Here is a 72,089-nt window from a genome sequence, read left to right as displayed (position 1 = left end):
TCATGTACCACCGCCATATCCTGCACATCGCCATCAGGTCATCACCTTAAACAATTATGTAGTGCGAATATTATCAAATCTCAATTCTAGTTACAGGATAGTTCTGGGAGGCGTGAAACAGATTTTAGGTGAAAGAAAGCAGAAGATTGGAAATGTAGTAAATGATGAATTGGATAAGCAGTCTTAGTAGTACCAACATATAAATTGCACCATGTTCTGTATTAAGATTATTTGAATATATTCATTACTTAATATTTATATGAGAAAAGAAATACACGGTAGGGAATCCCTGTAAAATCTTGACCCGGATTGTGTGCAAACAAAGTTTTTGTCATTGGGACCCTTACCACAGCCTAAAGTTATCATATCGCTCCTCAGGTGCCAGTAATCCATATGAGCTTCATAGAAATATTTTATGTCATTCAGAATACAAGGCCTTTAGTGTTTTGTGAGTGTCATGAAATGAACATAACATTTTTGTTTTTATTTTAGTTTCTTCTTTGTTTTGGTCAGATTTTGTTTCTTTGTAAAGAAATTGCAAAACATCACTGGATCCTCTTAATATTTTCCATATAACTCATTTTACCATTGTTGTAAACTAGACGAGTGGGTAACAACAAGTACGGAGTAAGACCATATTCCTGATTCTATAGTAGCAGATATACAGTATTTACTGTAAGAAGAGTTTATCACCTCATTTACTTTGCTAGACCTCACAGCCTCTTAACCTTCTAAGAACCTCCATTATGAAAAAAACAAAGACCACATCAAGCAAAATCAATTTTAAAATATATTTATTCTGAATTTTTAGCACAAGGAAAACAACACTTTATTTTTACTCTGCATTGTAAAATAAATTAGTGCCCAAGATTAGCCGGAGGCTCTTACAAGCTTGTCCTATAAGAAGACCAAGATGGTGGAAGCCTCATGACTCACGAAGAATCATCCTTCAAGCACTCAGGAGAGGAAAAACCCCCTGTGGAGGAAACCTCTGGGGACCCATGGCTTGAAGGACTGCCCATCCCTCTGGGCACTAGGAGGCTATGCAGAGTTATATTTCCAAACAAATTTAAAATATGAACATTTGACACTAAAATGCAGTATACATTTCACCACATTAATAAATAACATTGGCTGACGTCATTAATGTAGCTCCAGTCCACATCTCCTGAGATTACCCAATTTACATTCCTCCCAAAGCTGCGCAATTTTCTGAAGAGGACGGTCATCCCCTTTTGAGAAGCACCGAGTTTACCCGAATGGCTACTATATTTCGATAGATGTGCTGTGCTGCTAGAACCTCCAATTATAGAAATAAACAAGCTCAAGGTCATATTTTAGGGTAGTCAAGCTCCAAGTCTGCAGGCACATCCAAGTGAAACGCCCTTATCTTTGATGAGATACTTACCTCAAGAGGATATCTTTCCCTCAGTGGCCTGGGTGCAAGAGATGTATTTGGAGTATGTTAATGACAGCAAAGATAATGCTATGTCAGTGTCCTGGGCAGCTAAGGGTGGTAGCAACAGCAAAGAGCTACCATTATGACATCACAGCATGACCTCACTCGTGTTCTACATTCCTTAAAGGAGAAGTGCACAAAATAATCTCTACTGATGTGTGATATGTTTATATTCTGCATCACCTCTGCTTCCCATGATACACCTGCCATTTATTACACATCTGTCCCTTTGCCATCTCATTATTCGCCAAAGTTCTCTTTTACTGCATCCACTCATTGAATCAATCAGTTCGTAGCAGCTCTTTCTCATTTCATTAACCTGCTGCTTCTGTCCAATTTTTATTTTTCAAGACTGCTACTTGGGTAGAAAACAAGCAAGGGATTGAATTAATATAAAAAACACAATTGAAATGAAAATATTCTTAGGATGTTTTTATATTGAAATGACATTAATAGCTAGGCCAAGGCTAGTTATTTCTGCACCTTTATAGGTGTGAGCAAAGCCGAGCGAGGATTTCCTGCAGGATGACCAGCATTACACCAGCGTGCAATATACTGATGGAAACGTGCTGCTAATTGAATTTCCCCAATAGTCTCTGTTCCCAGTATAGAATATAATTGGCAATGATGAAGATACAGTGGAGGACCCATTATGCCCATTATACAGTAGACTTTCAGGATTGATAAATATTCAGTTTAGCCTAATGTAAATTGATCAGTATGCAATATATCCCTGTTATGTTTGGCCACTATACAGATTAGGCCCACTGTGCTAAATATACGTACACTCTGGGGGTCGTTTAGAGTTGGCTGTGCTGGCAAAGTGATTTTGTGAGGGGGCACACTGCACGCTGATAGATGCTGCGCTATACTCTGCTGATTAAGTGCTGTGTCCAGAGACTCACAGGTGGCTGTGCTGGCAAAGTGACTGTGTAAGGGGGCACACTGTACGCTGATGTATGCTGCGTTATACTCTGTTGATTAAGTGCTGTGTCCAGAGACTCACAGGTGGCTGTGCTGGTAAAGTGACTGTGTAAGGGTGCACACTGCTCGCTGATGTATGCTGCGCTATACTCTGCTGATTAGGTGCTGTGTCCAGAGACTCACAAGTGGCTGTGCTGGTAAAGTGACTGTATATAGGGTGCACACTGCTCGCTGATGTATGCTGCGCTATACTTTGCTGATTAAAGGGGCTGTGTCCAGACGCACAAGTGGCTTTGTGTGCAAAAAAAAAAAGAAATGGTCCGGCACACATATCTAGTTTATATGTGTTTTTTTTCTGTGGCACTACAGGTCCCAGCTGGTCCTGGATGATTTCTTCAAGCTGCAACGTGATTTTTCAGCCATGGGTATGCAGGCACTTGTAGTGCTAAAAGCGCCTGCATGTGCGAGCCGTTTTATTTATTTTGCTGGCTGCATTTGTGTGGAAAAGGTGTGTGTGTCTGTGTAGGCTTTTGTCAGTGTGGGTCTGCGTGTGTGTGTCTGGGGAGGTTATGGTGTGCTGAGAGACGATGCAGGGGGAGATGGTGAGGCTAAGAGATGCAGGGGGCAGGAAGGTAGACAGGGGAAACGAGTCTGGTTGAACCGCTGTTGTAAGACGATGACCTTGTTAATATTCCCACACAAACAGGCATCTTCCGGACGATGTGACCTACATGAATAATAAATGCTGACTGAGGACGCCATCTTCCCATGGAGGATATATTTCTTCAGAGGTTCCACATTGTGAGAAACCACCGTATAGGTAAGGTATATATGGAATGGAAAGTAATGTTCCCAGAGTGACAAGAAATGGGTGGTGTGCCATGTTGGCACACCCCATTTTTAATGGACACGCCCCTTTGGTATGTGACCACATCCATTTTTTTTGCTGCGCGCCAGGGGTGCGCAGATATATTTCTCTATGTGTGTCTGTGGGGGTGCGGGGCACGCCGTTCTTCAACTTGCTCTGGGCTCCAAAGGCCCTAGTGATGCCTCTGGCTCTTTTCTTTCCTAGGGAAGAGGCACACATCCCCCTGCAGAATAGGCTTGGACTAAGTGACAGGAGGACCCCTTGCTTTGGGTTTTCTTCTTATCATGTCAACAGCACAGGATCATAACATTGAGCAATTGCCTGGGACTTGGCAGACTCAATTAGGCATCTCGGAAGTGAATGTGAGCCAAATATGTCATTTTTAATCAATTCATAATGGCTACCTGTTTTGCAGGTGCACCCCACTGCTTCCGAGTCTGCAGGATGATTGCATTAAATAATGCAGTTGGACAGGGTATCCAACCTCTTTAAGAAATGCCTTGAAAAGCATCCTAAATAGTGGCTATTTAAAGGGACTGTAACCTTCCATATGTCGTTTGCTTCATTTTCTCCAGCACAGAAGAGTATACATGTTAGAAAAATTTTATATTATTTCAATTTCACCTGATCTCTTTCATTTTTTGTGTCCTTTCTGGACTTGACCACTTCCCCAATGACATCATGTACCACCGCCATATCCTGCACATCGCCATCAGGTCATCACCTTAAACAATTATGTAGTGCGAATATTATCAAATCTCAATTCTAGTTACAGGATAGTTCTGGGAGGCGTGAAACAGATTTTGGGTGAAAGAAAGCAGAAGATTTGAAATGTAGTAAATGATGAATTGGATAAGCAGTCTTAGTAGTACCAACATATAAATTGCACCATGTTCTGTATTAAGATTATTTGAATATATTCATTACTTAATATTTATATGAGAAAAGAAATACACGGTAGGGAATCCCTGTAAAATCTTGACCCGGATTGTGTGCAAACAAAGTTTTTGTCATTGGGACCCTTACCACAGCCTAAAGTTATCATATCGCTCCTCAGATGCCAGTAATCCATATGAGCTTCATAGAAATATTTTATGTCATTCAGAATACAAGGCCTTTAGTGTTTTGTGAGTGTCATGAAATGAACATAACATTTTTGTTTTTATTTTAGTTTCTTCTTTGTTTTGGTCAGATTTTGTTTCTTTGTAAAGAAATTGCAAAACGTCACTGGATCCTCTTAATATTTTCCATATAACTCATTTCACCATTGTTGTAAACTAGACAAGTGGGTAACAACAAGTACGGAGTAAGACCATATTCCTGATTCTATAGTAGCAGATATACAGTATTTACTGTAAGAAGAGTTTATCACCTCATTTACTTTGCTAGACCTCACAGCCTCTTAACCTTCTAAGAACCTCCATTATGAAAAAAACAAAGACCACATCAAGCAAAATCAATTTTAAAATATATTTATTATGAATTTTTAGCACAAGGAAAACAACACTTTATTTTTACTCTGCATTGTAAAATAAATTAGTGCCCAAGATTAGCCGGAGGCTCTTACAAGCTTGTCCTATAAGAAGACCAAGATGGTGGAAGCCTCATGACTCACGAAGAATCATCCTTCAAGCACTCAGGAGAGGAAAAAACCCCTGTGGAGGAAACCTCTGGGGACCCATGGCTTGAAGGACTGCCCGTCCCTCTGGGCACTAGGAGACTATGCAGAGTTATATTTCCAAACTTATTTAAAATATGAACATTTGACACTAAAATACAGTATACATTTCACCACATTAATAAATAACATTGGCTGACGTCATTAATGTAGCTCCAGTCCACATCTCCTGAGATTACCCAATTTACATTCCTCCCAAAGCTGCGCAATTTTCTGAAGAGGACGGTCATCCCCTTTTGAGAAGCACCGAGTTTACCCGAATGGCTACTACATTTCGATAGATGTGCTGTGCTGCTAGAACCTCCAATTATAGAAATAAACAAGCTCAAGGTCATATTTTAGGGTAGTCAAGCTCCAAGTCTGCAGGCACATTCAAGTGAAACGCCCTTATCTTTGATGAGATTCTTACCTCAAGAGGATATCTTTCCCTCAGTGGCCTGGGTGCAAGAGATGTATTTGGAGTATGTTAATGACAGCAATGATAATGCTATGTCAGTGTCCTGGGCAGCTAAGAGTGGTAGCAACAGCAAAGAGCTACCATTATGACATCACAGCATGACCTCACTCGTGTTCTACATTCCTTAAAGGAGAAGTGCACAAAATAAACTCTACTGATGTGTGATATGTTTATATTCTGCATCACCTCTGCTTCCCATGATACACCTGCCATTTATTACACATCTGTCCCTTTGCCATCTCATTATTCGCCAAAGTTCTCTTTTACTGCATCCACTCATTGAATCAATCAGTTCGTAGCAGCTCTTTCTCATTTCATTGACCTGCTGCTTCTGTCCAATTTTTATTTTTCAAGACTGCTACTTGGGTAGAAAACAAGCAAGGGATTGAATTAATATAAAAAACACAATTGAAATGAAAATATTCTTAGGATGTTTATATATTGAAATGACATTAATAGCTAGGCCAAGGCTAGTTATTTCTGCACCTTTATAGGTGTGAGCAAAGCCGAGCGAGGATTTCCTGCAGGATGACCAGCATTACACCAGCGTGCAATATTCTGATGGAAACGTGCTGCTAATTGAATTTCCCCAATAGTCTCTGTTCCCAGTATAGAATATAATTGGCAATGATGAAGATACAGTGGAGGACCCATTATGCCCATTATACAGTAGACTTTCAGGATTGATAAATATTCAGTTTAGCCTAATGTAAATTGATCAGTATGCAATATATCCCTGTTATGTTTGGCCACTATACAGATTAGGCCAACTGTGCTAAATATACGTACACTCTGGGGGTCGTTTAGAGTTGGCTGTGCTGGCAAAGTGATTTTGTGAGGGGGCACACTGCACGCTGATAGATGCTGCGCTATACTCTGCTGATTAAGTGCTGTGTTCAGAGACTCACAGGTGGCTGTGCTGGCAAAGTGACTGTGTAAGGGGGCACACTGTACGCTGATGTATGCTGCGTTATACTCTGCTGATTAAGTGCTGTGTCCAGAGACTCACAGGTGGTTGTGCTGGCAAAGTGACTGTGTAAGGGGGCACACTGTACGCTGATGTATGCTGCGTTATACTCTGCTGATTAAGTGCTGTGTCCAGAGACTCAAAGGTGGCTGTGCTGGTAAAGTGACTGTGTAAGGGTGCACACTGCTCGCTGATGTATGCTGCGCTATACTCTGCTGATTAAGTGCTGTGTCCAGAGACTCACAAGTGGCTGTGCTGGTAAAGTGACTGTATATAGGGTGCACACTGCTCGCTGATGTATGCTGCGCTATACTTTGCTGATTAAAGGGGCTGTGTCCAGACTCACAAGTGGCTTTGTGTGCAAAAAATAAAAGAAATGGTCCGGCACACATATCTAGTTTATATGTGTTTTTTTTCTGTGGCACTACAGGTCCCAGCTGGTCCTGGATGATTTCTTCAAGCTGCAACGTGATTTTTCAGCCATGGGTATGCAGGCACTTGTAGTGCTAAAAGCGCCTGCATGCGCGAGCCATTTTATTTATTTGGCTGGCTGCATTTGTGTGGAAAAGGTGTGTGTGTCTGTGTAGGCTTTTGTCAGTGTGGGTCTGCGTGTGTGTGTCTGGGGAGGTTATGGTGTGCTGAGAGACGATGCAGGGGGAGATGGTGAGGCTAAGAGATGCAGGGGGCTGGAAGGTAGACAGGGGAAACGAGTCTGGTTGAACCGCTGTTGTAAGACGATGATCTTGTTAATATTCCCACACAAACAGGCATCTTCCGGACGATGTGACCAACATGAATAATAAATGCTGACTGAGGACGCCGTCTTCCCATGGAGGATATATTTCTTCAGAGGTTCCACATTGTGAGACACCACCGTATAGGTAAGGTATATATGGAATGGAAAGTAATGTTCCCAGAGTGACAAGAAATGGGTGGTGTGCCATGCTGGCACGCCCCATTTTTAATGGACACGCCCCTTTGGTATGTGACCACATCCATTTTTTTTGCTGCACGCCAGGGGTGCGCAGATATATTTCTCTATGTGTGTCTGTGGGGGAGCGGGGCACGCCGTTCTTCAACTTGCTCTGGGCTCCAAAGGCCCTAGTGATGCCTCTGGCTCTTTTCTTTCCTAGGGAAGAGGCACACATCCCCCTGCAGAATAGGCTTGGACTAGGTGACAGGAGGACCCCTTGCTTTGGGTTTTCTTGTTATCGTGTCAACAGCACAGGATCATAACATTGAGCAATTGCCTGGGACTTGGCAGACTCAATTAGGCATCTCGGAAGTGAATGTGAGCCAAATATGTCATTTTTAATCCATTCATAATGGCTACCTGTTTTGCAGGTGCACCCCACTGCTTCCGAGTCTGCAGGATCATTGCATTAAATAATGCAGTTGGACAGGGTATCCAACCTCTTTAAGAAATGCCTTGAAAAGCATCCTAAATAGTTGCTATTTAAAGGGACTGTAACCTTCCATATGTCGTTGGCTTCATTTTCTCCAGCACAGAAGAGTATACATGTTAGAAAAATTTTATATTATTTCAATTTCACCTGATCTCTTTCATTTTTTGTGTCCTTTCTGGACTTGACCACTTCCCCAATGACATCATGTACCACCGCCATATCCTGCACATCGCCATCAGGTCATCACCTTAAACAATTATGTAGTGCGAATATTATCAAATCTCAATTCTAGTTACAGGATAGTTCTGGGAGGCGTGAAACAGATTTTGGGTGAAAGAAAGCAGAAGATTGGAAATGTAGTAAATGATGAATTGGATAAGCAGTCTTAGTAGTACCAACATATAAATTGCACCATGTTCTGTATTAAGATTATTTGAATATATTCATTACTTAATATTTATATGAGAAAAGAAATACACGGTAGGGAATCCCTGTAAAATCTTGACCCGGATTGTGTGCAAACAAAGTTTTTGTCATTGGGACCCTTACCACAGCCTAAAGTTATCATATCGCTCCTCAGGTGCCAGTAATCCATATGAGCTTCATAGAAATATTTTATGTCATTCAGAATACAAGGCCTTTAGTGTTTTGTGAGTGTCATGAAATGAACATAACATTTTTGTTTTTATTTTAGTTTCTTCTTTGTTTTGGTCAGATTTTGTTTCTTTGTAAAGAAATTGCAAAACGTCACTGGATCCTCTTAATATTTTCCATATAACTCATTTCACCATTGTTGTAAACTAGACAAGTGGGTAACAACAAGTACGGAGTAAGACCATATTCCTGATTCTATAGTAGCAGATATACAGTATTTACTGTAAGAAGAGTTTATCACCTCATTTACTTTGCTAGACCTCACAGCCTCTTAACCTTCTAAGAACCTCCATTATGAAAAAAACAAAGACCACATCAAGCAAAATTAATTTTAAAATATATTTATTATGAATTTTTAGCACAAGGAAAACAACACTTTATTTTTACTCTGCATTGTAAAATAAATTAGTGCCCAAGATTAGCCGGAGGCTCTTACAAGCTTGTCCTATAAGAAGACCAAGATGGTGGAAGCCTCATGACTCACGAAGAATCATCCTTCAAGCACTCAGGAGAGGAAAAACCCCCTGTGGAGGAAACCTCTGGGGACCCATGGCTTGAAGGACTGCCCGTCCCTCTGGGCACTAGGAGGCTATGCAGAGTTATATTTCCAAACTTATTTAAAATATGAACATTTGACACTAAAATGCAGTATACATTTCACCACATTATTAAATAACATTGGCTGATGTCATTAATGTAGCTCCAGTCCACATCTCCTGAGATTACCCAATTTACATTCCTCCCAAAGCTGCGCAATTTTCTGAAGAGGACGGACATCCCCTTTTGAGAAGCATCGAGTTTACCCGAATGGCTACTACATTTCGATAGATGTGCTGTGCTGCTAGAACCTCCAATTATAGAAATAAACAAGCTCAAGGTCATATTTTAGGGTAGTCAAGCTCCAAGTCTGCAGGCACATCCAAGTGAAACGCCCTTATCTTTGATGAGATACTTACCTCAAGAGGATATCTTTCCTTCAGTGGCCTGGGTGCAAGAGATGTATTTGGAGTATGTTAATGACAGCAATGATAATGCTATGTCAGTGTCCTGGGCAGCTAAGAGTGGTAGCAACAGCAAAGAGCTACCATTATGACATCACAGCATAACCTCACTCGTGTTCTACATTCCTTAAATGAGAAGTGCACAAAATAATCTCTACTGATGTGTGATATGTTTATATTCTGCATCACCTCTGCTTCCCATGATACACCTGCCATTTATTACACATCTGTCCCTTTGCAATCTCATTATTCGCCAAAGTTCTCTTTTACTGCATCCACTCATTGAATCAATCAGTTCGTAGCAGCTCTTTCTCATTTCATTAACCTGCTGCTTCTGTCCAATTTTTATTTTTCAAGACTGCTACTTGGGTAGAAAACAAGCAAGGGATTGAATTAATATAAAAAACACAATTGAAATGAAAATATTCTTAGGATGTTTATATATTGAAATGACATTAATAGCTAGGCCAAGGCTAGTTATTTCTGCACCTTTATAGGTGTGAGCAAAGCCGAGCGAGGATTTCCTGCAGGATGACCAGCATTACACCAGCGTGCAATATTCTGATGGAAACGTGCTGCTAATTGAATTTCCCCAATAGTCTCTGTTCCCAGTATAGAATATAATTGGCAATGATGAAGATACAGTGGAGGACCCATTATGCCCATTATACAGTAGACTTTCAGGATTGATAAATATTCAGTTTAGCCTAATGTAAATTGATCAGTATGCAATATATCCCTGTTATGTTTGGCCACTATACAGATTAGGCCCACTGTGCTAAATGTACGTACACTCTGGGGGTCGTTTAGAGTTGGCTGTGCTGGCAAAGTGATATTGTGAGGGGGCACACTGCACGCTGATGTATGCTGCGCTATTCTCTGCTGATTAAGTGCTGTGTCCAGAGACTCACAGGTGGCTGTGCTGGCAAAGTGACTGTGTAAGGGGGCACACTGTACGCTGATGTATGCTGCGTTATACTCTGCTGATTAAGTGCTGTGTCCAGAGACTCAAAGGTGGCTGTGCTGGTAAAGTGACTGTGTAAGGGTGCACACTGCTCGCTGATGTATGCTGCGCTATACTCTGCTGATTAAATGCTGTGTCCAGAGACTCACAAGTGGCTGTGCTGGTAAAGTGACTGTATATAGGGTGCACACTGCTCGCTGATGTATGCTGCGCTATACTTTCCTGATTAAAGGGGCTGTGTCCAGACTCACAAGTGGCTTTGTGTGCAAAAAAAAAAAGAAATGGTCCGGCACACATATCTAGTTTATATGTGTTTTTTTTTCTGTGGCACTACAGGTCCCAGCTGGTCCTGGATGATTTCTTCAAGCTGCAACGTGATTTTTCAGCCATGGGTATGCAGGCACTTGTAGTGCTAAAACCACCTGCATGCGCGAGCCGTTTTATTTATTTGGCTGGCTGCATTTGTGTGGAAAAGGTGTGTGTGTCTGTGTAGGCTTTTGTCAGTGTGGGTTTGCGTGTGTGTGTCTGGGGAGGTTATGGTGTGCTGAGAGACGATGCAGGGGGAGATGGTGAGGCTAAGAGATGCAGGGGGCAGGAAGGTAGACAGGGGAAACGAGTCTGGTTGAACCGCTGTTGTAAGACGATGACCTTGTTAATATTCCCACACAAACAGGCATCTTCCGGACGATGTGACCTACATGAATAATAAATGCTGACTGAGGACGCCGTCTTCCCATGGAGGATATATTTCTTCAGAGGTTCCACATTGTGAGAAACCACCGTATAGGTAAGGTATATATGGAATGGAAAGTAATGTTCCCAGAGTGACAAGAAATGGGTGGTGTGCCATGTTGGCATGCCCCATTTTTAATAGACATGCCCCTTTGGTATGTGACCACATCCATTTTTTTTGCTGCGCGCCAGGGGTGCGCAGATATATTTCTCTATGTGTGTCTGTGGGGGAGCGGGGCACGCTGTTCTTCAACTTGCTCTGGGCTCCAAAGGCCCTAGTGATGCCTCTGGCTCTTTTCTTTCCTAGGGAAGAGGCACACATCCCCCTGCAGAATAGGCTTGGACTAGGTGACAGGAGGACCCCTTGCTTTGGGTTTTCTTCTTATCGTGTCAACAGCACAGGATCATAACATTGAGCAATTGCCAGGGACTTGGCAGACTCAATTAGGCATCTCGGAAGTGAATGTGAGCCAAATATGTCATTTTTAATCCATTCATAATGGCTACCTGTTTTGCAGTTGCAAACCACTGCTTCCGAGTCTGCAGGATGATTGCATTAAATAATGCAGTTGGACAGGGTATCCAACCTCTTTAAGAAATGCCTTGAAAAGCATCCTAAATAGTTGCTATTTAAAGGGACTGTAACCTTCCATATGTCGTTTGCTTCATTTTCTCCAGCACAGAAGAGTATACATGTTAGAAAAATTTTATATTATTTCAATTTCACCTGATCTCTTTCATTTTTTGTGTCCTTTCTGGACTTGACCACTTTCCCAATGACATCATGTACCACCGCCATATCCTGCACATCGCCATCAGGTCATCACCTTAAACAATTATGTAGTGCGAATATTATCAAATCTCAATTCTAGTTACAGGATAGTTCTGGGAGGCGTGAAGCAGATTTTGGGTGAAAGAAAGCAGAAGATTGAAAATGTAGTAAATGATGAATTGGATAAGCAGTCTTAGTAGTACTAACATATAAATTGCACCATGTTCTGTATTAAGATTATTTGAATATATTCATTACTTAATATTTATATGAGAAAAGAAATACACGGTAGGGAATCCCTGTAAAATCTTGACCCGGATTGTGTGCAAACAAAGTTTTTGTCATTGGGACCCTTACCACAGCCTAAAGTTATCATATCGCTCCTCAGGTGCCAGTAATCCATATGAGCTTCATAGAAATATTTTATGTCATTCAGAATACAAGGCCTTTAGTGTTTTGTGAGTGTCATGAAATGAACATAACATTTTTGTTTTTATTTTAGTTTCTTCTTTGTTTTGGTCAGATTTTGTTTCTTTGTAAAGAAATTGCAAAACGTCACTGGATCCTCTTAATATTTTCCATATAACTCATTTTACCATTGTTGTAAACTAGACAAGTGGGTAACAACAAGTACGGAGTAAGACCATATTCCTGATTCTATAGTAGCAGATATACAGTATTTACTGTAAGAAGAGTTTATCACCTCATTTACTTTGCTAGACCTCACAGCCTCTTAACCTTCTAAGAACCTCCATTATGAAAAAAACAAAGACCACATCAAGCAAAATCAATTTTAAAATATATTTATTATGAATTTTTAGCACAAGGAAAACAACACTTTATTTTTACTCTGCATTGTAAAATAAATTAGTGCCCAAGATTAGCCGGAGGCTCTTACAAGCTTGTCCTATAAGAAGACCAAGATGGTGGAAGCCTCATGACTCACGAAGAATCATCCTTCAAGCACTCAGGAGAGGAAAAACCCCCTGTGGAGGAAACCTCTGGGGACCCATGGCTTGAAGGACTGCCCGTCCCTCTGGGCAATAGGAGGCTATGCAGAGTTATATTTCCAAACTTATTTAAAATATGAACATTTGACAATAAAATGCAGTATACATTTCACCACATTAATAAATAACATTGGCTGATGTCATTAATGTAGCTCCAGTCCACATCTCCAGAGATTACCCAATTTACATTCCTCCCAAAGCTGCGCAATTTTCTGAAGAGGACGGTCATCCCCTTTTGAGAAGCACCGAGTTTACCCGAATGGCTACTACATTTCGATAGATGTGCTGTGCTGCTAGAACCTCCAATTATAGAAATAAACAAGCTCAAGGTCATATTTTAGGGTAGTCAAGCTCCAAGTCTGCAGGCACATCCAAGTGAAACGCCCTTATCTTTGATGAGATACTTACCTCAAGAGGATATCTTTCCCTCAGTGGCCTGGGTGCAAGAGATGTATTTGGAGTATGTTAATGACAGCAATGATAATGCTATGTCAGTGTCCTGGGCAGCTAAGAGTGGTAGCAACAGCAAAGAGCTACCATTATGACATCACAGCATGACCTCACTCGTGTTCTACATTCCTTAAAGGAGAAGTGCACAAAATAATCTCTACTGATGTGTGATATGTTTATATTCTGCATCACCTCTGCTTCCCATGATACACCTGCCATTTATTACACATCTGTCCCTTTGCCATCTCATTATTCGCCAAAGTTCTCTTTTACTGCATCCACTCATTGAATCAATCAGTTCGTAGCAGCTCTTTCTCATTTCATTAACCTGCTGCTTCTGTCCAATTTTTATTTTTCAAGACTGCTACTTGGGTAGAAAACAAGCAAGGGATTGAATTAATATAAAAAACACAATTGAAATGAAAATATTCTTAGGATGTTTATATATTGAAATGACATTAATAGCTAGGCCAAGGCTAGTTATTTCTGCACCTTTATAGGTGTGAGCAAAGCCGAGCGAGGATTTCCTGCAGGATGACCAGCATTACACCAGCGTGCAATATTCTGATGGAAACGTGCTGCTAATTGAATTTCCCCAATAGTCTCTGTTCCCAGTATAGAATATAATTGGCAATGATGAAGATAAAGTGGAGGACCCATTATGCCCATTATACAGTAGACTTTCAGGATTGATAAATATTCAGTTTAGCCTAATGTAAATTGATCAGTATGCAATATATCCCTGTTAAGTTGGGCCACTATACAGATTAGGCCCACTGTGCTAAATATACGTACACTCTGGGGGTCGTTTAGAGTTGGCTGTGCTGGCAAAGTGATTTTGTGAGGGGGCACACTACACGCTGATAGATGCTGCGCTATACTCTGCTGATTAAGTGTTGTGTCCAGAGACTCACAGGTGGCTGTGCTGGCAAAGTGACTGTGTAAGGGGGCACACTGTACGGTGATGTATGCTGCGTTATACTCTGCTGATTAAGTGCTGTGTCTAGAGACTCACAGGTGGCTGTGCTGGCAAAGTGACTGTGTAAGGGGGCACACTGTACGCTGATGTATGCTGCGTTATACTCTGCTGATTAAGTGCTGTGTCCAGAGACTCAAAGGTGGCTGTGCTGGTAAAGTGACTGTGTAAGGGTGCACACTGCTCGCTGATGTATGCTGCGCTATACTCTGCTGATTAAGTGCTGTGTCCAGAGACTCACAAGGGGCTGTGCTGGTAAAGTGACTGTATATAGGGTGCACACTGCTCGCTGATGTATGCTGCGCTATACTTTGCTGATTAAAGGGGCTGTGTCCAGACTCACAAGTGGCTTTGTGTGCAAAAAAAAAAAGAAATGGTCCGGCACACATATCTAGTTTATATGTGTTTTTTTTCTGTGGCACTACAGGTCCCAGCTGGTCCTGGATGATTTCTTCAAGCTGCAACGTGATTTTTCAGCCATGGTTATGCAGGCACTTGTAGTGCTAAAAGCGCCTGCATGCGCTAGCCGTTTTATTTATTTGGCTGGCTGCATTTGTGTGGAAAAGGTGTGTGTGTCTGTGTAGGCTTTTATCAGTGTGGGTCTCCGTGTGTGTGTCTGGGGAGGTTATGGTGTGCTGAGAGACGATGCAGGGGGAGATGGTGAGGCTAAGAGATGCAGGGGCCAGGAAGGTAGACAGGGGAAACGAGTCTGGCTGAACCGCTGTTGTAAGACGATGACCTTGTTAATATTCCCACACAAACAGTCATCTTCCGGACGATGTGACCTACATGAATAATAAATGCTGACTGAGGACGCCATCTTCCCATGGAGGATATATTTCTTCAGAGGTTCCACATTGTGAGAAACCACCGCATAGGTAAGGTATATATGGAATGGAAAGTAATGTTCCCAGAGTGACAAGAAATGGGTGGTGTGCCATGTTGGCACGCCCCATTTTTAATGGACACGCCCCTTTGGTATGTGACCACATCCATTTTTTTTGCTGCGCGCCAGGGGTGCGCAGATATATTTCTCTATGTGTGTCTGTGGGTGTGCGGGGCACGCCGTTCTTCAACTTGCTCTGGGCTCCAAAGGCCCTAGTGATGCCTCTGGCTCTTTTCTTTCCTAGGGAAGAGGCACACATCCCCCTGCAGAATAGGCTTGGACTAGGTGACAGGAGGACCCCTTGCTTTGGGTTTTCTTCTTATCGTGTCAACAGCACAGGATCATAACATTGAGCAATTGCCTGGGACTTGGCAGACTCAATTAGGCATCTCGGAAGTGAATGTGAGCCAAATATGTCATTTTTAATCCATTCATAATGGCTACCTGTTTTACAGGTGCACCCCACTGCTTCCGAGTCTGCAGGATGATTGCATTAAATAATGCAGTTGGACAGGGTATCCAACCTCTTTAAGAAATGCCTTGAAAAGCATCCTAAATAGTTGCTATTTAAAGGGACTGTAACCTTCCATATGTCGTTGGCTTCATTTTCTCCAGCACAGAAGAGTATACATGTTAGAAAAATTTTATATTATTTCAATTTCACCTGATCTCTTTCATTTTTTGTGTCCTTTCTGGACTTGACCACTTCCCCAATGACATCGTGTACCACCGCCATATCCTGCACATCGCCATCAGGTCATCACCTTAAACAATTATGTAGTGCGAATATTATCAAATCTCAGTTCTAGTTACCGGATAGTTCTGGGAGGCGTGAAACAGATTTTGGGTGAAAGAAAGCAGAAGATTGGAAATGTAGAAAATGATGAATTGGATAAGCAATCTTAGTATTACCAACATATAAATTGCACCATGTTCTGTATTAAGATTATTTGAATATATTCATTACTTATTATTTATATGAGAAAAGAAATACACGGTAGGGAATCCCTGTAAAATCTTGACCCGGATTGTGTGCAAACAAAGTTTTTGTCATTGGGACCCTTACCACAGCCTAAAGTTATCATATCGCTCCTCAGGTGCCAGTAATCCATATGAGCTTCATAGAAATATTTTATGTCATTCAGAATACAAGGCCTTTAGTGTTTTGTGAGTGTCATGAAATGAACATAACATTTTTGTTTTTATTTTAGTTTCTTCTTTGTTTTGGTCAGATTTTGTTTCTTTGTAAAGAAATTGCAAAACGTCACTGGATCCTCTTAATATTTTCCATATAACTCATGTTACCATTGTTGTAAACTAGACAAGTGGGTAACAACAAGTACGGAGTAAGACCATATTCCTGATTCTATAGTAGCAGATATACAGTATTTACTGTAAGAAGAGTTTATCACCTCATTTACTTTGCTAGACCTCACAGCCTCTTAACCTTCTAAGAACCTCCATTATGAAAAAAACAAAGACCACATCAAGCAAAATCAATTTTAAAATATATTTATTATGAATTTTTAGCACAAGGAAAAAAACACTTTATTTTTACTCTGCATTGTAAAATAAATTAGTGCCCAAGATTAGCCGGAGGCTCTTACAAGCTTGTCCTATAAGAAGACCAAGATGGTGGAAGCCTCATGACTCACGAAGAATCATCCTTCAAGCACTCAGGAGAGGAAAAACCCCCTGTGGAGGAAACCTCTGGGGACCCATGGCTTGAAGGACTGCCCATCCCTCTGGGCACTAGGAGGCTATGCAGAGTTATATTTCCAAACTTATTTAAAATATGAACATTTGACGCTAAAATGCAGTATACATTTCACCACATTAATAAATAACATTGGCTGACGTCATTAATGTAGCTCCAGTCCACATCTCCTGAGATTATCCAATTTACATTCCTCCCAAAGCTGCGCAATTTTCTGAAGAGGACGGTCATCCCCTTTTGAGAATCACCGAGTTTACCCGAATGGCTACTACATTTCGATAGATGTGCTGTGCTGCTAGAACCTCCAATTATAGAAATAAACAAGCTCAAGGTCATATTTTAGGGTAGTCAAGCTCCAAGTCTGCAGGCACATCCAAGTGAAACGCCCTTATCTTTGATGAGATACTTACCTCAAGAGGATATCTTTCCCTCAGTGGCCTGGGTGCAAGAGATGTATTTGGAGTATGTTAATGACAGCAATGATAATGCTATGTCAGTGTCCTGGGCAGCTAAGAGTGGTAGCAACAGCAAAGAGCTACCATTATGACATCACAGCATGACCTCACTCGTGTTCTACATTCCTTAAAGGAGAAGTGCACAAAATAATCTCTACTGATGTGTGATATGTTAATATTCTGCATCACCTCTGCTTCCCATGATACACCTGCCATTTATTACACTTCTGTCCCTTTGCCATCTCATTATTCGCCAAAGTTCTCTTTTACTGCATCCACTCATTGAATTAATCAGTTCGTAGCAGCTCTTTCTCATTTCATTAACCTGCTGCTTCTGTCCAATTTTTATTTTTCAAGACTGCTACTTGGGTAGAAAACAAGCAAGGGATTGAATTAATATAAAAAACACAATTGAAATGAAAATATTCTTAGGATGTTTATATATTGAAATTACATTAATAGCTAGGCCAAGGCTAGTTATTTCTGCACCTTTATAGGTGTGAGCAAAGCCGAGCGAGGATTTCCTGCAGGATGACCAGCATTACACCAGCGTGCAATATTCTGATGGAAACGTGCTGCTAATTGAATTTCCCCAATAGTCTCTGTTCCCAGTATAGAATATAATTGGCAATGATGAAGATACAGTGGAGGACCCATTATGCCCATTATACAGTAGACTTTCAGGATTGATAAATATTCAGTTTAGCCTAATGTAAATTGATCAGTATGCAATATATCCCTGTTAAGTTGGGCCACTATACAGATTAGGCCCACTGTGCTAAATATACGTACACTCTGGGGGTCGTTTAGAGTTGGCTGTGCTGGCAAAGTGATTTTGTGAGGGGGCACACTGCACGCTGATAGATGCTGCGCTATACTCTGCTGATTAAGTGTTGTGTCCAGAGACTCACAGGTGGCTGTGCTGGCAAAGTGACTGTGTAAGGGGGCACACTGTACGGTGATGTATGCTGCGTTATACTCTGCTGATTAAGTGCTGTGTCTAGAGACTCACAGGTGGCTGTGCTGGCAAAGTGACTGTGTAAGGGGGCACACTGTACGCTGATGTATGCTGCGTTATACTCTGCTGATTAAGTGCTGTGTCCAGAGACTCAAAGGTGGCTGTGCTGGTAAAGTGACTGTGTAAGGGTGCACACTGCTCGCTGATGTATGCTGCGCTATACTCTGCTGATTAAGTGCTGTGCCCAGAGGCTCACAAGTGGCTGTGCTGGTAAAGTGACTGTATATAGGGTGCACACTGCTCGCTGATGTATGCTGCGCTATACTTTGCTGATTAAAGGGGCTGTGTCCAGACTCACAAGTGGCTTTGTGTGCAAAAAAAAAAGAAATGGTCCGGCACACATATCTAGTTTATATGTGTTTTTTTTCTGTGGCACTACAGGTCCCAGCTGGTCCTGGATGATTTCTTCAAGCTGCAACGTGATTTTTCAGCTATGGGTATGCAGGCACTTGTAGTGCTAAAAGCGCCTGCATGCGCGAGCCGTTTTATTTATTTGGCTGGCTGCATTTGTGTGGAAAAGGTGTGTGTGTCTGAGTAGGCTTTTGTCAGTGTGGGTCTGCGTGTGTGTGTCTGGGGAGGTTATGGTGTGCTGAGAGACGATGCAGGGGGAGATGGTGAGGCTAAGAGATGCAGGGGGCAGGAAGGTAGACAGGGGAAATGAGTCTGGTTGAAACGCTGTTGTAAGACGATGACCTTGTTAATATTCCCACACAAACAGTCATCTTCCGGACGATGTGACCTACATGAATAATAAATGCTGACTGAGGACGCCGTCTTCCCATGGAGGATATATTTCTTCAGAGGTTCCACATTGTGAGAAACCACCGTATAGGTAAGGTATATATGGAATGGAAAGTAATGTTCCCAGAGTGACAAGAAATGGGTGGTGTGCCATGTTGGCACGCCCCATTTTTAATGGACACGCCCCTTTGGTATGTGACCACATCCATTTTTTTTGCTGCGCGCCAGGGGTGCGCAGATATATTTCTCTATGTGTGTCTGTGGGGGTGCGGGGCACGCCATTCTTCAACTTGCTCTGGGCTCCAAAGGCCCTAGTGATGCCTCTGGCTCTTTTCTTTCCTAGGGAAGAGGCACACATCCCCCTGCAGAATAGGCTTGGACTAGGTGACAGGAGGACCCCTTGCTTTGGGTTTTCTTCTTATCGTGTCAACAGCACAGGATCATAACATTGAGCAATTGCCTGGGACTTGGCAGACTCAATTAGGCATCTCGGAAGTGAATGTGAGCCAAATATGTCATTTTTAATCCATTCATAATGGCTACCTGTTTTGCAGGTGCACCCCACTGCTTCCGAGTCTGCAGGATGATTGCATAAAATAATGCAGTTGGACAGGGTATCCAACCTCTTTAAGAAATGCCTTGAAAAGCATCCTAAATAGTTGCTATTTAAAGGCACTGTAACCTTCCATATGTCGTTTGCTTAATTTTCTCCAGCACAGAAGAGTATACATGTTAGAAAAATTTTATATTATTTCAATTTCACCTGATCTCTTTCATTTTTTGTGTCCTTTCTGGACTTGACCACTTCCCCAATGACATCATGTACCACCGCCATATCCTGCACATCGCCATCAGGTCATCACCTTAAACAATTATGTAGTGCGAATATTATCAAATCTCAATTCTAGTTACAGGATAGTTCTGGGAGGCGTGAAACAGATTTTGGGTGAAAGAAAGCAGAAGATTGGAAATGTAGTAAATGATGAATTGGATAAGCAGACTTAGTAGTATCAACATATAAATTGCACCATGTTCTGTATTAAGATTATTTGAATATATTCATTACTTAATATTTATATGAGAAAAGAAATACACGGTAGGGAATCCCTGTAAAATCTTGACCCGGATTGTGTGCAAACAAAGTTTTTGTCATTGGGACCCTTACCACAGCCTAAAGTTATCATATCGCTCCTCAGGTGCCAGTAATCCATATGAGCTTCATAGAAATATTTTATGTCATTCAGAATACAAGGCCTTTAGTGTTTTGTGAGTGTCATGAAATGAACATAACATTTTTGTTTTTATTTTAGTTTCTTCTTTGTTTTGGTCAGATTTTGTTTCTTTGTAAAGAAATTGCAAAACGTCACTGGATCCTCTTAATATTTTCCATATAACTCATTTTACCATTGTTGTAAACTAGACAAGTGGGTAACAACAAGTACGGAGTAAGACCATATTCCTGATTCTATAGTAGCAGATATACAGTATTTACTGTAAGAAGAGTTTATCACCTCATTTACTTTGCTAGACCTCACAGCCTCTTAACCTTCTAAGAACCTCCATTATGAAAAAAACAAAGACCACATCAAGCAAAATCAATTTTAAAATATATTTATTATGAATTTTTAGCACAAGGAAATCAACACTTTATTTTTACTCTGCATTGTAAAATAAATTAGTGCCCAAGATTAGCCGGAGACTCTTACAAGCTTGTCCTATAAGAAGACCAAGATGGTGGAAGCCTCATGACTCACGAAGAATCATCCTTCAAGCACTCAGGAGAGGAAAAACCCCCTGTGGAGGAAACCTCTGGGGACCCATGGCTTGAAGGACTGCCCGTCCCTCTGGGCACTAGGAGGCTATGCAGAGTTATATTTCCAAACTTATTTAAAATATGAACATTTGACACTAAAATGCAGTATACATTTCACCACATTAATAAATAACATTGGCTGACGTCATTAATGTAGCTCCAGTCCACATCTCCTGAGATTACCCAATTTACATTCCTCCCAAAGCTGCGCAATTTTCTGAAGAGGACGGTCATCCCCTTTTGAGAAGCACCGAGTTTACCCGAATGGCTACTACATTTCGATAGATGTGCTGTGCTGCTAGAACCTCCAATTATAGAAATAAACAAGCTCAAGGTCATATTTTAGGGTAGTCAAGCTCCAAGTCTGCAGGCACATCCAAGTGAAACGCCCTTATCTTTGATGAGATACTTACCTCAAGAGGATATCTTTCCCTCAGTGGCCTGGGTGCAAGAGATGTATTTGGAGTATGTTAATGACAGCAATGATAATGCTATGTCAGTGTCCTGGGCAGCTAAGAGTGGTAGCAACAGCAAAGAGCTACCATTATGACATCACAGCATGACCTCACTCGTGTTCTCCTTTCCTTAAAGGAGAAGTGCACAAAATAATCTCTACAGATGTGTGATATGTTTATATTCTGCATCACCTCTGCTTCCCATGATACACCTGCCATTTATTACACATCTGTCCCTTTGCCATCTCATTATTCGCCAAAGTTCTCTTTTACTGCATCCACTCATTGAATCAATCAGTTCGTAGCAGCTCTTTCTCATTTCATTAACCTGCTGCTTCTGTCCAATTTTTATTTTTCAAGACTGCTACTTGGGTAGAAAACAAGCAAGGGATTGAATTAATATAAAAAACACAATTGAAATGAAAATATTCTTAGGATGTTTATATATTGAAATTACATTAATAACTAGGCCAAGGCTAGTTATTTCTGCACCTTTATAGGTGTGAGCAAAGCCGAGCAAGGATTTCCTGCAGGATGACCAGCATTACACCAGCGTGCAATATTCTGATGGAAACGTGCTGCTAATTGAATTTCCCCAATAGTCTCTGTTCCCAGTATAGAATATAATTGGCAATGATGAAGATACAGTGGAGGACCCATTATGCCCATTATACAGTAGACTTTCAGGATTGATAAATATTCAGTTTAGCCTAATGTAAATTGATCAGTATGCAATATATCCCTGTTATGTTTGGCCACTATACAGATTAGGCCCACTGTGCTAAATATACGTACACTCTGGGGGTCGTTTAGAGTTGGCTGTGCTGGCAAAGTGATTTTGTGAGGGGGCACACTGCACGCTGATAGATGCTGCGCTATACTCTGCTGATTAAGTGCTGTGTCCAGAGACTCACAGGTGGCTGTGCTGGCAAAGTGACTGTGTAAGGGGGCACACTGTACGGTGATGTATGCTGCGTTATACTCTGCTGATTAAGTGCTGTGTCCAGAGACTCACAGGTGGCTGTGCTGGCAAAGTGACTGTGTAAGGGGGCACACTGTACGCTGATGTATGCTGCGTTATACTCTGCTGATTAAGTGCTGTGTCCAGAGACTCAAAGGTGGCTGTGCTGGTAAAGTGACTGTGTAAGGGTGCACACTGCTCGCTGATGTATGCTGCGCTATACTCTGCTGATTAAGTGCTGTGCCCAGAGACTCACAAGTGGCTGTGCTGGTAAAGTGACTGTATATAGGGTGCACACTGCTCGCTGATGTATGCTGCGCTATACTTTGCTGATTAAAGGGGCTGTGTCCAGACTCACAAGTGGCTTTGTGTGCAAAAAAAAAAAGAAATGGTCCGGCACACATATCTAGTTTATATGTGTTTTTTTTCTGTGGCACTACAGGTCCCAGCTGGTCCTGGATGATTTCTTCAAGCTGCAACGTGATTTTTCAGCCATGGGTATGCAGGCACTTGTAGTGCTAAAAGCGCCTGAATGCGCGAGCCGTTTTATTTATTTGGCTGGCTGCATTTGTGTGGAAAAGGTGTGTGTGTCTGTGTAGGCTTTTGTCAGTGTGGGTCTGCGTGTGTGTGTCTGGGGAGGTTATGGTGTGCTGAGAGACGATGCAGGGGGAGATGGTGAGGCTAAGAGATGCAGGGGGCAGGAAGGTAGACAGGGGAAACGAGTCTGGTTGAACCGCTGTTGTAAGACGATGACCTTGTTAATATTCCCACACAAACAGTCATCTTCCGGACGATGTGACCTACATGAATAATAAATGCTGACTGAGGACGCCGTCTTCCCATGGAGGATATATTTCTTCAGAGGTTCCACATTGTGAGAAACCACCGTATAGGTAAGGTATATATGGAATGGAAAGTAATGTTCCCAGAGTGACAAGAAATGGGTGGTGTGCCATGTTGGCGCGCACCATTTTTAATGGACATGCCCCTTTGGTATGTGACCAAATCCATTTTTTTTGCTGCGCGCCAGGGGTGCGCAGATATATTTCTCTATGTGTGTCTGTGGGGGTGCGGGGCATGCCGTTCTTCAACTTGCTCTGGGCTCCAAAGGCCCTAGTGATGCCTCTGGCTCTTTTCTTTCCTAGGGAAGAGGCACACATCCCCCTGCAGAATAGGCTTGGACTAGGTGACAGGAGGACCCCTTGCTTTGGGTTTTCTTCTTATCGTGTGAACAGCACAGGATCATAACATTGAGCAATTGCCTGGGACTTGGCAGACTCAATTAGGCATCTCGGAAGTGAATGTGAGCCAAATATGTCATTTTTAATCCATTCATAATGGCTACCTGTTTTGCAGGTGCACCCCACTGCTTCCGAGTCTGCAGGATGATTGCATTAAATAATGCAGTTGGACAGGGTATCCAACCTCTTTAAGAAATGCCTTGAAAAGCATCCTAAATAGTTGCTATTTAAAGGCACTGTAACCTTCCATATGTCGTTTGCTTCATTTTCTCCAGCACAGAAGAGTATACATGTTAGAAAAATTTTATATTATTTCAATTTCACCTGATCTCTTTCATTTTTTGTGTCCTTTCTGGACTTGACCACTTCCCCAATGACATCATGTACCACCGCCATATCCTGCACATCGCCATCAGGTCATCACCTTAAACAATTATGTAGTGCGAATATTATCAAATCTCAATTCTAGTTACAGGATAGTTCTGGGAGGCGTGAAACAGATTTTGGGTGAAAGAAAGCAGAAGATTGGAAATGTAGTAAATGATGAATTGGATAAGCAGTCTTAGTAGTACCAACATATAAATTGCATCATGTTCTGTATTAAGATTATTTGAATATATTCATTACTTAATATTTATATGAGAAAAGAAATACACGGTAGGGAATCCCTGTAAAATCTTGACCCGGATTGTGTGCAAACAAAGTTTTTGTCATTGGGACTCTTACCACAGCCTAAAGTTATCATATCGCTCCTCAGGTGCCAGTAATCCATATGAGCTTCATAGAAATATTTTATGTCATTCAGAATACAAGGCCTTTAGTGTTTTGTGAGTGTCATGAAATGAACATAACATTTTTGTTTTTATTTTAGTTTCTTCTTTGTTTTGGTCAGATTTTGTTTCTTTGTAAAGAAATTGCAAAACGTCACTGGATCCTCTTAATATTTTCCATATAACTCATTTTACCATTGTTGTAAACTAGACAAGTGGGTAACAACAAGTACGGAGTAAGACCATATTCCTGATTCTATAGTAGCAGATATACAGTATTTACTGTAAGAAGAGTTTATCACCTCATTTACTTTGCTAGACCTCACAGCCTCTTAACCTTCTAAGAACCTCCATTATGAAAAAAACAAAGACCACATCAAGCAAAATCAATTTTAAAATATATTTATTATGAATTTTTAGCACAAGGAAAACAACACTTTATTTTTACTCTGCATTGTAAAATAAATTAGTGCCCAAGATTAGCCGGAGACTCTTACAAGCTTGTCCTATAAGAAGACCAGGATGGTGGAAGCCTCATGACTCACGAAGAATCATCCTTCAAGCACTCAGGAGAGGAAAAACCCCCTGTGGAGGAAACCTCTGGGGACCCATGGCTTGAAGGAATGCCCGTCCCTCTGGGCACTAGGAGGCTATGCAGAGTTATATTTCCAAACTTATTTAAAATATGAACATTTGACAGTAAAATGCAGTATACATTTCACCACATTAATAAATAACATTGGCTGACGTCATTAATGTAGCTCCAGTCCACATCTCCTGAGATTACCCAATTTACATTCCTCCCAAAGCTGCGCAATTTTCTGAAGAGGACGGTCATCCCCTTTTGAGAAGCACCGAGTTTACCCGAATGGCTACTACATTTCGATAGATGTGCTGTGCTGCTAGAACCTCCAATTATAGAAATAAACAAGCTCAAGGTCATATTTTAGGGTAGTCAAGCTCCAAGTCTGCAGGCACATCCAAGTGAAACGCCCTTATCTTTGATGAGATACTTACCTCAAGAGGATATCTTTCCCTCAGTGGCCTGGGTGCAAGAGATGTATTTGGAGTATGTTAATGACAGCAATGATAATGCTATGTCAGTGTCCTGGGCAGCTAAGAGTGGTAGCAACAGCAAAGAGCTACCATTATGACATCACAGCATGACCTCACTCGTGTTCTACATTCCTTAAAGGAGAAGTGCACAAAATAATCTCTACTGATGTGTGATATGTTTATATTCTGCATCACCTCTGCTTCCCATGATACACCTGCCATTTATTACACATCTGTCCCTTTGCCATCTCATTATTCGCCAAAGTTCTCTTTTACTGCATTCACTCATTGAATCAATCAGTTCGTAGCAGCTCTTTCTCATTTCATTAACCTGCTGCTTCTGTCCAATTTTTATTTTTCAAGACTGCTACTTGGGTAGAAAACAAGCAAGGGATTGAATTACTATAAAAAACACTATTGAAATGAAAATATTCTTAGGATATTTATATATTGAAATGACATTAATAGCTAGGCCAAGGCTAGTTATTTCTGCACCTTTATAGGTGTGAGCAAAGCCGAGCGAGGATTTCCTGCAGGATGACCAGCATTACACCAGCGTGCAATATTCTGATGGAAACGTGCTGCTAATTGCATTTCCCCAATAGTCTCTGTTCCCAGTATAGAATATAATTGGCAATGATGAAGATACAGTGGAGGACCCATTATGCCCATTATACAGTAGACTTTCAGGATTGATAAATATTCAGTTTAGCCTAATGTAAATTGATCAGTAGATAAACGAAATGACTGTATAGGAGTGGAGAGGGTTAAACTTCCTAGGCTGGGGGCAGACCAGTGTGAGGAATCATGTGATAATTAGGGCCAATGGGTTTTTAGGGTTGTAGGTTATAGCAGGGATATTAGAGATTGTTGGAGGCGGAGTCAGCCTCTTTTGTTCCTGTCTTGGAGTGGGTAAGTGCTCTTACCTGAGCTCTATTATATTTTCTTCATAGCCATCCTTCTGTTTTTCTTTCCTCTTCTTATCTTTGTTCTTCACCTTCTTCATCTATCCCTCTCTCTCTCTGCCCTCCCCCACCTTTGCGCTCTGCATTTTCTAACAATCCTCCTAACCCTTATAAGGACTGTGACCCCCCCCCAAATTGGTAGCATGCCCCGCCCGCACCGCTCATCGCGGATCCCCGCCCGTTACCGGGCACAGGAAGAAGGCCCAGGGAGTTCTGGGGAGGCTCCTGCCTCTCAAGAGGGAGCTGAAGGGGCTAGCGCGAGTCGCGCAGCCCCGCGGCGTCATGGGCGGCCGGGCGCGGCCGCGCTTACCCGCGGCCGTCAAGCAGGTGCTGTCAGGGCGGCTGGACACAGCCGCCGGCGGGGGGAAGGCGCGGCTGCTCTGAGCAGCCGCGAGAGGCAGTTAGTGAGCCCGCGGGAGGGCAGAGCTGCCGCGATTAGGGCGGTGAGCGCTCGCCCCCCGCGGGTTCAAAGGTCACAGGCGCACACGCGCACCGCAAGGAGGGCTGCTAATAGCCCTGTTAGTGCCCGGAGGGGCAGGGGGGACTCCCCCACAGTTAATGAAGTGGGGAATGTCGAGGTGGGGGAGATGGACAGCCCTGGCAGCACATTAGGGGCTTTGTCAGTCAGGGAGGCAGCCATTTTAGGACAGGGAGAGCTGATGGAGGATGATTGGCAGGCTAGTCAGCAATCAGCAGACAGGGCCATGTCTGGGGCAGCAGCTTCTGGCTATGTGGATACTCAGGTCCCTAGTGGGGGTGCAAGTCAGTCTTTTGACCCTGCAGCTTTTGCGGCCATGATGTCATCAATGACATCTGCTTTTGCTCCCATGGTTGCGGCATTGGCTCCTAGCCAAGCAGATAGTGAAAGGGTGGATCAGAGGCAGCGTTCAATTTCTGCTACTCTAGGGCCAGCGGTAGATCAGTTCATGCAGGCTTGCAAGGCTATGGGCTCCGCTGCGGCTCAGTTGGCAAGACCAGAGGCGTCTGGGGCTGGTGCGGCTGTGTCTTCTCCTGCTGTGTCGACCGTGCCCAGGGTTTCGGCCCAGGGGCGGCTTCATCGTCTGTTTCAGATACTGCTGAGGGCGAAGCTATGGAACAGGATTTCAGCGTCGAGGAGGCTTCATCATCGGTCGTGTCCGGGAGGGAGCAGTCCGGATCGTCAGGTGAGATCTCAGAAGATGATGATGTTGCTGACTCTGCCTCCTCTTCTTCCTCTGTCTCTGACTTGTCGTCAACCTCTTCTTCTCTGGCTTCTTCTGTCAGCAGCGCGAAAAAGGCGCGGAAGAGGGCTGCTAAATATGCGCGCAAGGAGGCGGATAGGCGGGATAAGCGGGCTAAGCAGCAGCGTCAGAGTAGTAGCGCGCGGAAGTCCAAGAAGCGTCAGCATCAACCAGGTGTGGTGCATTGCGACAATACAGCAGTATTGCGGGGTCTGCGCGATTGTTGCAAGAAAAAAATCAGGAAGGGCGATTATGTGGACATGTTCATTTTAACTGAGCAAGCCAAAAAAGATTTCAAGGCAGCTAAGCTTAAAGGCGGGGTGGGGTTGGAAGCTTTTCGTTCCTATGATAACTGGCTTGCTGGGTTTTGCGTATTCGCAGCATGCTACTTGAAAGATCGCCCAGGGGAGCACCTGAACGTAATAAGGTATATCCACCTGATTCATGGGATGCAGCGTAAATCCAGGGGCAGCGCCTGGAGAACATATGATGAGGAATTTAGGCGCAAGCAGGACGGATCCAAGCGCTTAGATTTTGGGTGCAAGGACGTGGAAGTGTGGCTTGACGTCACGCAACCACCAAAAGGTGGAGTGGAGGATTCTCGGGTAGGCGGGGATACTCATAAGGGGGGGTCTGGGGCGTGGCGCCCGAGTTCTGATCCCTCCCCGGGGCGTCGACAGACGGGCCCCGGTCGGCTTTCTGTGCAGACACCTTTTAAAGGTAAATGTTTTGCCTTTAATAATGCCTCCTGTTCCCAGGGCCAACGGTGCCGTTTTCGACACCTTTGCTTGCGTTGCAACGGATCGCACCCCGCCTCTAATTGTTTCAGGTTGTCAGCCCAACAGGGATCCAAGTCGGGAGGAGGATCTATTCCCAAAGCGGGAGGTAGCGCAGGCGCTAAATAGGGCACCAACCCCTATCCGTTTGGATGCTATGTCCAGGTGGCTAGGGTGGTACCCTAATAGGCAGGACGCTAAGTTTTTGTTTTTCGGGTTCAAGTTGGGTTTTCGTTTACCAGTTATAGGGGAAGTTCGAGTCGGTTCCCCGAGAAATTTACAATCAGCTCGACTTTTTCCTGACGTTCTTCAGTTAAAAGTCGAGAAAGAGGTTCAGTTAGGACGTATGGTGGGTCCATTTGCGCATCCTCCAATGGGGAATCTGATTCTTTCCCCAGTGGGGGTGGTGCCTAAGAAAACTCCAGGAAAATTTCGGCTGATCCAGCATCTGTCTTATCCATTGGGGTCCTCCGTTAATGACGCTATACCTCCTGAATTCTGTTCAGTGAGGTATCAGTCTTTTGATGATGCTCTCAGTATCGTTAGGGCATATGGACGCGGGGCCCTCATGGCTAAGATGGATGTGGAGTCAGCTTTTCGTTTGCTTCCTTTGCACCCCGAATCGTTTAGGTTCATGGGTTTTCGCATTGGGGGGGAATACTTCATAGACAAGTGCTTGCCTATGGGGTGTTCGATTTCCTGCGCATACTTTGAAAAATTTAGCACTTTCCTTCATTGGTGCGTAGAGTTTTCTTGTGGGGGTCATGGGATAGCGCACTATCTCGATGACTTCCTCTGCGTGGGGCCCGCTGGGTCAGAGCGTTGTAACGAGTTACTTGGTTCCATGAGAGCGCTGTTTTTTCATTTTGGAGTACCTGTGGCAGACGAAAAGACAGAGGGACCCCTCTCGTGTTTGTCATTTTTAGGTATCGAGATTGATACCTTGGCTGGATCCTGTCGGCTGCCGCGCGATAAAATTGACAAATTGCGAGATTCCATTTCAGAGTGTTTGGTTGCGCGCAAAATTTCGCTCAGGCAGGCCCAATCACTGTTGGGTTGTATGAACTTTGCCTGTAGAGTTATACCGATGGGGAGGGTATTTTGCAGAAAGCTAGAGAGGGCCACAGCGGGGGTTTCCAAACCTCACCATTTGATCCGTTTATCGTCAGAAATAAAGAGAGACCTGGAAGTTTGGGTTTCCTTTTTGGCAGATTTTAATGGGATCAGGATATGGTTATCCCCTCTGGTGGGCAATGTCGATTTGCAGCTTTTCACCGATGCAGCAGGATCTTCGGGGTTCGGTTGCTACCTGAGGGGATCCTGGTGCGTCGCAACTTGGCCAGAGGAGTGGATTCGTGCAGGTTTGACAAGAGATATGCTGCTCTTAGAACTGTTCCCAATAATGGTCGCCTTGGAGGTCTGGGGCGAGCGCATCTGCAATCGCAGCATTCTGTTCAGATGTGACAATCTGGGCGTGGTGCATGCGGTAAACGGGCAGCGAGCAAAGTCGTTGCTGGTTTTGCGTGTGCTAGCGCAGCTGGTGCTTGCCTGTTTGCGCCATAATGTGCTGTTTCGAGCTCAACACGTACCCGGAGTTGACAACGGGATTGCCGATGCGCTGTCCAGATGTCAATGGGGTCGGTTCCGTACATTGGCTCCTGATGCAGAGACTGATGGTGTGCTGTGCCCCTCTTATGTTTGGCAGGTTATCAAGCCGGACTGGAGGGGTTAGCGGAGCTGTCCATTGCACCAAGTACCCTCAAGGCTTACCGTCGGTCTTGGGAAGAATGGGAAGTTTTTTCCCGTAGCCAAGGCCTTGGAGGTAAGGGTCAGCATCAATTGATGCTTGCTTTTATTTGGCAGCTGTATGTATCTGGCAAATCGAGAGCGGTAGTTTCACGGTACCTGGCAGGTATTTCGTTTTTCTCCAAATTGAAGGGAATCCCTGACCTTACAAGGAGTTTTGTCATCACAAAGGCCTTGAAAGGTTGGGCGCGCGCTGAGCCGGTTAACCCCGATAAAAGACGGCCTATAGACATTTATCTGTTACCGTCCATTCTAGGAGCGGTTGCGGACGTGGCGGCCTCCGGTTTCGAAACGCTTTTGTTTAAGTTAGCTTTTTCCATGGCTTTTCATGGTGCTTTCCGGGTGTCGGAATTGGTTGCTCCCTCCAAGTGGAGGGATTCAACTATGCTGCGTTCGGATGTGAAGGTGGGTGAGAGGTCCTTGCTGTGCAGATTGCGTCGTTCTAAGACCGATCAGTTAGGCAGGGGTCGCTGGATAACATTGGTCCCCTCGGCGGATTGTCGAATTTGTCCGGTCGGCTTGGCCACTCGTTATGCATCTGTCAGACCCTCAGCGGAGGGCTCATGGCTGATGCATGGCGATGGGCTTCCGCTGACAAAATTTCAGTTTAATTGGATGCTGCGGCGATGTCTTTGCAGCGTGGGCCTCTCACCAGGGGAGTTCGGCACGCATTCGTTTCGAATTGGTGCTGCCACTTCCGCCGCTGCTGCGGGATTTCCAGAGTCACAGATTCAAGCTCTGGGCCGATGGAAATCAGCCAGTTATAAGCGTTACATTCGACCGAATCATTGAGGTTAATGTTGTGCATGCACGTTACATATGGTTTGTTATGTTTTACGAAATGTCATTGGTCCTGGTCTTGTTTGTTTTCCCCTGTCTTTCCTACTCGGGGACTAGCTACTCGCCATTGATTTCAGTGGGAGTCTGGAGAGTTTTGACGATTTTTTTACCTGATCTGACGGATTTAATTCGGCTATTTGGTTTATAATTACAATTATATGTCCCTCAGCAGGTTTTACGTTTTCTCTCTGGTCGAGTTCACTTGTGTTATCCGATATCTCTCCCAAACCCCCCCCCCCCCGCTCTCCCCCCCCCCCTTCTTTTTTATTTTAACTTATCCTCTTGTGTCTTCATGTTGCTTCAAATTGGCACAGAAGCTTGTTGATCTTTAAAGATTCAAATCAAAATTTTTTCTTTTTGGCAGATCCTCAGTAATATGTTCCCCGTTAGATATACATGATTAAATATGCTAAAATTTTACAATAACTTTAATGTTTTCTTTGTTTTTCCCTCATTATAGGAATGGCTTTTGATGATTGTACTGTATGGATAATTGGCCATTCATTTGTTTTTTGGGCGGCTAGGTTCATGCAGGCGCAGGACGCGCCGTTGTTTCCGGGGGCTAGTGGAGTTAGATGGATAGGGGTCAGAGGTATGTTGTGGGAGAGCCTTAAGCCTAAACTCTTGCAGCAGGTTCAGCGGTATGGCTTACCGAGAGTCGTGGTTATTCATCTAGGCGGGAATGATTTGGGCAAGAGGACATCTCTGGATTTAAGGCATGCGGTGGTGGAGGATTTGGGTCAGATTATAATGGCATGGCCAGCTTGCACAATAGTTTGGTCTTTCATGGTCCCTAGATTGTGTTGGAGTGGTGTGGTTGACGGCAGAGCCATTGATGAAGCCCGGAAGAAAGTGAACTTTACGGTTTCAAAATTTGTGTTGGAAAATGGTGGGGCAGTGGTCAGACATCCTAGGATAAAATTTCGGTATACTTACCTTTTTCGGTCTGACGGGGTTCATTTAGCGGAGGAAGGTATGTTTATTTTTCTTGAGGATCTGTTTGAGGTTGTGGTTTCTGTGCGTTAGTTCTATGGTGGCGGTGCAAGGTTTCTTTTGGCAGAACCTTGCTTTTGGCGGGAAAGAACGGCAGGTTACCTATTAGCACTGTGAATATTTGTTTACTCATTGTTTTGCTCACCTTCGTTGACTCATAAAGTCTGCTGGACCACACTGCCGGGGGCAGCATCATCACCTTACCGGGTGGGTAGTCAAGATAGAAGGCTTGAGCGTATTGTGTTGTGGTTGGAGTGTTTATAGTGTTAGGCTTGGGCTGTTGTTAGCCGTTCTTTCTTTGCCACCATATTTAAATTAATTTAATTAATATAGTAACTAATTCATTATATGTTTTTAAATAAATAGCTAACAAATTCTGCCAAATACAAGTCTCCGTGTCTTTATTTCAATTAAGTATGTTATTGTCACTGATTCACACGCAGGTCAATCCTCAGACGATGGGAAGTTTAGATAAACGAAATGACTGTATAGGAGTGGAGAGGGTTAAACTTCCTAGGCTGGGGGCAGACCAGTGTGAGGAATCATGTGATAATTAGGGCCAATGGGTTTTTAGGGTTGTAGGTTATAGCAGGGATATTAGAGATTGTTGGAGGCGGAGTCAGCCTCTTTTGTTCCTGTCTTCCCACCCTCCCTCCCTAAAGTTTATTTTTATGGGCTCTTTTTGATTTGGGTTTGGTGATTGTTTCGTTGGCTATTTTAGGCGGGAAAGAACGGCAGGTTACCTATTAGCACTGTGAATATTTGTTTACTCATTGTTTTGCTCACCTTCGTTGACTCATAAAGTCTGCTGGACCACCCTGCCGGGGGCAGCATCATCACCTTACCGGGTGGGTAGTCAAGATAGAAGGCTTGAGCGTATTGTGTTGTGGTTGGAGTGTTTATAGTGTTAGGCTTGGGCTGTTGTTAGCCGTTCTTTCTTTGCCACCATATTTAAATTAAATTAATTAATATAGTAACTAATTCATTATATGTTTTTAAATAAATAGCTAACAAATTCTGCCAAATACAAGTCTCCGTGTCTTTATTTCAATTAAGTATGTTATTGTCACTGATTCACACGCAGGTCAATCCTCAGACGATGGGAAGTTTATGCAATATATCCCTGTTATGTTTGGCCACTATACAGATTAGGCCCACTGTGCTAAATATACGTACACTCTGGGGGTCGTTTAGAGTTGGCTGTGCTGGCAAAGTGATTTTGTGAGGGGGCACACTGCACGCTGATAGATGCTGCGCTATACTCTGCTGATTAAGTGCTGTGTCCAGAGACTCACAGGTGGCTGTGCTGGCAAGTGACTGTGTAAGGGGGCACACTGTACGCTGATGTATGCTGCGTTATACTCTGCTGATTAAGTGCTGTGTCCAGAGACTCACAGGTGGCAGTGCTGGCAAAGTGACTGTGTAAGGGGGCACACTGTACGCTGATGTATGCTGCGTTATACTCTGCTGATTAAGTGCTGTGTCCAGAGACTCAAAGGTGGCTGTGCTGGTAAAGTGACTGTGTAAGGGTGCACACTGCTCGCTGATGTATGCTGCGCTATACTCTGCTGATTAAGTGCTGTGGCCAGAGACTCTCAAGTGGCTGTGCTGGTAAAGTGACTGTATATAGGGTGCACACTGCTCGCTGATGTATGCTGCGCTATACTTTGCTGATTAAAGGGGCTGTGTCCAGACTCACAAGTGGCTTTGTGTGCAAAAAAAAAAAGAAATGGTCCGGCACACATATTTAGTTTATATGTGTTTTTTTTCTGTGGCACTACAGGTCCCAGCTGGTCCTGGATGATTTCTTCAAGCTGCAACGTGATTTTTCAGCCATGGGTATTCAGGCACTTGTAGTGCTAAAAGCACCTGCATGCGCGAGCCGTTTTATTTATTTGGCTGGCTGCATTTGTGTGGAAAAGGTGTGTGTGTCTGTGTAGGCTTTTGTCAGTGTGGGTCTGCGTGTGTGTGTCTGGGGAGGTTATGGTGTGCTGAGAGACGATGCAGGGGGAGATGGTGAGGCTAAGAGATGCAGGGGGCAGGAAGGTAGACAGGGGAAACGAGTCTGGTTGAACCGCTGTGGTAAGACGATGACCTTGTTAATATTCCCACACAAACAGGCATCTTCCGGACGATGTGACCTACATGAATAATAATAGCTGACTGAGGACGCCGTCTTCCCATGGAGGATATATTTCTTCAGAGGTTCCACATTGTGAGAAACCACCGTATAGGTAAGGTATATATGGAATGGAAAGTAATGTTCCCAGAGTGACAAGAAATGGGTGGTGTGCCATGTTGGCACGCCCCATTTTTAATGGACACGCCCCTTTGGTATGTGACCACATCCATTTTTTTTGCTGAGCGCCAGGGGTGCGCAGATATATTTCTCTATGTGTGTCTGTGGGGGTGCGGGGCATGCCGTTCTTCAACTTGCTCTGGGCTCCAAAGGCCCTAGTGATGCCTCTGGCTCTTTTCTTTCCTAGGGAAGAGGCACACATCCCCCAGAAGAATAGGCTTGGACTAGGTGACAGGAGGACCCCTTGCTTTGGGTTTTCTTCTTATCGTGTCAACAGCACAGGATCATAACATTGAGCAATTGCCTGGGACTTGGCAGACTCAATTAGGCATCTCGGAAGTGAATGTGAGCCAAATATGTCATTTTTAATCCATTCATAATGGCTACCTGTTTTGCAGGTGCACCCCACTGCTTCCGAGTCTGCAGGATGATTGCATTAAATAATGCAGTTGGACAGGGTATCCAACCTCTTTAAGAAATGCCTTGAAAAGCATCCTAAATAGTTGCTATTTAAAGGGACTGTAACCTTCCATATGTCGTTGGCTTCATTTTCTCCAGCACAGAAGAGTATACATGTTAGAAAAATTTTATATTATTTCAATTTCACCTGATCTCTTTCATTTTTTGTGTCCTTTCTGGACTTGAGCACTTCCCCAATGACATCATGTACCACCGCCATATCCTGCACATCGCCATCAGGTCATCACCTTAAACAATTATGTAGTGCGAATATTATCAAATCTCAATTCTAGTTACAGGATAGTTCTGGGAGGCGTGAAACAGATTTTGGGTGAAAGTAAGCAGAAGATTGGAAATGTAGTAAATGATGAATTGGATAATCAGTCTTAGTAGTACCAACATATAAATTGCATCATGTTCTGTATTAAGATTATTTGAATATATTCATTACTTAATATTTATATGAGAAAAGAAATACACGGTAGGGAATCCCTGTAAAATCTTGACCCGGATTGTGTGCAAACAAAGTTTTTGTCATTGGGACCCTTACCACAGCCTAAAGTTATCATATCGCTCCTCAGGTGCCAGTAATCCATATGAGCTTCATAGAAATATTTTATGTCATTCAGAATACAAGGCCTTTAGTGTTTTGTGAGTGTCATGAAATGAACATAACATTTTTGTTTTTATTTTAGTTTCTTCTTTGTTTTGGTCAGATTTTGTTTCTTTGTAAAGAAATTGCAAAACGTCACTGGATCCTCTTAATATTTTCCATATAACTCATTTTACCATTGTTGTAAACTAGACAAGTGGTTAACAACAAGTACGAAGTAAGACCATATTCCTGATTCTATAGTAGCAGATATACAGTATTTACTGTAAGCAGAGTTTATCACCTCATTCACTTTGCTAGACCTCACAGCCTCTTAACCTTCTAAGAACCTCCATTATGAAAAAAACAAAGACCACATCAAGCAAAATCTATTTTAAAATATATTTATTATGAATTTTTAGCACAAGGAAAACAACACTTTATTTTTACTCTGCATTGTAAAATAAATTAGTGCCCAAGATTAGCTGGAGGCTCTTACAAGCTTGTCCTATAAGAAGACCAAGATGGTGGAAGCCTCATGACTCACGAAGAATCATCCTTCAAGCACTCAGGAGAGGAAAAACCCCCTGTGGAGGAAACCTCTGGGGACCCATGGCTTGAAGGACTGCCCGTCCCTCTGGGCACTAGGAGGCTATGCAGAGTTATATTTCCAAACTTATTTAAAATATGAACATTTGACACTAAAATGCAGTATACATTTCACCACATTAATAAATAACATTGGCTGACGGCATTAATGTAGCTCCAGTCCACATCTCCTGAGATTACCCAATTTACATTCCTCCCAAAGCTGCGCAATTTTCTGAAGAGGACGGTCATCCCCTTTTGAGAAGCACCGAGTTTACCCGAATGGCTACTACATTTCGATAGATGTGCTGTGCTGCTAGAACCTCCAATTATAGAAATAAACAAGCTCAAGGTCATATTTTAGGGTAGTCAAGCTCCAAGTCTGCAGGCACATCCAAGTGAAACGCCCTTATCTTTGATGAGATACTTACCTCAAGAGGATATCTTTCCCTCAGTGGCCTGGGTGCAAGAGATGTATTTGGAGTATGTTAATGACAGCAATGATAATGCTATGTCAGTGTCCTGGGCAGCTAAGAGTGGTAGCAACAGCAAAGAGCTACCATTATGACATCACAGCATGACCTCACTCGTGTTCTACATTCCTTAAAGGAGAAGTGCACAAAATAATCTCTACTGATGTGTGATATGTTTATATTCTGCATCACCTCTGCTTCCCATGATACACCTGCCATTTATTACACATCTGTCCCTTTGCCATCTCATTATTCGCCAAAGTTCTCTTTTACTGCATCCACTCATTGAATCAATCAGTTCATAGCAGCTCTTTCTCATTTCATTAACCTGCTGCTTCTGTCCAATTTTTATTTTTCAAGACTGCTACTTGGGTAGAAAACAAGCAAGGGATTGAATTAATATAAAAAACACAATTGAAATAAAAATATTCTTAGGATGTTTATATATTGAAATGACATTAATAGCTAGGCCAAGGCTAGTTATTTCTGCACCTTTATAGGTGTGAGCAAAGCCGAGCGAGGATTTCCTGCAGGATGACCAGCATTACACCAGCGTGCAATATTCTGATGGAAACGTGCTGCTAATTGAATTTCCCCAATAGTCTCTGTTCCCAGTATAGAATATAATTGGCAATGATGAAGATACAGTGGAGGACCCATTATGCCCATTATACAGTAGACTTTCAGGATTGATAAATATTCAGTTTAGCCTAATGTAAATTGATCAGTATGCAATATATCCCTGTTATGTTTGGCCACTATACAGATTAGGCCCACTGTGCTAAATATACGTACACTCTGGGGGTCGTTTAGAGTTGGCTGTGCTGGCAAAGTGATTTTGTGAGGGGGCACACTGCACGCTGATAGATGCTGCGCTATACTCTGCTGATTAAGTGCTGTGTCCAGAGACTCACAGGTGGCTGTGCTGGCAAAGTGACTGTGTAAGGGGGCACACTGTACGCTGATGTATGCTGCGTTATACTCTGCTGATTAAGTGCTGTGTCCAGAGACTCACAGGTGGCTGTGCTGGCAAAGTGACTGTGTAAGGGGGCACACTGTACGCTGATGTATGCTGCGTTATACTCTGCTGATTAAGTGCTGTGTCCAGAGACTCAAAGGTGGCTGTGCTGGTAAAGTGAATGTGTAAGGGTGCACACTGCTCGCTGATGTATGCTGCGCTATACTCTGCTGATTAAGTGCTGTGTCCAGAGACTCACAAGTGGCTGTGCTGGTAAAGTGACTGTATATAGGGTGCACACTGCTCGCTGATGTATGCTGCGCTATACTTTGCTGATTAAAGGGGCTGTGTCCAGACTCACAAGTGGCTTTGTGTGCAAAAAAAAAAAGAAATGGTCCGGCACACATATCTAGTTTATATGTGTTTTTTTTCTGTGGCACTACAGGTCCCAGCTGGTCCTGGATGATTTCTTCAAGCTGCAACGTGATTTTTCAGCCATGGGTATGCAGGCACTTGTAGTGCTAAAAGCGCGAGCCGTTTTATTTATTTGGCTGGCTGCATTTGTGTGGAAAAGGTGTGTGTGTCTGTGTAGGCTTTTGTCAGTGTGTGTCTGCGTGTGTGTGTCTGGGGAGGTTATGGTGTGCTGAGAGACGATGCAGGGGGAGATGGTGAGGCTAAGAGATGCAGGGGGCAGGAAGGTAGACAGGGGAAACGAGTCTGGTTGAACCGCTGTTGTAAGACGATGACCTTGTTAATATTCCCACACAAACAGGCATCTTCCGGACGATGTGACCTACATGAATAATAAATGCTGATGAGGACGCCGTCTTCCCATGGAGGATATATTTCTTCAGAGGTTCCACATTGTGAGAAACCACCGTATAGGTAAGGTATATATGGAATGGAAAGTAATGTTCCCAGAGTGACTAGAAATGGGTGGTGTGCCATGTTGGCACGCCCCATTTTTAATGGACACGCCCCTTTGGTATGTGACCACATCCATTTTTTTTGCTGAGCGCCAGGGGTGCGCAGATATATTTCTCTATGTGTGTCTGTGGGGGTGCGGGGCATGCCGTTCTTCAACTTGCTCTGGGCTCCAAAGGCCCTAGTGATGCCTCTGGCTCTTTTCTTTCCTAGGGAAGAGGCACACATCCCCCAGAAGAATAGGCTTGGACTAGGTGACACTAGGACCCCTTGCTTTGGGTTTTCTTCTTATCGTGTCAACAGCACAGGATCATAACATTGAGCAATTGCCTGGGACTTGGCAGACTCAATTAGGCATCTCGGAAGTGAATGTGAGCCAAATATGTCATTTTTAATCCATTCATAATGGCTACCTGTTTTGCAGGTGCACCCCACTGCTTCCGAGTCTGCAGGATGATTGCATTAAATAATGCAGTTGGACAGGGTATCCAACCTCTTTAAGAAATGCCTTGAAAAGCATCCTAAATAGTTGCTATTTAAAGGGACTGTAACCTTCCATATGTCGTTGGCTTCATTTTCTCCAGCACAGAAGAGTATACATGTTAGAAAAATTTTATATTATTTCAATTTCACCTGATCTCTTTTATTTTTTGTGTCCTTTCTGGACTTGACCACTTCCCCAATGACATCATGTACCACCGCCATATCCTGCACATCGCCATCAGGTCATCACCTTAAACAATTATGTAGTGCGAATATTATCAAATCTCAATTCTAGTTACAGGATAGTTCTGGGAGGCGTGAAACAGATTTTGGGTGAAAGTAAGCAGAAGATTGGAAATGTAGTAAATGATGAATTGGATAAGCAGTCTTAGTAGTACCAACATATAAATTGCATCATGTTCTGTATTAAGATTATTTGAATATATTCATTACTTAATATTTATATGAGAAAAGAAATACACGGTAGGGAATCCCTGTAAAATCTTGACCCGGATTGTGTGCAAACAAAGTTTTTGTCATTGGGACCCTTACCACAGCCTAAAGTTATCATATCGCTCCTCAGGTGCCAGTAATCCATATGAGCTTCATAGAAATATTTTATGTCATTCAGAATACAAGGCCTTTAGTGTTTTGTGAGTGTCATGAAATGAACATAACATTTTTGTTTTTATTTTAGTTTCTTCTTTGTTTTGGTCAGATTTTGTTTCTTTGTAAAGAAATTGCAAAACGTCACTGGATCCTCTTAATATTTTCCATATAACTCATTTTACCATTGTTGTAAACTAGACAAGTGGTTAACAACAAGTACGAAGTAAGACCATATTCCTGATTCTATAGTAGCAGATATACAGTATTTACTGTAAGCAGAGTTTATCACCTCATTCACTTTGCTAGACCTCACAGCCTCTTAACCTTCTAAGAACCTCCATTATGAAAAAAACAAAGACCACATCAAGCAAAATCTATTTTAAAATATATTTATTATGAATTTTTAGCACAAGGAAAACAACACTTTATTTTTACTCTGCATTGTAAAATAAATTAGTGCCCAAGATTAGCCGGAGGCTCTTACAAGCTTGTCCTATAAGAAGACCAAGATGGTGGAAGCCTCATGACTCACGAAGAATCATCCTTCAAGCACTCAGGAGAGGAAAAACCCCCTGTGGAGGAAACCTCTGGGGACCCATGGCTTGAAGGACTGCCCGTCCCTCTGGGCACTAGGAGGCTATGCAGAGTTATATTTCCAAACTTATTTAAAATATGAACATTTGACACTAAAATGCAGTATACATTTCACCACATTAATAAATAACATTGGCTGACGGCATTAATGTAGCTCCAGTCCACATCTCCTGAGATTACCCAATTTACATTCCTCCCAAAGATGCGCAATTTTCTGAAGAGGACGGTCATCCCCTTTTGAGAAGCACCGAGTTTACCCGAATGGCTACTACATTTCGATAGATGTGCTGTGCTGCTAGAACCTCCAATTATAGAAATAAACAAGCTCAAGGTCATATTTTAGGGTAGTCAAGCTCCAAGTCTGCAGGCACATCCAAGTGAAACGCCCTTATCTTTGATGAGATACTTACCTCAAGAGGATATCTTTCCCTCAGTGGCCTGGGTGCAAGAGATGTATTTGGAGTATGTTAATGACAGCAATGATAATGCTATGTCAGTGTCCTGGGCAGCTAAGAGTGGTAGCAACAGCAAAGAGCTACCATTATGACATCACAGCATGACCTCACTCGTGTTCTACATTCCTTAAAGGAGAAGTGCACAAAATAATCTCTACTGATGTGTGATATGTTTATATTCTGCATCACCTCTGCTTCCCATGATACACCTGCCATTTATTACACATCTGTCCTTTTGCCATCTCATTATTCGCCAAAGTTCTCTTTTACTGCATCCACTCATTGAATCAATCAGTTCGTAGCAGCTCTTTCTCATTTCATTAACCTGCTGCTTCTGTCCAATTTTTATTTTTCAAGACTGCTACTTGGGTAGAAAACAAGCAAGGGATTGAATTAATATAAAAAACACAATTGAAATGAAAATATTCTTAGGATGTTTATATATTGAAATGACATTAATAGCTAGGCCAAGGCTAGTTATTTCTGCACCTTTATAGGTGTGAGCAAAGCCGAGCGAGGATTTCCTGCAGGATGACCAGCATTACACCAGCGTGCAATATTCTGATGGAAACGTGCTGCTAATTGAATTTCCCCAATAGTCTCTGTTCCCAGTATAGAATATAATTGGCAATGATGAAGATACAGTGGAGGACCCATTATGCCCATTATACAGTAGACTTTCAGGATTGATAAATATTCAGTTTAGCCTAATGTAAATTGATCAGTATGCAATATATCCCTGTTATGTTTGGCCACTATACAGATTAGGCCCACTGTGCTAAATATACGTACACTCTGGGGGTCGTTTAGAGTTGGCTGTGCTGGCAAAGTGATTTTGTGAGGGGGCACACTGCACGCTGATAGATGCTGCGTTATACTCTGCTGATTAAGTGCTGTGTCCAGAGACTCACAGGTGGCTGTGCTGGCAAAGTGACTGTGTAAGGGGGCACACTGTACGCTGATGTATGCTGCGTTATACTCTGCTGATTAAGTGCTGTGTCCAGAGACTCAAAGGTGGCTGTGCTGGTAAAGTGAATGTGTAAGGGTGCACACTGCTCGCTGATGTATGCTGCGCTATACTCTGCTGATTAAGTGCTGTGTCCAGAGACTCACAAGTGGCTGTGCTGGTAAAGTGACTGTATATAGGGTGCACACTGCTCGCTGATGTATGCTGCGCTATACTTTGCTGATTAAAGGGGCTGTGTCCAGACTCACAAGTGGCTTTGTGTGCAAAAAAAAAAAGAAATGGTCCGGCACACATATCTAGTTTATATGTGTTTTTTTTCTGTGGCACTACAGGTCCCAACTGGTCCTGGATGATTTCTTCAAGCTGCAACGTGATTTTTCAGCCATGGGTATGCAGGCACTTGTAGTGCTAAAAGCGCGAGCCGTTTTATTTATTTGGCTGGCTGCATTTGTGTGGAAAAGGTGTGTGTGTCTGTGTAGGCTTTTGTCAGTGTTGGTCTGCGTGTGTGTGTCTGGGGAGGTTATGGTGTGCTGAGAGACGATGCAGGGGGAGATGGTGAGGCTAAGAGATGCAGGGGGCAGGAAGGTAGACAGGGGAAACGAGTCTGGTTGAACCGCTGTTGTAAGATGATGACCTTGTTAATATTCCCACACAAACAGGCATCTTCCGGACGATGTGACCTACATGAATAATAAATGCTGACTGAGGACTCCGTCTTCCCATGGAGGATATATTTCTTCAGAGGTTCCACATTGTGAGAAACTACCGTATAGGTAAGGTATATATGGAATGGAAAGTAATGTTCCGAGAGTGACAAGAAATGGGTGGTGTGCCATGTTGGCACGCCCCATTTTTAATGGACACGCCCCTTTGGTATGTGACCACATCCATTTGTTTTGCTGCGCGCCAGGGGTGCGCAGATATATTTCTCTATGTGTGTCTGTGGGGGTGCGGGGCACGCCGTTCTTCAACTTGCTCTGGGCTCCAAAGGCCCTAGTGTTGCCTCTGGCTCTTTTCTTTCCTAGGGAAGAGGCACACATCCCCCTGCAGAATAGGCTTGGACTAGGTGACAGGAGGACCCCTTGCTTTGGGTTTTCTTCTTATCGTGTCAACAGCACAGGATCATAACATTGAGCAATTGCCTGGGACTTGGCAGACTCAATTAGGCATCTCGGAAGTGAATGTGAGCCAAATATGTCATTTTTAATCCATTCATAATGGCTACCTGTTTGGCAGGTGCACCCCACTGCTTCCGAGTCTGCAGGATGATTGCATTAAATAATGCAGTTGGACAGGGTATCCAACCTCTTTAAGAAATGCCTTGAAAAGCATCCTAAATAGTTGCTATTTAAAGGGACTGTAACATTCCATATGTCGTTTGCTTCATTTTCTCCAGCACAGAAGAGTATACATGTTAGAAAAATTTTATATTATTTCAATTTCACCTGATCTCTTTCATTTTTTGTGTCCTTTCTGGACTTGACCACTTCCCCAATGACATCATGTACCACCGCCATATCCTGCACATCGCCATCAGGTCATCACCTTAAACAATTATGTAGTGCGAATATTATCAAATCTCAATTCTAGTTACAGGATAGTTCTGGGAGGCGTGAAACAGATTTTGGGTGAAAGAAAGTAGAAGATTGGAAATGTAGTAAATGATGAATTGGATAAGCAGTCTTAGTAGTACCAACATATAAATTGCACCATGTTCTGTATTAAGATTATTTGAATATATTCATTACTTAATATTTATATGAGAAAAGAAATACACGGTAGGGAATCCCTGTAAAATCTTGACCCGGATTGTGTGCAAACAAAGTTTTTGTCATTGGGACCCTTACCACAGCCTAAAGTTATCATATCGCTCCTCAGGTGCCAGTAATCCATATGAGCTTCATAGAAATATTTTATGTCATTCAGAATACAAGGCCTTTAGTGTTTTGTGAGTGTCATGAAATGAACATAACATTTTTGTTTTTATTTTAGTTTCTTCTTTGTTTTGGTCAGATTTTGTTTCTTTGTAAAGAAATTGCAAAACGTCACTAGATCCTCTTCATATTTTCCATATAACTCATTTTACCATTGTTGTAAACTAGACAAGTGGGTAACAACAAGTACGGAGTAAGACCATATTCCTGATTCTATAGTAGCAGATATACAGTATTTACTGTAAGAAGAGTTTATCACCTCATTTACTTTGCTAGACCTCACAGCCTCTTAACCTTCTAAGAACCTCCATTATGAAAAAAACAAAGACCACATCAAGCAAAATCAATTTTAAAATATATTTATTATGAATTTTTAGCACAAGGAAAACAACGCTTTAGTTTTACTCTGCATTGTAAAATAAATTAGTGCCCAAGATTAGCCGGAGGCTCTTACAAGCTTGTCCTATAAGAAGACCAAGATGGTGGAAGCCTCATGACTCACGAAGAATCATCCTTCAAGCACTCAGGAGAGGAAAAACCCCCTGTGGAGGAAACCTCTGGGGACCCATGGCTTGAAGGACTGCCCATCCCTCTGGGCACTAGGAGGCTATGCAGAGTTATATTTCCAAACTTATTTAAAATATGAACATTTGACACTAAAATGCAGTATACATTTCACCACATTAATAAATAACATTGGCTGACGTCATTAATGTAGCTCCAGTCCACATCTCCTGAGATTACCCAATTTACATTCCTCCCAAAGCTGCGCAATTTTCTGAAGAGGACGGTCATCCCCTTTTGAGAAGCACCGAATTTACCCGAATGGCTACTACATTTTGATAGATGTGCTGTGCTGCTAGAACCTCCAATTATAGAAATAAACAAGCTCAAGGTCATATTTTAGGGTAGTCAAGCTCCAAGTCTGCAGGCACATCCAATTGAAACGCCCTTATCTTTGATGAGATACTTACCTCAAGAGGATATCTTTCCCTCAGTGGCCTGGGTGCAAGAGATGTATTTGGAGTATGTTAATGACAGCAATGATAATGCTATGTCAGTGTCCTGGGCAGCTAAGAGTGGTAGCAACAGCAAAGAGCTACCATTATGACATCACAGCATGACCTCACTCGTGTTCTACATTCCTTAAAGGAGAAGTGCACAAAATAATCTCTACTGATGTGTGATATGTTTATATTCTGCATCACCTCTGCTTCCCATGATACACCTGCCATTTATTACACATCTGTCCCTTTGCCATCTCATTATTCGCCAAAGTTCTCTTTTACTGCATCCACTCATTGAATCAATCAGTTCGTAGCAGCTCTTTCTCATTTCATTAACCTGCTGCTTCTGTCCAATTTTTATTTTTCAAGACTGCTACTTGGGTAGAAAACAAGCAAGGGATTGAATTAATATAAAAAACACAATTGAAATGAAAATATTCTTAGGATGTTTATATATTGAAATGACATTAATAGCTAGGCCAAGGCTAGTTATTTCTGCACCTTTATAGGTGTGAGCAAAGCCGAGCGAGGATTTCCTGCAGGATGACCAGCATTACACCAGCGTGCAATATTCTGATGGAAACGTGCTGCTAATTGAATTTCCCCAATAGTCTCTGTTCCCAGTATAGAATATAATTGGCAATGATGAAGATACAGTGGAGGACCCATTATGCCCATTATACAGTAGACTTTCAGGATTGATAAATATTCAGTTTAGCCTAATGTAAATTGATCAGTATGCAATATATCCCTGTTATGTTTGGCCACTATACAGATTAGGCCCACTGTGCTAAATATACGTACACTCTGGGGGTCGTTTAGAGTTGGCTGTGCTGGCAAAGTGATTTTGTGAGGGGGCACACTGCACGCTGATAGATGCTGCGTTATACTCTGCTGATTAAGTGCTGTGTCCAGAGACTCACAGGTGGCTGTGCTGGCAAAGTGACTGTGTAAGGGGGCACACTGTACGCTGATGTATGCTGCGTTATACTCTGCTGATTAAGTGCTGTGTCCAGAGACTCAAAGGTGGCTGTGCTGGTAAAGTGACTGTGTAAGGGTGCACACTGCTCGCTGATGTATGCTGCGCTATACTCTGCTGATAAAGTGCTGTGTCCAGAGACTCACAAGTGGCTGTGCTGGTAAAGTGACTGTATATAGGGTGCACACTGCTCGCTGATGTATGCTGCGCTATACTTTGCTGATTAAAGGGGCTGTGTCCAGACTCACAAGTGGCTTTGTGTGCAAAAAAAAAAAGAAATGGTCCGGCACACATATCTAGTTTATATGTGTTTTTTTTCTGTGGCACTACAGGTCCCAGCTGGTCCTGGATGATTTCTTCAAGCTGCAACGTGATTTTTCAGCCATGGGTATGCAGGCACTTGTAGAGCTAAAAGCGCCTGCATGCGCGAGCCGTTTTATTTCTTTGGCTGGCTGCATTTGTGTGGAAAAGGTGTGTGTGTCTGTGTAGGCTTTTGTCAGTGTGAGTCTGCGTGTGTGTGTCTGGGGAGGTTATGGTGTGCTGAGAGACGATGCAGGGGGAGATGGTGAGGCTAAGAGATGCAGGGGGCAGGAAGGTAGACAGGGGAAACGAGTCTGGTTGAACCGCTGTTGTAAGACGATGACCTTGTTAATATTCCCACACAAACAGGCATCTTCCGGACGATGTGACCTACATGAATAATAAATGCTGACTGAGGACGCCGTCTTCCCATGGAGGATATATTTCTTCAGAGGTTCCACATTGTGAGAAACCACCGTATAGATAAGGTATATATGGAATGGAAAGTAATGTTCCCAGAGTGACAAGAAATGGGTGGTGTGCCATGTTGGCACGCCCCATTTTTAATGGACACGCCCCTTTGGTATGTGACCACATCCATTTGTTTAGCTGCGCGCCAGGGGTGCGCAGATATATTTCTCTATGTGTGTCTGTGGGGGTGCGGGGCACGCCGTTCTTCAACTTGCTCTGGGCTCCAAAGGCCCTAGTGATGCCTCTGGCTCTTTTCTTTCCTAGGGAAGAGGCACACATCCCCCTGCAGAATAGGCTTGGACTAGGTGACAGGAGGACCCCTTGCTTTGGGTTTTCTTCTTATCGTGTCAACAGCACAGGATCATAACATTGAGCAATTGCCTGGGACTTGGCAGACTCAATTAGGCATCTCGGAAGTGAATGTGAGCCAAATATGTCATTTTTAATCCATTCATAATGGCTACCTGTTTGGCAGGTGCACCCCACTGCTTCCGAGTCTGCAGGATGATTGCATTAAATAATGCAGTTGGACAGGGTATCCAACCTCTTTAAGAAATGCCTTGAAAAGCATCCTAAATAGTTGCTATTTAAAGGGACTGTAACCTTCCATATGTCGTTTGCTTCATTTTCTCCAGCACAGAAGAGTATACATGTTAGAAAATTTTTATATTATTTCAATTTCACCTGATCTCTTTCATTTTTTGTGTCCTTTCTGGACTTGACCACTTCCCCAATGACATCATGTACCACCGCCATATCCTGCACATCGCCATCAGGTCATCACCTTAAACAATTATGTAGTGCGAATATTATCAAATCTCAATTCTAGTTACAGGATAGTTCTGGGAGGCGTGAAACAGATTTTGGGTGAAAGAAAGCAGAAGATTGGAAATGTAGTAAATGATGAATTGGATAAGCAGTCTTAGTAGTACCAACATATAAATTGCACCATGTTCTGTATTAAGATTATTTGAATATATTCATTACTTAATATTTATATGAGAAAAGAAATACACGGTAGGGAATCCCTGTAAAATCTTGACCCGGATTGTGTGCAAACAAAGTTTTTGTCATTGGGACCCTTACCACAGCCTAAAGTTATCATATCGCTCCTCAGGTGCCAGTAATCCATATGAGCTTCATAGAAATATTTTATGTCATTCAGAATACAAGGCCTTTAGTGTTTTGTGAGTGTCATGAAATGAACATAACATTTTTGTTTTTATTTTAGTTTCTTCTTTGTTTTGGTCAGATTTTGTTTCTTTGTAAAGAAATTGCAAAACGTCACTAGATCCTCTTCATATTTTCCATATAACTCATTTTACCATTGTTGTAAACTAGACAAGTGGGTAACAACAAGTACGGAGTAAGACCATATTCCTGATTCTATAGTAGCAGATATACAGTATTTACTGTAAGAAGAGTTTATCACCTCATTTACTTTGCTAGACCTCACAGCCTCTTAACCTTCTAAGAACCTCCATTATGAAAAAAACAAAGACCACATCAAGCAAAATCAATTTTAAAATATATTTATTATGAATTTTTAGCACAAGGAAAACAACGCTTTATTTTTACTCTGCATTGTAAAATAAATTAGTGCCCAAGATTAGCCGGAGGCTCTTACAAGCTTGTCCTATAAGAAGACCAAGATGGTGGAAGCCTCATGACTCACGAAGAATCATCCTTCAAGCACTCAGGAGAGGAAAAAACCCCTGTGGAGGAAACCTCTGGGGACCCATGGCTTGAAGGACTGCCCATCCCTCTGGGCACTAGGAGGCTATGCAGAGTTATATTTCCAAACTTATTTAAAATATGAACATTTGACACTAAAATGCAGTATACATTTCACCACATTAATAAATAACATTGGCTGACGTCATTAATGTAGCTCCAGTCCACATCTCCTGAGATTACCCAATTTACATTCCTCCCAAAGCTGCGCAATTTTCTGAAGAGGACCGTCATCCCCTTTTGAGAAGCACCGAGTTTACCCGAATGGCTACTACATTTCGATAGATGTGCTGTGCTGCTAGAACCTCCAATTATAGAAATAAGCAAGCTCAAGGTCATATTTTAGGGTAGTCAAGCTCCAAGTCTGCAGGCACATCCAAGTGAAACGCCCTTATCTTTGATGAGATACTTACCTCAAGAGGATATCTTTCCCTCAGTGGCCTGGGTGCAAGAGATGTATTTGGAGTATGTTAATGACAGCAATGATAATGCTATGTCAGTGTCCTGGGCAGCTAAGAGTGGTAGCAACAGCAAAGAGCTACCATTATGACACCACAGCATGACCTCACTCGTGTTCTACATTCCTTAAAGGAGAAGTGCACAAAATAATCTCTACTGATGTGTGATATGTTTATATTCTGCATCACCTCTGCTTCCCATGATACACCTGCCATTTATTACACATCTGTCCCTTTGCCATCTCATTATTCGCCAAAGTTCTCTTTTACTGCATCCACTCATTGAATCAATCAGTTCGTAGCAGCTCTTTCTCATTTCATTAACCTGCTGCTTCTGTCCAATTTTTATTTTTCAAGACTGCTACTTGGGTAGAAAACAAGCAAGGGATTGAATTAATATAAAAAACACAATTGAAATGAAAATATTCTTAGGATGTTTATATATTGAAATGACATTAATAGCTAGGCCAAGGTTAGTTATTTCTGCAGCTTTATAGGTGTGAGCAAAGCCGAGCGAGGATTTCCTGCAGGATGACCAGCATTACACCAGCGTGCAATATTCTGATGGAAACGTGCTGCTAATTGAATTTCCCCAATAGTCTCTGTTCCCAGTATAGAATATAATTGGCAATGATGAAGATACAGTGGAGGACCCATTATGCCCATTATACAGTAGACTTTCAGGATTGATAAATATTCAGTTTAGCCTAATGTAAATTGATCAGTATGCAATATATCCCTGTTATGTTTGGCCACTATACAGATTAGGCCCACTGTGCTAAATATACGTACACTCTGGGGGTCGTTTAGAGTTGGCTGTGCTGGCAAAGTGATTTTGTGAGGGGGCACACTGCACGCTGATAGATGCTGCACTATACTCTGCTGATTAAGTGCTGTGTCCAGAGACTCACAGGTGGCTGTGCTGGCAAAGTGACTGTGTAAGGGGGCACACTGTACGCTGATGTATGCTGCGTTATACTCTGCTGATTAAGTGCTGTGTCCAGAGACTCACAGGTGGCTGTGCTGGCAAAGTGACTGTGTAAGGGGGAACACTGTACGCTGATGTATGCTGCGTTATACTCTGCTGATTAAGTGCTGTGTCCAGAGACTCAAAGGTGGCTGTGCTGGTAAAGTGACTGTGTAAGGGTGCACACTGCTCGCTGATGTATGCTGCGCTATACTCTGCTGATAAAGTGCTGTGTCCAGAGACTCACAAGTGGCTGTGCTGGTAAAGTGACTGTATATAGGGTGCACACTGCTCGCTGATGTATGCTGCGCTATACTTTGCTGATTAAAGGGGCTGTGTCCAGACTCACAAGTGGCTTTGTGTGCAAAAAAAAAAAGAAATGGTCCGGCACACATATCTAGTTTATATGTGTTTTTTTTCTGTGGCACTACAGGTCCCAGCTGGTCCTGGATGATTTCTTCAAGCTGCAACGTGATTTTTCAGCCATGGGTATGCAGGCACTTGTAGTGCTAAAAGCGCGAGCCGTTTTATTTATTTGGCTGGCTGCATTTGTGTGGAAAAGGTGTGTGTGTCTGTGTAGGCTTTTGTCAGTGTTGGTCTGCGTGTGTGTGTCTGGGGAGGTTATGGTGTGCTGAGAGACGATGCAGGGGGAGATGGTGAGGCTAAGAGATGCAGGGGGCAGGAAGGTAGACAGGGGAAACGAGTCTGGTTGAACCGCTGTTGTAAGACGATGACCTTGTTAATATTCCCACACAAACAGGCATCTTCCGGACGATGTGACCTACATGAATAATAAATGCTGACTGAGGACTCCGTCTTCCCATGGAGGATATATTTCTTCAGAGGTTCCACATTGTGAGAAACCACCGTATAGGTAAGGTATATATGGAATGGAAAGTAATGTTCCCAGAGTGACAAGAAATGGGTGGTGTAACATGTTGGCACGCCCCATTTTTAATTGACACGCCCCTTTGGTATGTGACCACATCCATTTGTTTAGCTGCGCGCCAGGGGTGCGCAGATATATTTCTCTATGTGTGTCTGTGGGGGTGCGGGGCACGCCGTTCTTCAACTTGCTCTGGGCTCCAAAGGCCCTAGTGTTGCCTCTGGCTCTTTTCTTTCCTAGGGAAGAGGCACACATCCCCCTGCAGAATAGGCTTGGACTAGGTGACAGGAGGACCCCTTGCTTTGGGTTTTCTTCTTATCGTGTCAACAGCACAGGATCATAACATTGAGCAATTGCCTGGGACTTGGCAGACTCAATTAGGCATCTCGGAAGTGAATGTGAGCCAAATATGTCATTTTTAATCCATTCATAATGGCTACCTGTTTGGCAGGTGCACCCCACTGCTTCCGAGTCTGCAGGATGATTGCATTAAATAATGCAGTTGGACAGGGTATCCAACCTCTTTAAGAAATGCCTTGAAAAGCATCCTAAATAGTTGCTATTTAAAGGGACTGTAACATTCCATATGTCGTTTGCTTCATTTTCTCCAGCACAGAAGAGTATACATGTTAGAAAAATTTTATATTATTTCAATTTCACCTGATCTCTTTCATTTTTTGTGTCCTTTCTGGACTTGACCACTTCCCCAATGACATCATGTACCACCGCCATATCCTGCACATCGCCATCAGGTCATCACCTTAAACAATTATGTAGTGCGAATATTATCAAATCTCAATTCTAGTTACAGGATAGTTCTGGGAGGCGTGAAACAGATTTTGGGTGAAAGAAAGCAGAAGATTGGAAATGTAGTAAATGATGAATTGGATAAGCAGTCTTAGTAGTACCAACATATAAATTGCACCATGTTCTGTATTAAGATTATTTGAATATATTCATTACTTAATATTTATATGAGAAAAGAAATACACGGTAGGGAATCCCTGTAAAATCTTGACCCGGATTGTGTGCAAACAAAGTTTTTGTCATTGGGACCCTTACCACAGCCTAAAGTTATCATATCGCTCCTCAGGTGCCAGTAATCCATATGAGCTTCATAGAAATATTTTATGTCATTCAGAATACAAGGCCTTTAGTGTTTTGTGAGTGTCATGAAATGAACATAACATTTTTGTTTTTATTTTAGTTTCTTCTTTGTTTTGGTCAGATTTTGTTTCTTTGTAAAGAAATTGCAAAACGTCACTAGATCCTCTTCATATTTTCCATATAACTCATTTTACCATTGTTGTAAACTAGACAAGTGGGTAACAACAAGTACGGAGTAAGACCATATTCCTGATTCTATAGTAGCAGATATACAGTATTTACTGTAAGAAGAGTTTATCACCTCATTTACTTTGCTAGACCTCACAGCCTCTTAACCTTCTAAGAACCTCCATTATGAAAAAAACAAAGACCACATCAAGCAAAATCAGTTTTAAAATATATTTATTATGAATTTTTAGCACAAGGAAAACAACACTTTATTTTTACTCTGCATTGTAAAATAAATTAGTGCTCAAGATTAGCCGGAGGCTCTTACAAGCTTGTCCTATAAGAAGACCAAGATGGTGGAAGACTCATGACTCACGAAGAATCATCCTTCAAGCACTCAGGAGAGGAAAAACCCCCTGTGGAGGAAACCTCTGGGGACCCATGGCTTGAAGGACTGCCCATCCCTCTGGGCACTAGGAGGCTATGCAGAGTAATATTTCCAAACTTATTTAAAATATGAACATTTGACACTAAAATGCAGTATACATTACACCACATTAATAAATAACATTGGCTGACGTCATTAATGTAGCTCCAGTCCACATCTCCTGAGATTACCCAATTTACATTCCTCCCAAAGCTGCGCAATTTTCTGAAGAGGACGGTCATCCCTTTTTGAGAAGCACCTAATTTACCCGAATGGCTACTACATTTTGATAGATGTGCTGTGCTGCTAGAACCTCCAATTATAGAAATAAACAAGCTCAAGGTCATATTTTAGGGTAGTCAAGCTCCAAGTCTGCAGGCACATCCAAGTGAAACGCCCTTATCTTTGATGAGATACTTACCTCAAGAGGATATCTTTCCCTCAGTGGCCTGGGTGCAAGAGATGTATTTGGAGTATGTTAATGACAGCAATGATAATGCTATGTCAGTGTCCTGGGCAGCTAAGAGTGGTAGCATCAGCAAAGAGCTACCATTATGACATCACAGCATGACCTCACTCGTGTTCTACATTCCTTAAAGGAGAAGTGCACAAAATAATCTCTACTGATGTGTGATATGTTTATATTCTGCATCACCTCTGCTTCCCATGATACACCTGCCATTTATTACACATCTGTCCCTTTGCCATCTCATTATTCGCCAAAGTTCTCTTTTACTGCATCCACTCATTGAATCAATCAGTTCGTAGCAGCTCTTTCTCATTTCATTAACCTGCTGCTTCTGTCCAATTTTTATTTTTCAAGACTGCTACTTGGGTAGAAAACAAGCAAGGGATTGAATTAATATAAAAAACACAATTGAAATGAAAATATTCTTAGGATGTTTATATATTGAAATGACATTAATAGCTAGGCCAAGGCTAGTTATTTCTGCACCTTTATAGGTGTGAGCAAAGCCGAGCGAGGATTTCCTGCAGGATGACCAGCATTACACCAGCGTGCAATATTCTGATGGAAACGTGCTGCTAATTGAATTTCCCCAATAGTCTCTGTTCCCAGTATAGAATATAATTGGCAATGATGAAGATACAGTGGAGGACCCATTATGCCCATTATACAGTAGACTTTCAGGATTGATAAATATTCAGTTTAGCCTAATGTAAATTGATCAGTATGCAATATATCCCTGTTATGTTTGGCCACTATACAGATTAGGCCCACTGTGCTAAATATACGTACACTCTGGGGGTCGTTTAGAGTTGGCTGTGCTGGCAAAGTGATTTTGTGAGGGGGCACACTGCACGCTGATAGATGCTGCGCTATACTCTGCTGATTAAGTGCTGTGTCCAGAGACTCACAGGTGGCTGTGCTGGCAAAGTGACTGTGTAAGGGGGCACACTGGACGCTGATGTATGGTGCGTTATACTCTGCTGATTAAGTGCTGTGTCCAGAGACTCACAGGTGGCTGTGCTGGCAAAGTGACTGTGTAAGGGGGCACACTGTACGCTGATGTATGCTGCGTTATACTCTGCTGATTAAGTGCTGTGTCCAGAGACTCAACGGTGGCTGTGCTGGTAAAGTGACTGTGTAAGGGTGCACTCTGCTCGCTGATGTATGCTGCGCTATACTCTGCTGATAAAGTGCTGTGTCCAGAGACTCACAAGTGGCTGTGCTGGTAAAGTGACTGTATATAGGGTGCACACTGCTCGCTGATGTATGCTGCGCTATACTTTGCTGATTAAAGGGGCTGTGTCCTGACTCACAAGTGGCTTTGTGTGCAAAAAAAAAAAGAAATGGTCCGGCACACATATCTAGTTTATATGTGTTTTTTTTCTGTGGCACTACAGGTCCCAGCTGGTCCTGGATGATTTCTTCAAGCTGCAACGTGATTTTTCAGCCATGGGTATGCAGGCACTTGTAGTGCTAAAAGCGCCTGCATGCGCGAGCCGTTTTATTTCTTTGGCTGGCTGCATTTGTGTGGAAAAGATGTGTGTGTCTGTGTAGGCTTTTGTCAGTGTGGGTCTGCGTGTGTGTGTCTGGGGAGGTCATGGTGTGCTGAGAGACGATGCAGGGGGAGATGGTGAGGCTAAGAGATGCAGGGGGCAGGAAGGTAGACAGCGGTTGAACCGCTGTTGTAAGACGATGACCTTGTTAATATTCCCACACAAACAGGCATCTTCCGGACGATGTGACCTACATGAATAATAAATGCTGACTGAGGACGCCGTCTTCCCATGGAGGATATATTTCTTCAGAGGTTCCACATTGTGAGAAACCACCGTATAGGTAAGGTATATATGGAATGGAAAGTAATGTTCCCAGAGTGACAAGAAATGGGTGGTGTACCATGTTGGCACGCCCCATTTTTAATTGACACGCCCCTTTGGTATGTGACCACATCCATTTGTTTAGCTGCGCGCCAGGGGTGCGCAGATATATTTCTCTATGTGTGTCTGTGGGGGTGCGGGGCACGCCGTTCTTCAACTTGCTCTGGGCTCCAAAGGCCCTAGTGTTGCCTCTGGCTCTTTTCTTTCCTAGGGAAGAGGCACACATCCCCCTGCAGAATAGGCTTGGACTAGGTGACAGGAGGACCCCTTGCTTTGGGTTTTCTTCTTATCGTGTCAACAGCACAGGATCATAACATTGAGCAATTGCCTGGGACTTGGCAGACTCAATTAGGCATCTCGGAAGTGAATGTGAGCCAAATATGTCATTTTTAATCCATTCATAATGGCTACCTGTTTGGCAGGTGCACCCCACTGCTTCCGAGTCTGCAGGATGATTGCATTAAATAATGCAGTTGGACAGGGTATCCAACCTCTTTAAGAAATGCCTTGAAAAGCATCCTAAATAGTTGCTATTTAAAGGGACTGTAACATTCCATATGTCGTTTGCTTCATTTTCTCCAGCACAGAAGAGTATACATGTTAGAAAAATTTTATATTATTTCAATTTCACCTGATCTCTTTCATTTTTTGTGTCCTTTCTGGACTTGACCACTTCCCCAATGACATCATGTACCACCGCCATATCCTGCACATCGCCATCAGGTCATCACCTTAAACAATTATGTAGTGCGAATATTATCAAATCTCAATTCTAGTTACAGGATAGTTCTGGGAGGCGTGAAACAGATTTTGGGTGAAAGAAAGCAGAAGATTGGAAATGTAGTAAATGATGAATTGGATAAGCAGTCTTAGTAGTACCAACATATAAATTGCACCATGTTCTGTATTAAGATTATTTGAATATATTCATTACTTAATATTTATATGAGAAAAGAAATACACGGTAGGGAATCCCTGTAAAATCTTGACCCGGATTGTGTGCAAACAAAGTTTTTGTCATTGGGACCCTTACCACAGCCTAAAGTTATCATATCGCTCCTCAGGTGCCAGTAATCCATATGAGCTTCATAGAAATATTTTATGTCATTCAGAATACAAGGCCTTTAGTGTTTTGTGAGTGTCATGAAATGAACATAACATTTTTGTTTTTATTTTAGTTTCTTCTTTGTTTTGGTCAGATTTTGTTTCTTTGTAAAGAAATTGCAAAACGTCACTAGATCCTCTTCATATTTTCCATATAACTCATTTTACCATTGTTGTAAACTAGACAAGTGGGTAACAACAAGTACGGAGTAAGACCATATTCCTGATTCTATAGTAGCAGATATACAGTATTTACTGTAAGAAGTTTATCACCTCATTTACTTTGCTAGACCTCACAGCCTCTTAACCTTCTAAGAACCTCCATTATGAAAAAAACAAAGACCACATCAAGCAAAATCAGTTTTAAAATATATTTATTATGAATTTTTAGCACAAGGAAAACAACACTTTATTTTTACTCTGCATTGTAAAATAAATTAGTGCTCAAGATTAGCCGGAGGCTCTTACAAGCTTGTCCTATAAGAAGACCAAGATGGTGGAAGACTCATGACTCACGAAGAATCATCCTTCAAGCACTCAGGAGAGGAAAAAACCCCTGTGGAGGAAACCTCTGGGGACCCATGGCTTGAAGGACTGCCCATCCCTCTGGGCACTAGGAGGCTATGCAGAGTAATATTTCCAAACTTATTTAAAATATGAACATTTGACACTAAAATGCAGTATACATTTCACCACATTAATAAATAACATTGGCTGACGTCATTAATGTAGCTCCAGTCCACATCTCCTGAGATTACCCAATTTACATTCCTCCCAAAGCTGCGCAATTTTCTGAAGAGGACGGTCATCCCCTTTTGAGAAGCACCGAATTTACCCGAATGGCTACTACATTTTGATAGATGTGCTGTGCTGCTAGAACCTCCAATTATAGAAATAAGCAAGCTCAAGGTCATATTTTAGGGTAGTCAAGCTCCAAGTCTGCAGGCACATCCAAGTGAAACGCCCTTATCTTTGATGAGATACTTACCTCAAGAGGATATCTTTCCCTCAGTGGCCTGGGTGCAAGAGATGTATTTGGAGTATGTTAATGACAGCAATGATAATGCTATGTCAGTGTCCTGGGCAGCTAAGAGTGGTAGCATCAGCAAAGAGCTACCATTATGACATCACAGCATGACCTCACTCGTGTTCTACATTCCTTAAAGGAGAAGTGCACAAAATAATCTCTACTGATGTGTGATATGTTTATATTCTGCATTACCTCTGCTTCCCATGATACACCTGCCATTTATTACACATCTGTCCCTTTGCCATCTCATTATTCGCCAAAGTTCTCTTTTACTGCATCCACTCATTGAATCAATCAGTTCGTAGCAGCTCTTTCTCATTTCATTAACCTGCTGCTTCTGTCCAATTTTTATTTTTCAAGACTGCTACTTGGGTAGAAAACAAGCAAGGGATTGAATTAATATAAAAAACACAATTGAAATGAAAATATTCTTAGGATATTTATATATTGAAATGACATTAATAGCTAGGCCAAGGCTAGTTATTTCTGCACCTTTATAGGTGTGAGCAAAGCCGAGCGAGGATTTCCTGCAGGATGACCAGCATTACACCAGCGTGCAATATTCTGATGGAAACGTGCTGCTAATTGAATTTCCCCAATAGTCTCTGTTCCCAGTATAGAATATAATTGGCAATGATGAAGATACAGTGGAGGACCCATTATGCCCATTATACAGTAGACTTTCAGGATTGATAAATATTCAGTTTAGCCTAATGTAAATTGATCAGTATGCAATATATCCCTGTTATGTTTGGCCACTATACAGATTAGGCCCACTGTGCTAAATATACGTACACTCTGGGGGTCGTTTAGAGTTGGCTGTGCTGGCAAAGTGATTTTGTGAGGGGGCACACTGCACGCTGATAGATGCTGCGCTATACTCTGCTGATTAAGTGCTGTGTCCAGAGACTCACAGGTGGCTGTGCTGGCAAAGTGACTGTGTAAGGGGGCACACTGGACGCTGATGTATGCTGCGTTATACTCTGCTGATTAAGTGCTGTGTCCAGAGACTCACAGGTGGCTGTGCTGGCAAAGTGACTGTGTAAGGGGGCACACTGTACGCTGATGTATGCTGCGTTATACTCTGCTGATTAAGTGCTGTGTCCAGAGACTCAAAGGTGGCTGTGCTGGTAAAGTGACTGTGTATGGGTGCACACTGCTCGCTGATGTATGCTACGCTATACTCTGCTGATTAAGTGCTGTGTCCAGAGACTCTCAAGTGGCTGTGCTGGTAAAGTGACTGTATATAGGGTGCACACTGCTCGCTGATGTATGCTGCGCTATACTTTGCTGATTAAAGGGGCTGTTTCCAGACTCACAAGTGGCTTTGTGTGCAAAAAAAAAAAGAAATGGTCCGGCACACATATCTAGTTTATATGTGTTTTTTTTCTGTGGCACTACAGGTCCCAGCTGGTCCTGGATGATTTCTCCAAGCTGCAACGTGACTTTTCAGCCATGAGTATGCAGGCACTTGTAGTGCTAAAAGCGCCTGCATGCGCTAGCCGTTTTATTTATTTGGCTGGCTGCATTTGTGTGGATAAGGTGTGTGTCTGTGTAGGCTTTTGTCAGTGTGGGTCTGCGTGTGTGTGTCTGGGGAGGTTATGGTGTGCTGAGAGACGATGAAGAGGGAGATGGTGAGGCTAAGAGATGCAGGGGGCAGGAAGGTAGACAGGGGAAACGAGTCTGGTTGAACCGCTGATGTAAGACGATGACCTTGTTAATATTCCCACACAAATAGGCATCTTCCGGACGATGTGACCTACATGAATAATAAATGCTGACTGAGGACGCCGTCTTCCCATGGAGGATATATTTCTTCAGAGGTTCCACATTGTGAGAAACCACCGTATAGGTAAGGTATATATGGAATGGAAAGTAATGTTCCCAGAGTGACAAGAAATGGGTGGTGTGCCATGTTGGCACGCCCCATTTTTAATGGACACGCCCCTTTGGTATGTGACCACATCCATTTTTTTGCTGCGCGCCAGGGGTGCGCAGATATATTTCTCTATGTGTGTCTGTGGCGGTGCGGGACACGCCGTTTTTCAACTTGCTCTGGGCTCCAAAGGCCCTAGTGATGCCTCTGGCTCTTTTCTTTCCTAGGGAAGAGGCACACATCCCCCTGCAGAATAGGCTTGGACTAGGTGACAGGAGGACCCCTTGCTTTGGGTTTTCTTCTTATCGTGTCAACAGCACAGGATCATAACATTGAGCAATTGCCTGGGACTTGGCAGACTCAATTAGGCATCTCGGAAGTGAATGTGAGCCAAATATGTCATTTTTAATCCATTCATAATGGCTACCTGTTTGGCAGGTGCACCCCACTGCTTCCGAGTCTGCAGGATGATTGCATTAAATAATGCAGTTGGACAGGGTATCCAACCTCTTTAATAATGCCTTGAAAAGCATCCTAAATAGTTGCTATTTAAAGGGACTGTAACCTTCCATATGTCGTTTGCTTCATTTTCTCCAGCACAGAAGAGTATACATGTTAGAAAAATTTTATATTATTTCAATTTCACCTGATCTCTTTCATTTTTTGTGTCCTTTCTGGACTTGACCACTTCCCCAATGACATCATGTACCACCGCCATATCCTGCACATCGCCATCAGGTCATCACCTTAAACAATTATGTAGTGTGAATATTATCAAATCTCAATTCTAGTTACAGGATAGTTCTGGGAGGCGTGAAACAGATTTTGGGTGAAAGAAAGCAGAAGATTGGAAATGTAGTAAATGATGAATTGGATAAGCAGTCTTAGTAGTACCAACATATAAATTGCACCATGTTCTGTATTAAGATTATTTGAATATATTCATTACTTAATATTTATATGAGAAAAGAAATACACGGTAGGGAATCCCTGTAAAATCTTGACCCGGATTGTGTGCAAACAAAGTTTTTGTCATTGGGACCCTTACCACAGCCTAAAGTTATCATATCGCTCCTCAGGTGCCAGTAATCCATATGAGCTTCATAGAAATATTTTATGTCATTCAGAATACAAGGCCTTTAGTGTTTTGTGAGTGTCATGAAATGAACATAACATTTTTGTTTTTATTTTAGTTTCTTCTTTGTTTTGGTCAGATTTTGTTTCTTTGCAAAGAAATTGCAAAACGTCACTGGATCCTCTTAATATTTTCCATATAACTCATTTTACCATTGTTGTAAACTAGACAAGTGGGTAACAACAAGTACGGAGTAAGACCATATTCCTGATTCTATAGTAGCAGATATACAGTATTTACTGTAAGAATAGTTTATCACCTCATTTACTTTGCTAGACCTCACAGCCTCTTAACCTTCTAAGAACCTCCATTATGAAAAAAACAAAGACCACATCAAGCAAAATCAATTTTAAAATATATTTATTATGAATTTTCAGCACAAGGAAAACAACACTTTATTTTTACTCTGCATTGTAAAATAAATTAGTGCCCAAGATTAGCCTGAGACTCTTAAAAGCTTGTCCTATAAGAAGACCAAGATGGTGGAAGCCTCATGACTCACGAAGAATCATCCTTCAAGCACTCAGGAGAGGAAAAACCCCCTGTGGAGGAAACCTCTGGGGACCCATGGCTTGAAGGACTGCCCGTCCCTCTGGGCACTAGGAGGCTATGCAGAGTTATATTTCCAAACTTATTTAAAATATGAACATTTGACACTAAAATGCAGTATACATTTCACCACATTAATAAATAACATTGGCTGACGTCATTAATGTAGCTCCAGTCCACATCTCCTGAGATTACCCAATTTACATTCCTCCCAAAGCTGCGCAATTTTCTGAAGAGGACGGTCATCCCCTTTTGAGAAGCACCGAGTTTACCCAAATGGCTACTACATTTCGATAGATGTGCTGTGCTGCTAGAACCTCCAATTATAGAAATAAACAAGCTCAAGGTCATATTTTAGGGTAGTCAAGCTCCAAGTCTGCAGGCACATCCAAGTGAAACGCCCTTATCTTTGATGAGATACTTACCTCAAGAGGATATCTTTCCCTCAGTGGCCTGGGTGCAAGAGATGTATTTGGAGTATGTTAATGACAGCAATGATAATGCTATGTCAGTGTCCTGGGCAGCTAAGAGTGGTAGCAACAGCAAAGAGCTACCATTATGACATCACAGCATGACCTCACTCGTGTTCTACATTCCTTAAAGGAGAAGTGCACAAAATAATCTCTACTGATGTGTGATATGTTTATATTCTGCATCACCTCTGCTTCCCATGATACACCTGCCATTTATTACACATCTGTCCCTTTGCCATCTCATTATTCGCCAAAGTTCTCTTTTACTGCATCCACTCATTGAATCAATCAGTTCGTAGCAGCTCTTTCTCATTTCATTAACCTGCTGCTTCTGTCCAATTTTTATTTTTCAAGACTGCTACTTGGGTAGAAAACAAGCAAGGGATTGAATTAATATAAAAAACACAATTGAAATGAAAATATTCTTAGGATGTTTTTATATTGAAATGACATTAATAGCTAGGCCAAGGCTACTTATTTCTGCACCTTTATAGGTGTGAGCAAAGCCGAGCGAGGATTTCCTGCAGGATGACCAGCATTACACCAGCGTGCAATATTCTGATGGAAACGTGCTGCTAATTGAATTTCCCCAATAGTCTCTGTTCCCAGTATAGAATATAATTGGCAATGATGAAGATACAGTGGAGGACCCATTATGCCCATTATACAGTAGACTTTCAGGATTGATAAATATTCAGTTTAGCCTAATGTAAATTGATCAGTATGCAATATATCCCTGTTATGTTTGGCCACTATACAGATTTGGCCCACTGTGCTAAATATACGTACACTCTGGGGGTCGTTTAGAGTTGGCTGTGCTGGCAAAGTGATTTTGTGAGGGGGCACACTGCACGCTGATAGATGCTGTGCTATACTCTGCTGATTAAGTGCTGTGTCCAGAGACTCACAGGTGGCTGTGCTGGCAAAGTGACTGTGTAAGGGGGCACACTGTACGCTGATGTATGCTGCGTTATACTCTGCTGATTAAGTGCTGTGTCCAGAGACTCAAAGGTGTCTGTGCTGGTAAAGTGACTGTGTAAGGGTGCACACTGCTCGCTGATGTATGCTGCGCTATACTCTGCTGATTAAGTGCTGTGTCCAGAGACTCTCAAGTGGCTGTGCTGGTAAAGTGACTGTATATAGGGTGCACACTGCTCGCTGATGTATGCTGCGCTATACTTTGCTGATTAAAGGGGCTGTGTCCAGACTCACAAGTGGCTTTGTGTGCAAAAAAAAAAAGAAATGGTCCGGCACTCATATCTAGTTTATATGTGTTTTTTTTCTGTGGCACTACAGGTCCCAGCTGGTCCTGGATGATTTCTCCAAGCTGCAACGTGACTTTTCAGCCATGAGTATGCAGGCACTTGTAGTGCTAAAAGCGCCTGCATGCGCGAGCCGTTTTATTTATTTGGCTGGCTGCATTTGTGTGGAAAAGGTGTGTGTCTGTGTAGGCTTTTGTCAGTGTGGGTCTGCGTGTGTGTGTCTGGGGAGGTTATGGTGTGCTGAGAGATGATGAAGAGGGAGATGGTGAGGCTAAGAGATGCAGGGGGCAGGAAGGCAGACAGGGGAAACGAGTCTGGTTGAACCGCTGATGTAAGACGATGACCTTGTTAATATTCCCACACAAACAGGCATCTTCCGGACGATGTGACCTACATGAATAATAAATGCTGACTGAGGACGCCGTCTTCCCATGGAGGATATATTTCTTCAGAGGTTCCACATTGTGAGAAACCACCGTATAGGTAAGGTATATATGGAATGGAAAGTAATGTTCCCAGAGTGACAAGAAATGGGTGGTGTGCCATGTTGGCACGCCCCATTTTTAATGGACACGCCCCTTTGGTATGTGACCACATCCATTTTTTTGCTGCGCGCCAGGGGTGCGCAGATATATTTCTCTATGTGTGTCTGTGGGGGTGCGGGGCACGCCGTTCTTCAACTTGCTCTGGGCTCCAAAGGCCCTAGTGATGCCTCTGGCTCTTTTCTTTCCTAGGGAAGAGGCACACATCCCCCTGCAGAATAGGCTTGGACTAGGTGACAGGAGGACCCCTTGCTTTGGGTTTTCTTCTTATCGTGTCAACAGCACAGGATCATAACATTGAGCAATTGCCTGGGACTTGGCAGACTCAATTAGGCATCTCGGAAATGAATGTGAGCCAAATATGTCATTTTTAATCCATTCATAATGGCTACCTGTTTGGCAGGTGCACCCCACTGCTTCCGAGTCTGCAGGATGATTGCATTAAATAATGCAGTTGGACAGGGTATCCAACCTCTTTAAGAAATGCCTTGAAAAGCATCCTAAATAGTTGCTATTTAAAGGGACTGTAACCTTCCATATGTCGTTTGCTTCATTTTCTCCAGCACAGAAGAGTATACAAGTTAGAAAAATTGTATATTATTTCAATTTCACCTGATCTCTTTCATTTTTTGTGTCCTTTCTGGACTTGACCACTTCCCCAATGACATCATGTACCACCGCCATATCCTGCACATCGCCATCAGGTCATCACCTTAAACAATTATGTAGTGCGAATATTATCAAATCTCAATTCTAGTTACAGGATAGTTCTGGGAGGCGTGAAACAGATTTTGGGTGAAAGAAAGCAGAAGATTGGAAATGTAGTAAATGATGAATTGGATAAGCAGTCTTAGTAGTACCAACATATAAATTGCACCATGTTCTGTATTAAGATTATTTGAATATATTCATTACTTAATATTTATATGAGAAAAGAAATACACGGTAGGGAATCCCTGTAAAATCTTGACCCGGATTGTGTGCAAACAAAGTTTTTGTCATTGGGACCCTTACCACAGCCTAAAGTTATCATATCGCTCCTCAGGTGCCAGTAATCCATATGAGCTTCATAGAAATATTTTATGTCATTCAGAATACAAGGCCTTTAGTGTTTTGTGAGTGTCATGAAATGAACATAACATTTTTGTTTTTATTTTAGTTTCTTCTTTGTTTTGGTCAGATTTTGTTTCTTTGCAAAGAAATTGCAAAACGTCACTGGATCCTCTTAATATTTTCCATATAACTCATTTTACCATTGTTGTAAACTAGACAAGTGGGTAACAACAAGTACGGAGTAAGACCATATTCCTGATTCTATAGTAGCAGATATACAGTATTTACTGTAAGAAGAGTTTATCACCTCATTTACTTTGCTAGACCTCACAGCCTCTTAACCTTCTAAGAACCTCCATTATGAAAAAAACAAAGACCACATCAAGCAAAATCAATTTTAAAATATATTTATTATGAATTTTCAGCACAAGGAAAACAACACTTTATTTTTACTCTGCATTGTAAAATAAATTAGTGCCCAAGATTAGCCTGAGACTCTTACAAGCTTGTCCTATAAGAAGACCAAGATGGTGGAAGCCTCATGACTCACGAAGAATCATCCTTCAAGCACTCAGGAGAGGAAAAACCCCCTGTGGAGGAAACCTCTGGGGACCCATGGCTTGAAGGACTGCCCGTCCCTCTGGGCACTAGGAGGCTATGCAGAGTTATATTTCCAAACTTATTTAAAATATGAACATTTGACACTAAAATGCAGTATACATTTCACCACATTAATAAATAACATTGGCTGACGTCATTAATGTAGCTCCAGTCCACATCTCCTGAGATTACCCAATTTACATTCCTCCCAAAGCTGCGCAATTTTCTGAAGAGGACGGTCATCCCCTTTTGAGAAGCACAGAGTTTACCCAAATGGCTACTACATTTCGATAGATGTGCTGTGCTGCTAGAACCTCCAATTATAGAAATAAACAAGCTCAAGGTCATATTTTAGGGTAGTCAAGCTCCAAGTCTGCAGGCACATCCAAGTGAAACGCCCTTATCTTTGATGAGATACTTACCTCAAGAGGATATCTTTCCCTCAGTGGCCTGGGTGCAAGAGATGTATTTGGAGTATGTTAATGACAGCAATGATAATGCTATGTCAGTGTCCTGGGTAGCTAAGAGTGGTAGCAACAGCAAAGAGCTACCATTATGACATCACAGCATGACCTCACTCGTGTTCTACATTCCTTAAAGGAGAAGTGCACAAAATAATCTCTACTGATGTGTGATATGTTTATATTCTGCATCACCTCTGCTTCCCATGATACACCTGCCATTTATTACACATCTGTCCCTTTGCCATCTCATTATTCGCCAAAGTTCTCTTTTACTGCATCCACTCATTGAATCAATCAGTTCGTAGCAGCTCTTTCTCATTTCATTAACCTGCTGCTTCTGTCCAATTTTTATTTTTCAAGACTGCTACTTGGGTAGAAAACAAGCAAGGGATTGAATTAATATAAAAAACACAATTGAAATGAAAATATTCTTAGGATGTTTTTATATTGAAATGACATTAATAGCTAGGCCAAGGCTAGTTATTTCTGCACCTTTATAGGTGTGAGCAAAGCCGAGCGAGGATTTCCTGCAGGATGACCAGCATTACACCAGCGTGCAATATTCTGATGGAAACGTGCTGCTAATTGAATTTCCCCAATAGTCTCTGTTCCCAGTATAGAATATAATTGGCAATGATGAAGATACAGTGGAGGACCCATTATGCCCATTATACAGTAGACTTTCAGGATTGATAAATATTCAGTTTAGCCTAATGTAAATTGATCAGTATGCAATATATCCCTGTTATGTTTGGCCACTATACAGATTTGGCCCACTGTGCTACATATACGTACACTCTGGGGGTCGTTTAGAGTTGGCTGTGCTGGCAAAGTGATTTTGTGAGGGGGCACACTGCACGCTGATAGATGCTGTGCTATACTCTGCTGATTAAGTGCTGTGTCCAGAGACTCACAGGTGGCTGTGCTGGCAAAGTGACTGTGTAAGGGGGCACACTGCACGCTGATGTATGCTGCGTTATACTCTGCTGATTAAGTGCTGTGTCCAGAGACTCACAGGTGGCTGTGCTGGCAAAGTGACTGTGTAAGGGGGCACACTGTACGCTGATGTATGCTGCGTTATACTCTGCTGATTAAGTGCTGTGTCCAGAGACTCAAAGGTGTCTGTGCTGGTAAAGTGACTGTGTAAGGGTGCACACTGCTCGCTGATGTATGCTGCGCTATACTCTGCTGATTAAGTGCTGTGTCCAGAGACTCTCAAGTGGCTGTGCTGGTAAAGTGACTGTATATAGGGTGCACACTGCTCGCTGATGTATGCTGCGCTATACTTTGCTGATTAAAGGGGCTGTGTCCAGACTCACAAGTGGCTTTGTGTGCAAAAAAAAAAAGAAATGGTCCGGCACTCATATCTAGTTTATATGTGTTTTTTTTCTGTGGCACTACAGGTCCCAGCTGGTCCTGGATGATTTCTCCAAGCTGCAACGTGACTTTTCAGCCATGAGTATGCAGGCACTTGTAGTGCTAAAAGCGCCTGCATGCGCGAGCCGTTTTATTTATTTGGCTGGCTGCATTTGTGTGGAAAAGGTGTGTGTCTGTGTAGGCTTTTGTCAGTGTGGGTCTGCGTGTGTGTGTCTGGGGAGGTTATGGTGTGCTGAGAGACGATGAAGAGGGAGATGGTGAGGCTAAGAGATGCAGGGGGCAGGAAGGCAGACAGGGGAAACGAGTCTGGTTGAACCGCTGATGTAAGACGATGACCTTGTTAAAATTCCCACACAAACAGGCATCTTCCGGACGATGTGACCTACATGAATAATAAATGCTGACTGAGGACGCCGTCTTCCCATGGAGGATATATTTCTTCAGAGGCTCCACATTGTGAGAAACCACCGTATAGGTAAGGTATATATGGAATGGAAAGTAATGTTCCCAGAGTGACAAGAAATGGGTGGTGTGCCATGTTGGCACGCCCCATTTTTAATGGACACGCCCCTTTGGTATGTGACCACATCCATTTTTTTGCTGCGCGCCAGGGGTGCGCAGATATATTTCTCTATGTGTGTCTGTGGGGGTGCGGGGCACGCCGTTCTTCAACTTGCTCTGGGCTCCAAAGGCCCTAGTGATGCCTCTGGCTCTTTTCTTTCCTAGGGAAGAGGCACACATCCCCCTGCAGAATAGGCTTGGACTAGGTGACAGGAGGACCCCTTGCTTTGGGTTTTCTTCTTATCGTGTCAACAGCACAGGATCATAACATTGAGCAATTGCCTGGGACTTGGCAGACTCAATTAGGCATCTCGGAAATGAATGTGAGCCAAATATGTCATTTTTAATCCATTCATAATGGCTACCTGTTTGGCAGGTGCACCCCACTGCTTCCGAGTCTGCAGGATGATTGCATTAAATAATGCAGTTGGACAGGGTATCCAACCTCTTTAAGAAATGCCTTGAAAAGCATCCTAAATAGTTGCTATTTAAAGGGACTGTAACCTTCCATATGTCGTTTGCTTCATTTTCTCCAGCACAGAAGAGTATACAAGTTAGAAAAATTTTATATTATTTCAATTTCACCTGATCTCTTTCATTTTTTGTGTCCTTTATGGACTTGACCACTTCCCCAATGACATCATGTACCACCGCCATATCCTGCACATCGTCATCAGGTCATCACCTTAAACAATTATGTAGTGCGAATATTATCAAATCTCAATTCTAGTTACAGGATAGTTCTGGGAGGCGTGAAACAGATTTTGGGTGAAAGAAAGCAGAAGATTGGAAATGTAGTAAATGATGAATTGGATAAGCAGTCTTAGTAGTACCAACATATAAATTGCACCATGTTCTGTATTAAGATTATTTGAATATATTCATTACTTAATATTTATATGAGAAAAGAAATACACGGTAGGGAATCCCTGTAAAATCTTGACCCGGATTGTGTGCAAACAAAGTTTTTGTCATTGGGACCCTTACCACAGCCTAAAGTTATCATATCGCTCCTCAGGTGCCAGTAATCCATATGAGCTTCATAGAAATATTTTATGTCATTCAGAATACAAGGCCTTTAGTGTTTTGTGAGTGTCATGAAATGAACATAACATTTTTGTTTTTATTTTAGTTTCTTCTTTGTTTTGGTCAGATTTTGTTTCTTTGCAAAGAAATTGCAAAACGTCACTGGATCCTCTTAATATTTTCCATATAACTCATTTTACCATTGTTGTAAACTAGACAAGTGGGTTACAACAAGTACGGAGTAAGACCATATTCCTGATTCTATAGTAGCAGATATACAGTATTTACTGTAAGAAGAGTTTATCACCTCATTTACTTTGCTAGACCTCACAGCCTCTTAACCTTCTAAGAACCTCCATTATGAAAAAAACAAAGACCACATCAAGCAAAATCAATTTTAAAATATATTTATTATGAATTTTCAGCACAAGGAAAACAACACTTTATTTTTACTCTGCATTGTAAAATAAATTAGTGCCCAAGATTAGCCGGAGACTCTTACAAGCTTGTCCTATAAGAAGACCAAGATGGTGGAAGCCTCATGACTCACGAAGAATCATCCTTCAAGCACTCAGGAGAGGAAAAACCCCCTGTGGAGGAAACCTCTGGGGACCCATGGCTTGAAGGACTGCCCGTCCCTCTGGGCACTAGGAGGCTATGCAGAGTTATATTTCCAAACTTATTTAAAATATGAACATTTGACACTAAAATGCAGTATACATTTCACCACATTAATAAATAACATTGGCTGACGTCATTAATGTAGCTCCAGTCCACATCTCCTGAGATTACCCAATTTACATTCCTCCCAAAGCTGCGCAATTTTCTGAAGAGGACGGTCATCCCCTTTTGAGAAGCACCGAGTTTACCCGAATGGCTACTACATTTCGATAGATGTGCTGTGCTGCTAGAACCTCCAATTATAGAAATAAACAAGCTCAAGGTCATATTTTAGGGTAGTCAAGCTCCAAGTCTGCAGGCACATCCAAGTGAAACGCCCTTATCTTTGATGAGATACTTACCTCAAGAGGATATCTTTCCCTCAGTGGCCTGGGTGCAAGAGATGTATTTGGAGTATGTTAATGACAGCAATGATAATGCTATGTCAGTGTCCTGGGCAGCTAAGAGTGGTAGCAACAGCAAAGAGCTACCATTATGACATCACAGCATGACCTCACTCGTGTTCTACATTCCTTAAAGGAGAAGTGCACAAAATAATCTCTACTGATGTGTGATATGTTTATATTCTGCATCACCTCTGCTTCCCATGATACACCTGCCATTTATTACACATCTGTCCCTTTGCCATCTCATTATTCGCCAAAGTTCTCTTTTACTGCATCCACTCATTGAATCAATCAGTTCGTAGCAGCTCTTTCTCATTTCATTAACCTGTTGCTTCTGTCCAATTTTTATTTTTCAAGACTGCTACTTGGGTAGAAAACAAGCAAGGGATTGAATTAATATAAAAAACACAATTGAAATGAAAATATTCTTAGGATGTTTTTATATTGAAATTACATTAATAGCTAGGCCAAGGCTAGTTATTTCTGCACCTTTATAGGTGTGAGCAAAGCCGAGCGAGGATTTCCTGCAGGATGTCCAGCATTACACCAGCGTGCAATATTCTGATGGAAACGTGCTGCTAATTGAATTTCCCCAATAGTCTCTGTTCCCAGTATAGAATATAATTGGCAATGATGAAGATACAGTGGAAGACCCATTATGCCCATTATACAGTAGACTTTCAGGATTGATAAATATTCAGTTTAGCCTAATGTAAATTGATCAGTATGCAATATATCCCTGTTATGTTTGGCCACTATACAGATTTGGCCCACTGTGCTAAATATACGTACACTCTGGGGGTCGTTTAGAGTTGGCTGTGCTGGCAAAGTGATTTTGTGAGGGGGCACACTGCACGCTGATAGATGCTGCGCTATACTCTGCTGATTAAGTGCTGTGTCCAGAGACTCACAGGTGGCTGTGCTGGCAAGTGACTGTGTAAGGGGGCACACTGTACGCTGATGTATGCTGCGTTATACTCTGCTGATTAAGTGCTGTGTCCAGAGACTCACAGGTGGCAGTGCTGGCAAAGTGACTGTGTAAGGGGGCACACTGTACGCTGATGTATGCTGCGTTATACTCTGCTGATTAAGTGCTGTGTCCAGAGACTCAAAGGTGGCTGTGCTGGTAAAGTGACTGTGTAAGGGTGCACACTGCTCGCTGATGTATGCTGCGCTATACTCTGCTGATTAAGTGCTGTGGCCAGAGACTCTCAAGTGGCTGTTCTGGTAAAGTGACTGTATATAGGGTGCACACTGCTCGCTGATGTATGCTGCGCTATACTTTGCTGATTAAAGGGGCTGTGTCCAGACTCACAAGTGGCTTTGTGTGCAAAAAAAAAAAGAAATGGTCCGGCACACATATCTAGTTTATATGTGTTTTTTTTCTGTGGCACTACAGGTCCCAGCTGGTCCTGGATGATTTCTCCAAGCTGCAACGTGACTTTTCAGCCATGAGTATGCAGGCACTTGTAGTGCTAAAAGCGCCTGCATGCGCGAGCCGTTTTATTTATTTGGCTGGCTGCATTTGTGTGGAAAAGGTGTGTGTCTGTGTAGGCTTTTATCAGTGTGGGTCTGCGTGTGTGTGTCTGGGGAGGTTATGGTGTGCTGAGAGACGATGAAGAGGGAGATGGTGAGGCTAAGAGATGCAGGGGGCAGGAAGGCTGACAGGGGAAACGAGTCTGGTTGAACCGCTGATGTAAGACGATGACCTTGTTAATATTCCCACACAAACAGGCATCTTCCGGACGATGTGACCTACATGAATAATAAATGCTGACTGAGGACGCCGTCTTCCCATGGAGGATATATTTCTTCAGAGGTTCCACATTGTGAGAAACCACCGTATAGGTAAGGTATATATGGAATGGAAAGTAATGTTCCCAGAGTGACAAGAAATGGGTGGTGTGCCATGTTGGCATGCCCCATTTTTAATGGACACGCCCCTTTGGTATGTGACCACATCCATTTTTTTGCTGCGCGCCAGGGGTGCGCAGATATATTTCTCTATGTGTGTCTGTGGGGGTGCGGGGCACGCCGTTCTTCAACTTGCTCTGGGCTCCAAAGGTCCTAGTGATGCCTCTGGCTCTTTTCTTTCCTAGGGAAGAGGCACACATCCCCCTGCAGAATAGGCTTGGACTAGGTGACAGGAGGACCCCTTGCTTTGGGTTTTCTTCTTATCGTGTCAACAGCAAAGGATCTTAACATTGAGCAACTGCCTGGGACTTGGCAGACTCAATTAGGCATCTCGGAAGTGAATGTGAGCCAAATATGTCATTTTTAATCCATTCATAATGGCTACCTGTTTTGCAGGTGCACCCCACTGCTTCCGAGTCTGCAGGATGATTGCATTAAATAATGCAGTTGGACAGGGTATCCAACTTCTTTAAGAAATGCCTTGAAAAGCATCCTAAATAGTTGCTATTTAAAGGGACTGTAACCTTCCATATGTCGTTTGCTTCATTTTCTCCAGCACAGAAGAGTATACATGTTAGAAAAATGTTATATTATTTCAATTTCACCTGATCTCTTTCATTTTTTGTGTCTTTTCTGGACTTGACCACTTCCCCAATGACATCATGTACCACCGCCATATCCTACACATCGCCATCAGGTCATCACCTTAAACAATTATGTAGTGCGAATATTATCAAATCTCAATTCTAGTTACAGGATAGTTCTGGGAGGCGTGAAACAGATTTTGGGTGAAAGAAAGCAGAAGATTGGAAATGTAGTAAATGATGAATTGGATAAGCAGTCTTAGTAGTACCAACATATAAATTGCACCATGTTCTGTATTAAGATTATTTGAATATATTCATTACTTAATATTTATATGAGAAAAGAAATACACGGTAGGGAATCCCTGTAAAATCTTGACCCGGATTGTGTGCAAACAAAGTTTTTGTCATTGGGACCCTTACCACAGCCTAAAGATATCATATCGCTCCTCAGGTGCCAGTAATCCATATGAGCTTCATAGAAATATTTTATGTCATTCAGAATACAAGGCCTTTAGTGTTTTGTGAGTGTCATGAAATGAACATAACATTTTTGTTTTTATTTTAGTTTCTTCTTTGTTTTGGTCAGATTTTGTTTCTTTGTAAAGAAATTGCAAAACGTCACTGGATCCTCTTAATATTTTCCATATAACTCATTTTACCATTGTTGTAAACTAGACAAGTGGGTAACAACAAGTACTGAGTAAGACCATATTCCTGATTCTATAGTAGCAGATATACAGTATTTACTGTAAGAAGAGTTTATCACCTCATTTGCTTTGCTAGACCTCACAGCCTCTTAACCTTCTAAGAACCTCCATTATGAAAAAAACAAAGACCACATCAAGCAAAATCAATTTTAAAATATATTTATTATGAATTTTCAGCACAAGGAAAACAACACTTTATTTTTACTCTGCATTGTAAAATAAATTAGTGCCCAAGATTAGCCGGAGACTCTTACAAGCTTGTCCTATAAGAAGACCAAGATGGTGGAAGCCTCATGACTCACGAAGAATCATCCTTCAAGCACTCAGGAGAGGAAAAACCCCCTGTGGAGGAAACCTCTGGGGACCCATGGCTTGAAGGACTGCCCGTCCCTCTGGGCACTAGGAGGCTATGCAGAGTTATATTTCCAAACTTATTTAAAATATGAACATTTGACACTAAAATGCAGTATACATTTCACCACATTAATAAATAACATTGGCTGACGTCATTAATGTAGCTCCAGTCCACATCTCCTGAGATTACCC

The sequence above is a fragment of the Taudactylus pleione genome, unplaced genomic scaffold (genome assembly GCF_031769625.1).
Source record: "Taudactylus pleione unplaced genomic scaffold, aTauple2 ptg000284l, whole genome shotgun sequence".
Classification (NCBI taxonomy): domain Eukaryota; kingdom Metazoa; phylum Chordata; class Amphibia; order Anura; family Myobatrachidae; genus Taudactylus; species Taudactylus pleione.
The sequence above is the reverse complement of the archived record's forward strand: the minus strand, read 5'-3'. Positions refer to the sequence as shown.